At 38.8% G+C, this 72,089-nt stretch overlaps 3 protein-coding genes and 1 pseudogene across 3 annotated transcripts; 3 read left to right on the top strand and 1 right to left on the bottom strand.

The window, feature by feature from the left end:
* Positions 1-14,347: 14,347 nt before the first annotated feature.
* On the top strand, positions 14,348-15,034 carry LOC114481115 (glycine-rich protein 5-like). The gene is made up of 2 exons (XM_028475525.1): positions 14,348-14,431; positions 14,531-15,034. Exons 1-2 carry the CDS (start codon positions 14,348-14,350, stop codon positions 15,032-15,034), a joined length of 588 nt encoding a protein of 195 aa, XP_028331326.1.
* A 13,708-nt stretch (positions 15,035-28,742) lies between these two features.
* mettl9 (methyltransferase 9, His-X-His N1-histidine) lies at positions 28,743-43,173 on the top strand. The gene is given in 6 exon segments (XM_028477155.1): positions 28,743-28,934; positions 33,163-33,353; positions 35,453-35,564; positions 35,566-35,663; positions 41,398-41,582; positions 41,652-43,173. Coding segments are annotated over 6 exon segments (1,005 nt in total). The 3' UTR covers positions 41,879-43,173.
* A 3,257-nt stretch (positions 43,174-46,430) lies between these two features.
* On the top strand, positions 46,431-70,135 carry kdelr2b (KDEL endoplasmic reticulum protein retention receptor 2b). Its single transcript, XM_028476387.1, has 5 exons — positions 46,431-46,706; positions 61,048-61,148; positions 64,865-65,023; positions 65,401-65,653; positions 69,200-70,135. Exons 1-5 carry the CDS (start codon positions 46,616-46,618, stop codon positions 69,232-69,234), a joined length of 639 nt encoding a protein of 212 aa, XP_028332188.1. The 5' UTR covers positions 46,431-46,615; the 3' UTR covers positions 69,235-70,135.
* On the bottom strand, positions 49,484-50,699 carry LOC114481786 (arrestin domain-containing protein 3 pseudogene; annotated as a pseudogene).
* Positions 70,136-72,089: the final 1,954 nt, after the last annotated feature.

Genomic DNA, 72,089 nt, shown 5'->3' with positions numbered 1-72,089 from the left:
ACAGTGAGGAAAAAGAAAAAAAAAATAAATAAATCAATTTCAATGAAAAAAATAAAAACAAGTTAAATGGGAGCACAAAAATAACACATATTCCAGTCAACAAAAATAGTCAGCCCACTGATCGTAAAAACAACCCAAAACAAATTTGAGTGCCCTAAACCACAGTCTCCAATAAATCTGACCACATGAGAATCTTGAAACGAAGATCAGGGTGGCTGCACAGCATCCACGGCGATGAGCATCAAGCTGATCTGAAGATCCGAAGCGTCACGGCACCAGTGTAACGAATATGTTTGTGTGTGGTTAGGGCATCAAGGAGGACAACACAGCTTATTATTCCTGTAGAAGAGATTAATAAACACATTAATCTCCTTCTGGTCCTTCTTATATGTGCACTCTGCTCCCTCAGCAATGCAAGCAGCACTGTCCTTACAGTGAAAAACATTTTAACAATTCAATTTACAACAATTATCCTCACAACAATGGAAACAATCCAAATACATTGCCATCTGCTGGCCACATTAACATGGTGCAGTGGGATGGAGTGACTAAACAGAGATAAAGCTTAAAACTTAAAATAAAAACACATACCTGTAGAAGAGATTAATAAACACATTAATCTCCTTCTGGTCCTTCTTATATGTGCACTCTGCTCCTAAACATACAGATGAGAACGTTTACGCAAGCTGTGCTCTAAAATATACGTCAAATAAAATTGCGCCAAAACAGCGGTACAAAAAGGTCCATTAAACTTATAAAAAAGGTCAAAACTACACAAAACAGCTTCATAACATGTTATTGTACAATAGTGAACAACATACACCAGATACTGTGACATAAACAGCTACATTTATGTAGATATTAACACAAAATCACCGCCGCATCTTCTAACAACTTACCCTCAGCAATGCAAGCAGCGCTGTGAGAGGAATGCGGAAGGAGTTACGTAAGCCCAGGTAGAGCTACAGAAGTCCAGGAGGTTCAAACAAGGCAGAGTGCAGAAAGGCAAATCCACAGGCAAAGCAATAAAATAATCACAAATAAAAATGACTCATTGAGATAAAATTCACAAACAAATAACTAACCTCAATAAACATGAGTTGAACATAATAGTAATAAAATACATTTTTAACCCTGTTACACTGGCAGTCATCCCGCTGTGCCAAAAATCAGCCACAATAATCCCAGTACCCAAGAAGTCTCCCACCACCATCCTGAACGATTACCGCCCAGTGGCCCTCACTCCAGTAATCATGAAGTGCTTTGAGAGACTGGTCCTTCAGCACATTAAGGACTATCTCCCCCCGGACTTTGACACACACCAGTTTGCATATCGTGCAAACAGATCCACAGAGGACGCCATTTCTGTAGCTCTGCACTCTGCACTGAACCACCTGGCCCCCACCTCTCCTCCACCCGTACGCTGAGCATCGGCTCCCCACAGGGCTGTGTGTTGAGCCCCCTCCTGTACTGCCTCTACACCTACGACTGCAGCTCGGCCCACAATGACAATCTCATCGTCAAGTTTGCCGACGACACTACAGTGGTCGGACTCATTTCTAAGGATGATGAGACATCCTACAGAGAGGAGGTCCTGAAGATGGCAGCCTGGTGTTCAGAGAATAACCTCACTCTGAACACCAAGAAAACTAGAGATCATCATGGATTTCAGGAAGCACAGCACTGACCCAGCCCCCCTGTACATCAACGGTGAGTGCGTGGAGATATGGATATGTCCTGGTCAGAGATCATCACGGCAGTCTGCAAGAAGGCTCAGCAGCCGCTACACTTCTTGAGAGTTCTCAGGAGGTATAAACTAAATTCCAACCTGCTGCTGATCTTCTACCGCTCAGCCATCGAGAGCCTGCTGACGTACTGTATCACAATATGGTACGGCAGCTGCACCGCTGCAGACAGGGAGAGGCTCCAGAGAGTTGTACAGGCAGCACAAAAAATCATTGGCTGCCCTCTCCCCTCCCTGATGGACATTTACACCTCCCGCTGTCTCAACAGAGCTAAAACCATCACCAAAGACTGCTGCCATCCTGGCTTTGATTTGTTTGACCTGTTGCCTTCAGGGAGGCGCAACAGGTGCATTAAGGCCAGAACAAACAGACTAAAAAATGTTTTTTTTCCAAAAGCAATAACCACTCTGAATTCTCATATGCACTGATCTCATATTCATACCCACGGACTCTGCTCAGCCACTTTTTAAATACAAACTGTACATACTGTTCACTTTACCTCATTTCCTGTACTATCTATTTATTTATCTATGTCCTATGTTTTATTGTTTATTGTTTATTTGATTTCTTGCACTGCTACTGGAGTTGGCTGTTTTTAATCTCATGGTACATTGACAAATAAAGGCATTCAATTCAATTGTTTAAGTTTGCATTTGTCTGCTCTCTATTCTATAGTTTGTGACACTTCAGGCTATTTTTCCATTGGACCGTGTTTTGGTCTGCGTACCTTGGGATGACACAATAGAAGATGAAATAAAATACATTTGAAAATAAAAAATAAAATAGTTAGATGGGAAAAACAAAATGAAGAATAATGATGAGTAAAATGGTAATTGAGAAGATCAGAATCAGAATCAGAATCATCTTTATTTGCCAAGTGTATGTTGTACACACGAGGAATTTGACTCGGTCAACTGTGCTCTCTCCAATAGTGAAAACATTCAATAATAAACAATCAACTAGAAAAGATGATAATAAGTATAAACATAAGTATAAATATAAACAGTAGTTAGACTAGAATGTGCAAACTCGATAAATAACAAGATAATAATAATAATAATAATAATAATAGTATAAAAAAATAAAAAAATTAAAATAAATAAATAAATAAAAATAAAAAAAATAAGATAAAAAGAAGGAAAATAATAGAAAAGAAAGATAATAATAAAATATAATAATAATAAAAGGAAAATAGTGCAGTAGAGCATTGATAAGTAGTGCAGGAGAACATTTAAATTAAAGGTATGAACATTCTCAGTGTCAGGTTGATCCAGGGTTGTTATGTTTGGTTCCAGCGTTTTTTCACAGAACCAGGTCTGACACTCTTTGACTATTTAGTGTTGATCAGAGTGACAGCCTGGGGGAAGAAACTGTTTTTATGGCGGGTTGTTTTGGCGTACAGTGATCTGTAGCGTCTGCCTGAGGGGAGGAGTTTAAACAGATTGTGTGCAGGGTGGGAGGGGTCTGCAGTGATGTTACCTGCCCGTTTTCTGACCCTGGACAGGTATAAGTCTTGGATGGAGGGCAGATCAACACCAATGATCTTTTCTGCAGTCCTGACTATCCTTTGTAGTCTGTGTCTGTATAGTTTGGTTGTAGATCCAAACCAGACAGTGATGGATGTTGGAAATAGGGATTTTTACTCCTTAAAATTAATTGGATATGGAAGTTTTGGGAAATAGGATGAAAATATAGGAGTGGCGGTTCTGGAAATTTGAGATGTTTGTTTGTTTGTTTACACTGAACCAACTTGAGATTTGGAGAAATTAGAAAATATGGTTGGAGAACTATAAACTAAGAACATTTGCATTGCATACTTGATAAAACGGCAGTGATGTTGGGTTTTGTTCAGATTCTTTTGAGTTAAGACTTTAGCTCTGGACTGTTTTGTGTGTATGTGTGGATGATCACTTATGGATGATTGTCAACAATCAAAGGGGGGAATGGAATTAGAAAAAGGAATTGGTCTTCAGGAAGTAGAAATGTTTGTGCTCGAAACGGGTTGGATATTTTTACGTTTCAGGACCAGTATTGGAGGTGGCTGAGCTAGAAAATTCTAACTGCTTCAATAGACGGGAACATCAAAAGCCCCTAATTGCCTTCACGGATGGGAACGTTGACGTCACTAGAGGGAACACCCAAACAGGGATCGTGGACCCTCACTTGATGCTTGGAGGACGAACAGGAATCGCAGAACCAAAATGGCGTGTGATGGACCACAACGATGCCATCGCGAAGGATTTTCAAGAGCAGTGCTATCAAGCAAAGGATCTTCATTAAAATTGATGGCGCTTGAAAACAGCAGTTCACACATACACGTGTCCTATATGATTAGAATTTTCTTATTACAATGTAATCTGCACCATTGATTAATATTCTATGTCCTACACTGGATATTTTTCTAGCAAGATGTATTATTCTCGGAGTGTGGTATGCAGTTTGGATAACAACTGACTAAAATTTAGTTAAAAAAATTTGTGGACTTAAAGGAGTTAAAGACTGATTGTGCAAGATTAAATAAGATGTTAATAAGATAACACTATTTTCCCATCTTGATTGTTTGATGGGTTTACTAAAGTTGGTTATAATTTACTAAAATAATCTGGTATTTGGAGGGGTAATTTACTCCTTCACTTTGAAAATTTTACAGTATATGAATAAGTCTCAACATGGAAAGGGGTTGCCATAATTTTTAAGACAGTTTACAACATCCTTTGTTATCTTTGTTTTTTCGAGACTTGTTTGTCTCGAAAGGGGGGAATGAGGTATATTGACTGCGCCTTATGATATTCATTTAATGCAATTCACATTTTACCTAAATTTGAGTGTTAGCCATTGTGATGTTTTCACAATCAAACTCAGCCAGCTTTGCTGTTGGAATGTTTATTGCCTTGTGAATTGTGGAAGCGGCTTCTTCCCGGGGTAGCCTGCTGAGCAAGCGGGGTTTTACCACCGTAATAAACATTTGTTGCTTCCCTTCTTTGTTAAAGCTAAAGCTTTAAACACCACCTGTTAAGTGTCAGGTTTCTGATCAGATCCATATATGTGTGTCTGTGACTGTTGTCCCTCAGTGTAGGGTCTAATTCGGACACTCATCTTCACTTTGTATTAATAAAATGTTATGTTTATATCAAAAAGGTGTCCGTGGAGAATTCTTCACATCATCACATCAACATTAGAATAAAGGGGATACCACCACAACTGCACCTCAAGTAACAAATGGGAGGAAATAAAATAGGACACCTTAGATGTATCAGTGTTAATTTCTTATTGAAACCATGATGTTTAAATTAAATTAAATTAAATTATATTAATACCCCCTGAGTCTGCGAGAGTGGGGGTGGAAGATGACTCATTGGTGGACAACACGATAACAGACCCTGGAACGGAAACGAAAACGAATAAAATGTTCAGCACGGGAGTTGACGGGGTAGCAACACTGGCAGGACACAAGCTACAGAGCTGCATCTGTGGCTGGAAGGGTCTTAAGATCCACCAGGGTAGGAAAAAGTGCTTGAAAGAACCTAGTGAAGGGCCTCGCATTGACCACTACTTTCTAAGAGGTAGGGCAAATCAGTCGAGTGAAGTCCAGTGGCAGGTTATTCACCACAGTCCACAGGATTTCAGAACCCCAGACGAAGCTCAACCAAGCTCAGACCCACCAACGGATATGAGTCCAGAGCCCATCCAGCCACAGATAGCAGTAGAGAGAAAGATGAATGGACGAAAGCCCCAAATCCTGTGGCCTAAATCCTGTCAGAAAAAGGAGTGGGAAACCACAGACACAGACCTTGTCCATCTTTTAAAAGGTCTGAAAGGATGTGTGGATAGAAAGCTGGACAAGATCGGAGAGAGCATTTACAGCTATGGAGCAGAGAGATTTGGTGTGAAAAGTGAGCACTTTCGGACACAGAAGGAACCAGCAGCCCATGTCTTGTCCAGGAGACAACAAGAGATTAAGAAACTTGTGAAAGAGGGAAGGGACCTGCAAAAACAATGGAAGAAGGCCACGGAAGTGGAAAGAAAAGGACTTGAGGCACTACAGGGTGACATCAAGCAGCGTCTTGCAACACTGCGAAGAGCAGAATGTTTGAGAAAGCAACATTAGAAGAAAGAGCGGACGAGGACTGCCTTCTATAGAGATCCCTACAGGTTTGTCAAAGACATCTTTGCCAAGGAGAAAACCGGGACCCTCAAAGTACCCCTTAGGGAACTAGAGGAGCACCTGAAGAAGACCTACTCAGACAACCAGAGGCATGTACCAGCCGGCATTCTGGATGACATGCCACCAATCCAACCACCTGAGCACCAGATGGAAACAAGGCCCCCTATATGGAGCGAAGTTGAGAACGTGGTAAAGCAGGCAAGATCAGTTTCAGCCCCTGGGCCCAACGGCGTTCCATATAGGCTCTATAAGAACACACCAGGCAACTTGAGGTACCTCTGGAAACTAATGAAAGTGGCATGGGAAAAAGGAGTGATACCAAAGGCATGGCAACGGGCAGGAGGCATCCTGATTCCCAAAGAGAAGAATTCCTCAGTCATCGACCAGTTCCGCCAGATCAGCCTTCTGAATGTGGAGGGTAAGATATTCTTCAGCGTGGCCCAGCGGCTCTCAGCTTTCCTAATGAAGAACAACTTTGTCGACAGCTCAATCCAGAAGGCAGAGATAAGTGGATTCTCAGGGTGCCTGGAACACACAAATGTCATCTGGCACCAGATACAGACGGCCAAGAAGGAGAAAAGAGACCTGCATGTGGTCTTCCTAGACCTTGCCAACGCGTTTGGGTCAGTGCCGCATGAGATGTTGTGGACAGCGTTTAACTTCTTCCAAGTCCCTGAGTGCATCACACGGCTGGTCATGGCCTACTTCCAGGACCTTCAGTTCTGTGTTAGAGTACAGGCCAGTACAACTGCCTGGCAGCACCTCGAGATAGGCATAATGGCAGGCTGTACCATCTCCCCACTGGCATTTACCATGGCAATGGAGCTCATTATTCGAGCATCCCGATGGGTGGTTGGAGGGGAGCGGTTGAAGAGCGGGTTGCGTCTTCCTCCAGTCAGGGCATACATGGATGACATGATGACAATAACAACAACAAACCCATGTACCAAACGCCTGCTGTATAAACTCCAGGGAAACATCAAATGGGCACGAATGGCGATTAAACCCAGCAAATCCCGCAGTATCTCCATTGTCAAAGGCCAGCTTGTTAATGAGAGGTTTCACGTCAACAACGAGCCAATACCAACAGTCCTGGAGAAACTTATCAAGAGCCTTGGTCGCTGGTATAGTGCTGAGCTCAAAGACTCAAAGGGGCAGGTGGAACAAATTCGGCAGGACATAATTGGTGGCCTTAAAAAGATCAACAGCACTGCTCTCCCTGGGAAGCTGAAACTGTGGTGCTTCCAGTTTGGGCTGTTACCCCGTCTCATGTGGCCACTTTCCATCTATGAGGTCACCCTATCCCAGGGCAATCGCCTGGAAAGACTGGTGAATGCCCAATTGAGAAAGTGGCTTGGACTGCCAAGATGCCTCTCCAGCATAGGCCTGTATGGCAATGGAGCCCTCTCTCTGCCAATCTCAAGCCTTGTGGAGGAGTACAAATGTTCCAAAACTCGGCTGGAAATGACTCACAGAATCCCAGGATCCAGTCATCAAAGGTGCTGCCCCAGCCCTAGTAACAGGAAAGAAATGGAAGCCATCTGCAGGGGTAGCGGCGGCAAAGTCTGCCCTTAGACACCGGGAGATTGTGGGAAGTGTCCAACATGGCAGAGGGGGCCTTGGCTTAAAAGCAACAACGCCTAGATGGAAAAAGGCTACTCCAGCTGAACGGCGCATGGTGATGGGGGAGGTGCGTCGCCAGGAGGAAGCAGCCAGATGTGCCAAGGCAGTCTCCCAAGCGAAGCAAGGTCACTGGATGAAGTGGGAGTGCGTGGAAAAGAGAAAAATCACTTGGAACGATATTTGGAGCATGGAGTCTGGTAGGCTGAGTTTCCTGATCAGATCCACGTATGATGTCCTGCCCTCTCCAAACAACCTACATCCCTGGTATGGAAAGGATCCAGGCTGTCTCCAGTGTGCAGCCCCTGCAACCCTCAAACACATCTTGGTGGGTTGCAAGACCAGCCTAATTCAGGGAAGATACACCTGGCGCCACAACCAGGTGTTGAAGTGCCTGGCTCCGCCGCTGACATATTTAATCACTAATGTAATCATCTTTCAAGGGAAATGTTTATAACTTCATATTCCATGATCATTGATCAAAGTGTTTTTGTGTGTTTAATAAGTCTGTGTGTGTTTAATAAGTCCGTGTGTGTCCGTGTGAAAGTCTGCATGTTTATGCATCTGTCCATCCACGCTTTTCATTATATCCATGTCTTTTAAGGCTTTATTACATAATGTCGGCTGTAGTCCGGGCCGCCGCCATCTTGGTTTATGTCGTCACCAGTGCGTCATCGCCGCAGAGTTGTACTAGCCCAGAATGACTCAAATAACTGTAAAGAGGTCTTATATTAGTCTATTTTCTTTTTAAAGTGGTGTTTTTTGTGTGTCTTTAGACTCCAATTACATTTATGTATATAATATGTTCCCCACAATATAAACAGGTTGTGAATTTATCAGTAGCAGTAGTAGTTTTAATATTTTAGTTAATTTTTTGCAGGCACCTTTTTTGTCCATCAAAAGTATTTAAAATAAACTAAAATTAAAGAGAGATGTTATTTAACTGTTGAACCTTGCCATAATTTTATTTATTTATATATTTTTTTAAATTGAAAAAAAAATGTTTATGGTCTCGGTCTTGGTCTTGACTCGGTCTTGGCTCCTGAAAGTCTTCGTCTTGTCTTGGTCTCGGTGCATTCTGGTCTCGGGCAAGTCTTGGTCTCGGATAGTGCGGTCTTGAACACAACACTACAAAAAGGTTTCCACACTGTTGGAATGATATATTAAATAAAACAAATCTGACTAAATAGTAAATGTTAAAATGGATTAGATTTAAGTAGAGTTTTATAACAAAGTAGTTCCAAAGTGCTTTACAATATCAGCTCTCACACAGGATTAGAACTGAATATGTAACTACATTTTTAATCTTATTAAACAAACTGTCACAGTGTGGTGGTGGTGTGGACCTAAATGCAGAGACAGATGCATCAGGCAGCAGGCGTCCTGGTGCGGGGAGCTGGCACTGGCGGCGGAGGTAGTAACCAGGAGCAGGGAGACAGACCTGGAGCCAGACCTGGAGGGAGAGCTGGCGGCCTGGGCCGGGGAGCTGGTAATGACGGCGGTGTAGGCGTCCTGGTGCGGGGAGTCGGCACTGGCAGTGACGTAGGCGGCCTGGTGCGGCGAGCTGGCACCGGTGGCGGAGTTAGTAACCAGGAGCAGGGATCCAGACCTGGAGCCAGACCTGGAGGGAGAGCTGGCGGCCTGGGCCGGGGAGCTGGTAATGACGGCGGTGTAGGCGTCCTGGTGCGAGGAGCTGGCACTGGCGGCGGAGGTAGTAACCAGGAGCAAGGAGCCAGACCTGGAGCCAGACCTGGAGGGAGAGCTGGCGGCATGGGCCGGGGAGCTGGTAATGACGGCGACGTAGGCGGCCTGGTGCGTCGAGCTGGCACCGGTGGCGGAGTTAGTGACCAGGTGCAGGGAGCCAGACCTGGAGGCAGAGCTGGCGGCCTGGTGCGGCGAGCTGGTACCGGTGGCAGAATTGGTGACCAGGTGCGGGGAGCTGGTAATGACGGTGGTGTAGGCGTCCTGGTGCGGGGAGCCGGCACTGGCGGCAGAGTTGGTGGCTGGGTGCGGCGAGCTGGCACTGGCGGCGGAGTTAGTGACCAGGTGCAGGGAGCCAGACCTGGAGGCAGAGCTGGTGGCCTGGTGTGGGGAGCTGGTAATGACGGCAGAGTTGGTGGCTGGGTGCGGCGAGCTGGCACCGGCGGCGGAGTTAGTGACCAGGTGCAGGGAGCCAGACCTGGAGGCAGAGCTGGTGGCCTGGTGTGGGGAGCTGGTAATGACGGCGGTGTAGGCGTCCTGGTGCGGGGATCCGGCACTGGCGATGACATAGGCGGCCTGGTGCGGGGAGCCGGCACTGGCGGCAGAGTTGGTGGCTGGGTGCGGCGAGCTGGCACTGGCGGCGGAGTTAGTGACCAGGTGCAGGGAGCCAGACCTGGAGCAGAGCTGGTGGCCTGTGTGGGGAGCTGGTAATGACGGCGGTGTAGGCGTCCTGGTGCGGGGAGCCGGCACTGGCGGTGACGTAGGCGGCCTGGTGCGGGGAGCCAGCACTGGCGGCAGAGTTGGTGGCTGGGTGCGGGGAGCCGGAACGGGTGCCGACTTAGGCGTTCTGGCCTCACAGACGAAGCTCTGAAAGAAAGAAATCTTCTCCAACAGGTTCATCTCTGCTGGGTCCATGTTTGGCTGGGTCAGAACCTGAGAAAAAAAGTATATTATTGATTCAGGAATCTATCTGATTAAATAACTATATTTATAATATTACAAATCCAGCAGAATTTACTAACTTGATTCAGGAATATCAGTGAATTAGTCGTTAAAGTTTACAATATTACTTCTAACTTTTGTGACAAACCTTGATCACTGCTGACATCTGCTGGTCAATGTTTACAGGATGCTTTTTAAAAAAGTAATTTTGGGGTTAAAAATTCTTGTATCTGTAGAAGGCAATGGGCAGTGTTGATAAAAATTAATAAATTAATGCAAAACTTGCAATAAAATAAACTGCAAAATGACGCTGTGCAAAATGTGGCCCATTTTTGCTTATTTTTACCCTTTTTCTGCAACGACACCAAACTCACCACATTTTAACCTATTTTTATCTCTTTTTCTTGCCATATTTTTGCTCTTTTTAATGCATTTATTTCAACTAGTGCACTGTCTGGAGGAAGTATGTGTTGCTATAGAAACGTGGGAGGTTCAGTAGTTTTTTCATGGATGGTTAAATGACGTGTTTAAAGGTGGGACATCAGGGACATTTAGGTTTGTTGTGTAATGTGTACAGTGATAACTATTGTGTTTTCATTTATTTTGGCTTTTATCAAGGACACTGTAGGGAGTTGAACCCCATCTATTCTGATTATAGTTTGTTGTCCTCACGGATCTGGATTTCCTCAGACGGAACTCGGTCAGGACTCGTTTAGTGTCATTAATCCACAACAGTCAGTTTAGATCCACACAGACTTTGTAAAGCATTTATGAAATAAGTGGTTCGTTGGTTGTCGGTTTCAGCCTTGACTGGGGTGCAGCGTCGATGGCCCAGCGGGAAACTCGTGCTTCAGCTGATCTGCTGAGATATTTGACTATTTCTCTCAAATATTGTTCACAAATGTGTGTAAATGTGTGTTATTGAGCAGAGATAATCCATCCTACCTCACAGGTGTGACATATCAACATGCTGATTAGACAGCATGATTAGTGCACAGGTGTTTCTTTTCTGATCTTCAGTTAATGTTTTGTTCAGTATCTTCATTTGTTTTTTGATATAAATTTTTGTCAACTTTGTTTATATATTAGTAAGCCCTTAATAAGAAAAAAAAATAAATATTTATATATTTTTTGTAGTATTTTTCACACAATACATTTTAAACATTGAATATGTGTAGATTTGTCTACGTTGACCGGAAAAAGTGCAATAAAAAACAAAAATAATAATATTAAATGGTTGTTTTACAAATATCTCTGCAAATACAAAAACATCATAGTTTAACCCTTAAAATTATAAATGTGAAAATGTTTTTGCAAAACCTTTAAATACTAGAATAAATTCATTTTCAGTGTTCATAACTTAGTTTTTGAGCAAAACTTTTCATTCTTATGATCTGACAAAAATATAATATCAAAGCAAACAATGTTTAGTGCATGTGTTGTAGCTGTATTATTAAGACTTCCTGTTCCCCCACAGGGGTTTGGCCCAGGGGCTCGCCCTTGGGGGTCCCTTGTCGTCGTCATCCCCCCCCCCCCCCCCCCCCCCCCCCCCCCCCCCTCACGCCCACCTAGGTGTAACACTCCCTATAATAATAAAATATTTTTTACTCTTCCTTAGGGAGGGCTGATGATGGTCACAATTAAGCAATAAAATAAATCAATTTATTTTATTGCAATAACAAAACATGCATTGCTGTCTCATAATGATTGCACTTCCTGTGGTGTTGACCTTTGACAGCATGTGCAGACAAGTAAAAAAAAAAAAAGACTTCCTGTTCATAACGAGGTAAAACCACAATTACTTCCATGAGCAGTGGTGCACATAAATATTTGGGTCTTGTGCCCAGGTGATTTATGATTTTTTTCATTTTTTTATATACAGATTTTTTTTTAATACATATTTTCCATAACCAACAGAACAGAGGGATGTGTGGATAATTTGATATTTCACTTCATTTTTATTTTGAAAATAAAAACATCAACAGGTCTTTGATAATATAATGCACACGTGTCAAACTCAAGGCCCGGGGGCCCAATCTGGCCCTTTAGAGCATTAAATTTGTCCTACTCGAGAAAAAAACAAAACAATAGAAAATACATTAAACATTTTGTAAATGACCAACTAATTCAGTTGTAGATATCTCAGCCCCTCCAAACACAAAGATTCAATTAAAATGCACAATATTTGCAAAGCTCAGTTTTCCAGTTCTCATATCACATCACAGCAGTCATTTTTAACCTCAAATTTTTTGAGAGAACTCTCAATTTTTCCAAAATCTGGCAAATTTTCTTCAGAATTTCCCCAAATTCCCAAGGGAAATTTACTGAAGATCCTGCTGGGACTGATATACTCACATACTTTATCATTAATATTTATGTAATTTATCCGTGGAAGTGCAAACTAAACTAAACTGATTAAATGTTAAATATTAAATCTAAATCCAAATGTTAAATCTAAATGTTACATTTAGATATATATGTTAAATCTAAATGCTAAATATTAAATATAAATGTTACAATTAAATATAAATGTTACAGTTAAATATAAATGTTACAATTAAATATAAATTTTATATTTAAATATAAATGTTAAATTTAAATATAAAATCTAAATCTAAATGTCAGTGGTGAAACTAAACATTTAGCTTGTATTCAAATTCATCCAAAGTACCAAAATAAAAGCTTGTTGACGCGAACGAGCGCTTTCCGTGGATTGGTTTGTTGCTGAATATTGCGAAAACTTGCTGTTTATTTCATCATGTTCAATTTTAGAATTGTCGCCTCATTGGTTTTCGTGTCTTTGGTTACATGAAGACCAAGATATTTGTCCTGCAGTGTTGATGGTGAACGATAGGGGGCAGTGTTCCAGCTCCAGTGACCACAGAAGAAGAAACGTAGACCAATGCACAGACAGAGCTCTGTGAACAGCCTCTTTAGTCATGACCTTTGTGTCTGGTCCTCCTTGTTCAAGGTGTCAATGGTCGTCTTTTGGAAAACTGTCAGGTCAGCAGTTTTCTCCGTGATTGTGTAGACCTACAGAACTAGACTGGAGAACATTTAAAGGCCTTTGCAGTGAACCAGGTGTCTTTAATATTCAACCTCTCCATAATTTTCTGAGATATTCAATTTAGGGTTTTCATTAGTTGTCAGTTATAATCATCATTAGAATAAATAAACACTTCAAATATATCAGTCTGTGTGTAATGAATGTATACATTATACAAGTTTCACTTTTTGAATGGAATTATTGAAATAAATCAACTTTTTCATGATATTCTAATTTTATGACCAGCACCTGCAGTTTCTTTGTGCAATACCTCTGTGAACTGCAATTGTTTAAATTGATGTGTTCATTTCTACAATTTCAGTAATATTATGTTAAATCTGGAAGTTTGGAATCTTTTCACAAAATGTCAGTGTCAATGGTAAAATATTTTAGTCATAAGTATTTAAATTAAAAAGAATACTTGATGAGCCACCCCACCACTATCTATCTATCTTTAATCTGTATCTTGTTTTTGTACAATGCCTTAATCTAATAATATTAATTATTTGTATTTTGAACCTGTTACTAAGATATTTAAATTGGCTTTTATTTAATTGTTTGTGTTCTGTTATATGTGTATGTGAAACTCTTTTATCAAAATTAAATAAAATGTCACTTCATGGCCGGCACTGCAATGAAACCTTGACCTGCATGGTCAAAGGTCAACAGAATAGAATAAATAAATAAATATTGATACAATTTACACATCATCCTTTGCCTTCATGTTATTTAAATGTTTAAGTATTTATATATTATTTTATTCACATTGATATTGAATTGATGGTAAACATGAGTCAATACCGTTCGTTTTCAATCAATTAAATTAGTAAAAGTTTCACAAAAAGGTTTCCACACTGTTGGAATGATATATTAAATAAAACAAATCTGACTAAATAGTAAATGTTAAAATGGATTAGATTTAAGTAGAGTTTTATAACAAAGTAGTTCCAAAGTGCTTTACAATATCAGCTCTCACACAGGATTAGAACTGAATATGTAACTACATTTTTAATCTTATTAAACAAACTGTCACAGTGTGGTGGTGGTGTGGACCTAAATGCAGAGACAGATCCATCAGGCAGCCGGCAGGCATATTGTTTATAAAACCAGTCCATGTTTATTGTAGAAATGAAACAAAAACCAAAATCCAAAAAGGGCAGAACCAAGAAACCAGGCAGCAGGAAACAAGACACACAGCAGCACACGGGGAGCGTAACATCAGTCACACTGTGTCCAAACACTCAGCTGATGAGAGTGTTCCCTAAAAAACCAGACTGGGGAGGGATGATCTAGGGGTCTGCCGGGTGGCAGGCAGAGGGCTCCGGCGGGCCAGACAGAGGCGGCCTGGTGCAGGGAGCCGAAACTGGCGTCAACGTAAGCGGCCTTGTGCGGGGAGCCGGAATTGGCGGCCTGATTCGTGGAGCCGGAACTGGTGGCAGAGATGGTGGCTGGGTGCGGGGAGCCGGCACTGGCAGCAATGTTGGGGGCCTGGTGCGGGGAGCCGGCACTGGCAGCAACATAGGCGACCAGGTGCGGGGAGCCGGCACTGGTGGCGACGTAGGCGGCCTAGTGCGGGGAGCTGGAATTGGCGGCAGAGTTGACGGCCTGGTTCTTGGAGCCGGAACTGGCGGCAGAGATGCGGGCCGGGTGCGGGGAGCCGGCACTGGCGTCAGCGTAAGCGGCCTTGTGCGGGGAGCCAGCACTGGCGGCAACGTTGGGGCCTTGTGCGGGGAGCCGGAATTGGCGGCCTGTTTCGTGGAGCCGGAACTGGTGGCAGAGATGGTAACTTGCTGCACCAAGATTTTCAGGAAATGAAAACCAGCCTGGAATTTGCATACCAACAAATTCAGGACTTACAGAAAGTCAATCAAAATATCCATTTGGCTTTATCTGCGGTGACCACGGAGGTAAAAGAGCTGAAAATGAAAACAAGCTTCTTAAAGAGACAGTCCTGGATATCCAATCTCGCAGTATGCGAGACAACGTAATATTCTCAGGTATTCCAGAAACCCCCAACGATGACCCAGAGGCTCTGCTGAAAAACTTCATGTCGTCTGCGCTTAAAATCCCAGCAGAAACCGTGAAAAACATCACCTTTCACCGTGTCCATCGTCTCGGTCCACACAGAGATAACCACCCATGCCCTATCATTGCTAAATTTGAACACTTTCAACAAAAAATCCAGGTTAAAAGTAAAGGTAGGGAACTTAAAGGTACGCAATTCGGCATGAATGATCAATTCCCTCGAGAAATAAATGAACGCCGAAAAACCTTATATCCTATCTTCAAAGAAAACCGACAGAGAGGCCGTAATTCCAAACTGGTCGTAGACAAGCTTTACATTGATGGCCAACTATTTAGGGATTCTAACATCACCCCCTGCGCGGTCGCCGCCTGCTTTGGCGGGTCGGGCCGCTTTGGGCCGGCTGGCGGTGGGGGTCGCCTCCTGGACTGCTGGGGGATGTGGCTGGTGCCTGGCTCCGCCTGGGGGGGGGGTTCCCGCCGTACTTTGTATGGCCGCTGCGGTTCAGGGGGGTGCCGCGGGGGGTCTCCGGTTGTGCTGCTCGGCGCGTCTCTGGGGCCCGCGGTGCCGTGTGCCCGTCTGCGCCGTCTGCCCTCTCCGGTGGCCTGCCGTGCGGGCGGGCCGGGCTCCTACCAGACAGGCCTCCTACATGGACACTTCACATCACTCACTCCCAGCTGGTCTGGCTCACCCACTTGTTGCACCACACTGACATACCCAACCCTTGGGGGGCTGGATGGTGGGGCTGGGGGTGGAGGGGGCCGCCGCCTGCGCTACTAAGTAGTGGCGCGGAGGCGGCACTCCCACCTCTGACTGCCCTACTAATCCCTCCAATTTTAATTACACCTCAACACACCACCCCCCGAAGGGTGGGACCACCACTTCCACCCTCCGGAGCTATTGCACCACATACACATATATACACATAGGCTGGATGGGGAACACCGCTCCCCTCCATCCATCCTTTTTTAATAGCACTTCATACATTCACTAAACACATACATTCACTCAGGGGATAGGGAAGTGCCTCTCCATTGGGGAATGGAGAGGCACCATAACGGCGATCTGGTGTGCTCTGGGGTGCCAGGTCGGTGCGCCTGGGGGCCGGCGGGGCGGCTTGCAGCATCCCCTTGGTGCCCTCGGCGGCTATGGGCGTGGTTGTCGTCCCTGGGGGCGCTGCTCTCGGTGCTGCTTTCGTTCCGGGTCCTTCTGGCCTGGGGTCCGGACCCTGCTGGCTCTGGGCCCACCGGCTGCCCGTTCGACGCGGCTCTGGCCGTCTGCTGGGCGGGGGCCTTGGTTCCTCTGCTGGGGTCTCGGGCGGGGGGCTCTCTGGGCCCTTCCCTCGGGGGGTTGGGTGCTTGGGTGTGGGTGGGTGGGGGGGCTGGATGCTGGCGGGGGGCCTTGGGGTTGGGGGTTGCTGTCGGTGGGGGGATGCGCTGGGTGCTCGGCTGCTTGGGGCTTCCTCGGATGTGTGTATGGGGGCGGTGGCTGCCTCTCGGCCTGGGATCTTGGGGGCATCTGGGGGGTTGCCTGGGGCTCCCTGGCCTCTGCTCTTTCTGCTGGCCTGGCTGCATCTGCGGTTCCAGGGCAGTTCCTGGGCTTGCAGTAGCGTTTTTTTTTTTTTTTTGCACATACACTGGTCTACAATGCACTGGCACGCCTTGGGATGTGGAATAAAACTCATACTGGGCTTAACCTTAGACACGTTAATCCCAAATACCTGCTTTAGGTACTACCATTCACTCATTCCCCCTGTTCACAGCCACCACCATTATAGCTAAGCCTCACACTTGTCACCATACTGGCTGGATTACACAACATAATAAGCACAATATATTCTACAACCTCACATCTCACCCTCACTGCAAAACAGTCTATTCTTCCCCACCTTTTCTATTTCCTGCCTTGAGTCTCTTCTCCCTGCTCCCTTTCTCCTCCCCTTAGGTGTAACACTGCTCTCCCTTTTTATATCCTCCCTCTAATAAAAGTTTTCTTACCCTTCCTTAGGGAGGGCTGGTGATGGTCACAATTAAGCAATAAAATAAATCAATGTATTTTATTGCAATAACAAAATATGCATTGCTGTCTCATAATGATTGCACTTCCTGTGGTGTTGACCTTTGACAGCATGTGCAGACCAGTAGAAAAAAAAATAAATAAATAAAGAAAAAAAATAAAAAAAAATAAAAATAAAAAAATGGTGGCTGGGTGCGGGGAGCCGGCACTGGCAGCGACGTAGCCGGCCTGGTGCGGGCAGCCGGCACTGGCGGCCTTGGGCGGGGACCTGGCACTGGCGGCAGAGTTGGTGGCCTGGTGCGGGGAGCCACGACTGGCGCCGACGTAGGTGGATTGGTGCGAGGAGCCGGTACTGGCGGCAACATAGCCGGCGTGGTGCGGGGAGCCGTAACTGGCTGATTTCTGCCCGCCCTGGCCCCAAGGGAAAAGCTCTCAAAAAAAGGAAATCTTCTCCACCAGGTTCATCTCCGCTGGGTCCATGTTTGGCTGGTTCAGAACCTGAGACGAAAAGTAATTTATTTGATTTAGTTTTTTACTTGATTCAGGAATTTATCTGAATAAATAACTATATTTACAATGTTACAAATCCAGCAGTTTTTCAGAATCAGAAATCAGGGAAATTGCTTTTGTTACAGCCACAGAAAAAAATCACAAATAAAAGAATAAAAACGTTAACAAAGACAAAAGAAAGAATGAACAATAAATAAGTGTATAATTAATTAAAAGACTGTTAAAAAATAGGGATCAGAAACACACACATTACAGTTGTAAAAAATAAAGTAGGATAGATAATAATAATAATTATTATTATTATTATGATAATATTATACAAATATATACCAATATGATTCAGATATTTACAAAAAATAATACAAATATACAAATATGATTTAGATATGTACAACAATCAAGCTGTGATGTTATAGTGATGCATTGTACAGTTTGATCTCCACAGGCAGGAATGATTTCCTGTGGCGTTCTGTGGAGAACCGTGGTTGGATCAGCCTGGTGTGAAGGTGCTTCAGTACTAACTTAATTCAGGAATATCACTGAATTAGTCATTAAAGTTTACAATATTAATTCTAAAACAACTCGTCTTAAGAACAGTTTGTTCCCCAGGCTGTCACTCTGATTAACGCTAAACAGTCAAAGAGTGTCAGACCTGCTGCTGTGGAATAACTAAACATAACAACCCTGGAACAAACTGTCACTGTGAATGTACATGTACATAAACGTATACTATTTCATTTAAATGTTCACCTGCACTACTCATCACTGCACTACTGCATTATTATTATTATTATTATTATTATTATTATTATTATTATTATCATTATTATTATTATTATTATTATTATTATTATCATTATCATTATTATTATTATTATTATTATTATAATCATCATCATCATTATCATTATTATTATTATTATTATTATTATTATTATTATCTTCTAATCTTGTTATATTATTTTATTGAGTTTTGCACATATTAGTCTAACTACTGTTTATATTTATGTTTAAAATGTTTCTGGTTGATTGTTGTTTAATGTTTCATTGTTTCACCAAGTCAAATTCCTCGTGTGTATAACATACATTACATGGTCAATAAAGTTGATTCTGATTCTAACGTTGGTGACAAACCTTGATCACTGCTGACATCTGCTGGTCAATGTTTACGGGCTGCTTTTAAAGATATTAGACCTCCTTTAGTCAGTCACTGTTGTAGATCCTGCTGCAAAACTCACACTGCGGTAGATTCTGATCAGCTTTCATCTTTTAGCCTGCGTTACCATGACTACCTGTAAACATTCGCTCAACTGGCGACCGTGGGTCAGGTGGTAGTGGGTCGTCTTCTGATCGAGAGGTTGGGGGTTCGATTCCTGTACCTGACTATGTGTCGAAATGTCCTTGGGCAAGACACTGAACCCTAAGTTGCTCCCAGTGGTCAACTAGCGCCTTGCATGTCAGTCCTGTCCCACTGGTGTGTGAATGTGAGAGTGATTGGGTGAATGAGCTGATATGTAAAGAGCTTTGAGACTGTTTCAGTGGTGATAAAGCTCTATATAAAATCAAGTCCATTTAACTGCCACTAGTGGGAAATTTAAAAAATGCATGATTATGAGCAGGGCTCCTGTAGCACTACTTAATACCCTAATACTTTTGTTTTTAGCTTTAAAAAAGTGATTTTGGGGTTAAAAAATCTTGTATCTGTAGAAGTCAATGGACAGTGTTGATAAAAATTAATAAATTAATGCAAGACTTGCAAAATGACGTTATTTTGCTCCTTTTAATGCATTTTTTCTCCATTATTCCCATTTTTGACACTTTTCATCACATTTTAATGTCTTTTCTGCACATTTATTTCAACTAGTGCAGTGTCTGGAGGAAGTAAGTGTTGCTATAGAAACGTGGGAGGTTCAGTAGTTTTTTCATGGATGGTTAAATGACGTGTTTAAAGGTGGGACATCAGGGACATTTAGGTTTGTTGTGTAATGTGTACAGTGATAACTATTGTGTTTTCATTTATTTTGGCTTTTATCAAGGACACTGTAGGGAGTTGAACCCCATCTATTCTGATTATAGTTTGTTGTCCTCACGGATCTGGATTTCCTCAGACGGAACTCGGTCAGGACTCGTTTAGTGTCATTAATCCACAACAGTCAGTTTAGATCCACACAGACTTTGTAAAGCATTTATGAAATAAGTGGTTCGTTGGTTGTCGGTTTCAGCCTTGACTGGGGTGCAGCGTCGATGGCCCAGCGGGAAACTCGTGCTTCAGCTGATCTGCTGAGATATTTGACTATTTCTCTCAAATATTGTTCACAAATGTGTGTAAATGTGTGTTATTGAGCAGAGATAATCCATCCTACCTCACAGGTGTGACATATCAACATGCTGATTAGACAGCATGATTAGTGCACAGGTGTTTCTTTTCTGATCTTCAGTTAATGTTTTGTTCAGTATCTTCATTTGTTTTTTGATAAAATTTTTTGTCAACTTTGTTTATATATTAGTAAGCCCTTAATAAGAAAAAAAATAAATATTTATATATTTTTTGTAGTATTTTTCACACAATACATTTTAAACATTGAATATGTGTAGATTGTCTACGTTGACCGGAAAAAGTGCAATAAAAAACAAAATAATAATATTAAATGGTTGTTTTACAAATATCTCTGCAAATACAAAAACATCATAGTTTAACCCTTAAAATTATAAATGTGAAAATGTTTTTGCAAAACCTTTAAATACTAGAATAAATTAATTTTCAGTGTTCATAACTTAGTTTTTGAGAAAAACTTTTCATTCTTATGATCTGACAAAAATATAATATCAAAGCAAACAATGTTTAGTGCATGTGTTGTAGCTGTATTATTAAGACTTCCTGTTCCCCCACAGGGGTTTGGCCCAGGGGCTCGCCCTTGGGGGTCCCTTGTCGTCGTCATCCCCCCCCCACGCCCACCTAGGTGTAACACTCCCTATAATAATAAAATATTTTTTACTCTTCCTTAGGGAGGGCTGATGATGGTCACAATTAAGCAATAAAATAATTCAATTTATTTTATTGCAATAACAAAACATGCATTGCTGTCTCATAATGATTGCACTTCCTGTGGTGTTGACCTTTGACAGCATGTGCAGACAAGTAAAAAAAAAATAAAAGACTTCCTGTTCATAACGAGGTAAAACCACAATTACTTCCATGAGCAGTGGTGCACATAAATATTTGGGTCTTGTGCCCAGGTGATTTATGATTTTTTTCATTTTTTTATATACAGATTTTTTTTTAATACATATTTTCCATAACCAACAGAACAGAGGGATGTGTGGATAATTTGATATTTCACTTCATTTTTATTTTGAAAATAAAAACATCAACTCTTTGATAATATAATGCACACGTGTCAAACTCAAGGCCCGGGGGCCCAATCTGGCCCTTTAGAGCATTAAATTTGTCCTACTCGAGAAAAAAAAAAAAAAAACAATAGAAAATACATTAAACATTTTGTAAATGACCAACTAATTCAGTTGTAGATATCTCAGCCCCTCCAAACACAAAGATTCAATTAAAATGCACAATATTTGCAAAGCTCAGTTTTCCAGTTCTCATATCACATCACAGCAGTCATTTTTAACCTCAAATTTTTTGAGAGAACTCTCAATTTTTCCAAAATCTGGCAAATTTTCTTCAAAATTTCCCCAAATTCCCAAGGGAAATTTACTGAAGATCCTGCTGGGACTGATATATTCACATACTTTATCGTTAATATTTATGTAATTTATACGTGGAAGTGCAAATTAAACTAAACTGATTAAATGTTAAATATTAAATCTAAATCCAAATGTTAAATCTAAATGTTACATTTAGATATATATGTTAAATCTAAATGCTAAATATTAAATATAAATGTTACAATTAAATATAAATGTTACAGTTAAGTATAAATGTTACAATTAAATATAAATGTTATATTTAAATATAAATGTTATATTTAAATCTAAATGTTAAATTTAAATATAAAATCTAAATCTAAATGTCAGTGGTGAAACTAAACATTTAGCTTGTATTCAAATTCATCCAAAGTACCAAAATAAAAGCTTGTTGACGCGAACGAGCGCTTTCCGTGGATTTGTTTGTTGCTGAATATTGCGAAAACTTGCTGTTTATTTCATCATGTTCAATTTTAGAATTGTCGCCTCATTGGTTTTCGTGTCTTTGGTTACATGAAGACCAAGATATTTGTCCTGCAGTGTTGATGGTGAACGATAGGGGGCAGTGTTCCAGCTCCAGTGACCACAGAAGAAGAAACGTAGACCAATGCACAGAGCTCTGTGAACAGCCTCTTTAGTCATGACCTTTGTGTCTGGTCCTCCTTGTTCAAGGTGTCAATGGTCGTCTTTTGGAAAACTGTCAGGTCAGCAGTTTTCTCCATGATTGTGTAGACCTACAGAACTAGACTGGAGAACATTTAAAGGCCTTTGCAGTGAACCAGGTGTCTTTAATATTCAACCTCTCCATAATATTCAAATTTTCTGAGATATTCAATTTAGGGTTTTCATTAGTTGTCAGTTATAATCATCATTAAAATAAATAAACACTTCAAATATATCAGTCTGTGTGTAATGAATGTATACATTATACAAGTTTCACTTTTTTGAATGGAATTATTGAAATAAATCAACTTTTTCATGATATTCTAATTTTATGACCAGCACCTGCAGTTTCTTTGTGCAATACCTCTGTGAACTGCAATTGTTTAAATTGATGTGTTCATTTCTACAATTTCAGTAATATTATGTTAAATCTGGAAGTTTGGAATCTTTTCACAAAATGTCAGTGTCAATGGTAAAATATTTTAGTCATAAGTATTTAAATTAAAAAGAATACTTGATGAGCCACCCCACCACTATCTATCTATCTTTAATCTGTATCTTGTTTTTGTACAATGCCTTAATCTAATAATATTAATTATTTGTATTTTGAACCTGTTACTAAGATATTTAAATTGGCTTTTATTTAATTGTTTGTGTTCTGTTATATGTGTATGTGAAACCCTTTTATCAAAATTAAATAAAATGTCACTTCATGGCCGGCACTGCAATGAAACCTTGACCTGCATGGTCAAAGGTCAACAGAATAGAATAAATAAATAAATATTGATACAATTTACACATCATCCTTTGCCTTCATGTTATTTAAATGTTTAAGTATTTATATATTATTTTATTCACATTGATATTGAATTGATGGTAAACATGAGTCAATACCGTTCGTTTTCAATCAATTAAATTAGTAAAAGTTTCACAAAAAGGTTTCCACACTGTTGGAATGATATATTAAATAAAACAAATCTGACTAAATAGTAAATGTTAAAATGGATTAGATTTAAGTAAAAGTGACCACAGAAGAAGAAACGTATAACAATGCAGAAGATGAGCTTTTTATTTGATAAAAGAATAACAATTAGAGTTGGTGTGGACTATTCTAAAATATATCAAATAGAGAATGGGACACCTCAGGGGAGTGTGTGTAGCCCTTTATTGTTTAGTATTATGATAAATGATACGTTTAAATATATTGGTTCGAGTGTAGGGAAGTCTTTATTTGTGATGATGGAGCTTTATGGTAAGAGGAAACAATATTAAATATTTACAGGCAAAATTACAGATGGAAATTGAGAAAGTGGAGCAGTGGGCAGAGAGCTGGCGGTATGGGTGAGACACAAGCAATATGTTTTTATGGGAGGCATAAAGAGGAGTTCTAGTACTTTAGGGTCTTGTTCAAGAGTGAGGGAAGGACGTGCGGCATCTGCAGTGATGCAGAGTCTGCACCAATCCGTCGTGGTGAAGAGGGAGCTGAGCCGAAAGGCAAAGCTCTGGATTTACCGGTCGATCTACATTCCTACCCTCACCATGTTCATGACCTTTAGGTTATGAAAGAACCAGATCGCGTTTACAAGCAGCTGAAATGAGTTTCCTCCGTAGGGTTGCTGGGCTCTCCCTTAGAGATAGGGTCCATCCAGAAGGAGACCTCGAGGAAGACCCAGGACACTCTGGAGGGACTATGTCTCTCAGCAGGCCTGGGAACGCCTCGGGACTAGGAATGTGCGATGTTTTATCGTTATGATTTATCGTCAAAAATATTCTCACCGGTAAGAATATGTCATCCCACGATATAAACGATAAATTCTCATGTCGGAAATTAGCGAGGGCCACTGGCTATTTGTCCCTCAATTTAGCCAAGAATTCCCCCAAAAAACGTGTTCCACAGGACAAAACTGCCCCTGTTTGTTGTCAACTTATTATTCTCTGGAGCAGAACGTTGTTTACGGAAGCTCTGATGTGCACCGCCACCGCCCCCTTCACACACCACCGTCTGTGTGTGTGAGGTGCTCGTCTCAGCTACCTGAAGCTACCGTGCTGTGATACATCATGAACCACTACTTGGTTAAAACCAGATAACCATCTAACAAAGTGAACCAATCCTAGTTCCTCCATCAGATCCACCCAAAGGTCCACAAACACGGGGACAAAGATGAACCTGTAGCAACGATTATGAACTGGAAACTCAACTAAAGCTAACTATGCTAAGCTAACACACCGACACACAGACTGGGCTAAGAGCTAATGCTAAAAAGCTCATGCTAACCACTCCATACAAGGAATAACAGACCAAATAAAAAGAACGTTTTACTGTCATAAAACCACTGATTTGTTTATGGTCAGATTTAACACTTGTATGGAAGGATAAAAACTAAACATGTCACACGTTGTGTGAAATAAATTTTAAGCATAAATACTAATGTCACTATTAATCCGTCCCAATGCCTGGGGCTCCCTGGCCCCCACTCTTTCTGCTGGCCTGGCTGCATCTGCGGGCCCAGGGCAGATCCTGGGTTTGCTGTAGCGGTTTTTGCACATACACTGGTATACGATGCACTGGCACGCCTTGGGATGTGGGATAAAACTCATACTGGGCTTAACCTTAGACACGTTAATCCCAAATACCTGCTTTAGGTACTACCACTCACTCATTCCCCCTGTTCACAGCCACCACCATTATAGCTAAGCCTCACACTTGTCACTATACTGGTTTGATTACACAACATAATAAGCACAATATATTCTACAACCTCACATCTCACCCTCACTGTAAAACAATCTATTCTTCCCACCTTTTCTATTTCCTACCTTGAGTCTCTCCTCCCTGCTCCCTTTCCCCTCCCCTTCCCCCTCCCCCTCCACCTAGGTGTAACACTGCTCTCCCTTTTTATATCCTCCCTATAATAAAAGATTTCTTACCCTTCCTTAGGGAGGGCTGGTGATGGTCACAATTAAGCAATAAAATAAATCAATGTATTTTATTGCAATAACAAAATATGCATTGCTGTCTCATAATGATTGCACTTCCTGTGGTGTTGACCTTTGACAGCATGTGCAGACAAGTAGAAAAAAAAAAATCCGTCCCAATTTGTGAAACGCAATATTTTTTAATTATATTTCACGTGTTCACAGACAAAGCTGGTCCTATTAGACTAATGTAACTATTGAGATTATTACACATGAATGTACTGAATAATTAAATCATCAGCTTGATCTGGTTTAATTATAGGAAATCAGAGTTATTTATTAACCATAACTTTATGTAACTCATTATTAGATAAATAAACAAGATTCATCAGCAGTAAAAACACTGATGGAGTTATTTGTGCTTTTTTTTGTGAAAATAATTTTATTATTGCTGCCCCCGCAACGGATAGGCAGAAGAGGATGGATGAATGGATGGATGGATGGATGGATGGATGGATGGATGAATGGATGGATGGATGGATGGATGAATGATGGATGGATGATGGATGGATGGATGGATGGATTGATGGATGGATGGATGATGGATGGATGGATGGATGGATGGATGAATGGATGGATGGATGATGGATGGATGGATGGATGGATGGATGGATGGATGACATAATTTTAAAATAAAATAAAATAAATTGACATTAAGAAATAAAACAGTATCTTCATCTTCAAATTCTTACACATCTCAGTTTACATGAACACAATGTTTATAAAGATGATTTTTATAGTTAATGTATATGAAAGTCTACAAAAAGTAACATGAATATAATAACACATGATCATGTGATCAACACATGCTAATTACTCATTTCTTACCACATATAAAACATACATATTTAACCTGTACATTGGTGGTTAAATGAATCTGTTCCCACACAATTAAAATCTGTATTTTCTTCCAGAAATAGTGTTTTTGTTGGTTTAGTTTCTTACCAGGGATTTAAAACTTAAGGTTAGTCACAGGTGGAGGAAAGTTGATGGTCTGTAGATGTTGTAGGAGGTGAAGTAGGAAAGTGCTGAGTCATTGTACAATGTGATTTATTTTAGGTTAACAAATTGTTATATCATGATTTTATTTGTCATTAATCATTAATAGCCTCTGTAAAAAATAACTATTTATTTCAATAGTTTTTTTAAGTTATAAGGAGCCAATGTATAAGAGTCAAAGAGCCACACGAGGCTCCAGAACCACAGGTTGCAGACCACTGGACTAAGAATATGTAGTGGAGCGTTTAAAACTTCTCAGTACAAGTGGAGATGGGTGAACAACCTTTAAGACTAAGAAGGTTGAACATTTTATTTGGCCTATTGGATTAATATCTTGGGACATGGAATATTGCATCCAATCAAGAATATATTCAAAGATTGTTGGGAACATGAACACATATGTAAATAGTTTTTGGGTCTATTGGTAATGTGATCACGCAATAGGCCAAATTGACACAGATTAGTTTTAGTAACACAGTCCCACTGTCAGGTAACCCTCCCTGGTTATTTTCAATGCCAGTGGTAGATTTTGAGATTAAAATACAAATAAAATAACCACACATTGTTTTTTTACTGATGGTTCAAAAGACCCTGAAGTAGGTCGCTGTGGAGCAGCAGTGTTTATTCCTGCTACACATTGTAAGTTCACATTAAGAACAGAAGTACAGACCATCTGTCAGTGTATGCAGTGGAGTTAATAGCAATAATAATGGTATTGCATTATATAACAATATATAAAGTGAGGAAGGCAGTGATAGCATCAGATACTGTAGTTGGGCAGCCCTCATAAGTATATTAACAATGAAATATTGCAAGTAGGAGTTGATTTTTAAAATATACAGTTTAATGTATAAAATCCATAAAACAGGAGGGAATGTGTGTTTTGTCTGGGTTCCACTTCATGTTGGAATTAAAGGAAATGAGAAGATGGACATTTTAGCTAAGCAGTCTTCAAATAGCAAATAGTAGAATTTACAGTTAAGTTGAGCAAAGCTGAGGGGAGAACACTAGTTAAGAAACATATCATAAAATGTGGCAAGAATATTGGGATTTTCCAGATACAGGTAGAGCTCTGTTCACAATACAGAAACAGGTGGGGGAGGGTAAAAGAGTAGAAGAAACTGTAATGACACACTGGGTTAAACGGGACACTTAATAAGATAGGAAAACATAAAGATGGGAAATGTGAAGAGCGTGGGATGTTTGAGACAGTACAACATGTTATAATGGAATGTAAACAATATGAGGTGGAGAGAAGAACATTGAAGGAGACAGTTGAGAGAACAATGGGTGTCTTTAATTTAACAAATATACTTAGAGCAGAAGATAAGGAGATAGTGAGGAATTTATTTAGGTTTTTGCGTAGAACAAAGTTAACTGGAAGAATTTAGGCTCGTCCAGTGTTGGGTGGTAACGCTTTACCGCCCCAACATCACTTTTGACAGTAACTAGTACTGTAACGCAATATTTTTCTAAAGAAATAACACCGTTACGTTACAATACGGTGCATTTGTCCGTTACTTTGCTAGCTGCAGTGTACTTCCTGTTTACAGTGGCGCTACATATTTTTGCGGGATGCCGTGCCAAACATGGTAAAACAGTAGAAGAAAAAGAATTTTCAGCGTGTTTCTGTTTACATCACGTGCGCCAATCATGGCGAGTCAATGCGAGAGCAGGACGTGCTTCTCAGAGTGGAAATACATGCATTATTTTTGTTTCCAAAAGATGCATCAGTGAAGCTAAGCTAACGCTGCGACTGGATTTTAACAGACTGTGACTGTGATCCAGGAACAGGTCAGCCAAACTATTGCACGGTATGTTGTTGTAAATATGCAGCCTGTCACTACTGCTGAGTCACTGCTAACAGCAGCTCATTAGCCTGATATGTTTAGCATTGTGTAGCTGAGAAAAATGCTGTGAATTAGTTTTTCCACATTTATTTTCATAAGCATTTTCAACAGCAGAATGTGCACCTGGAATATGCACAGCTTACTTTACATTACTGTGCTAAGGCTGAAAAATTACTGTTTTAATTTTGGAGCAGCTGTTTTATGCTTTATATAAACATCATTTATGGTAGTTTTATAGCAGTTGATCAACAGTGGATTATTATATTATTACAACACTGATATGAAGCTGTATGGACACAAATGACCCAAAATAAATAATACATTCTTTAATTCTAAGTAACTCAAAAGTTACTTTTTCCAGTAACGCATTACTTTTTGGTTTTTGAGTTACTTTGTGAATAAAGTAACTAGTAACGGTAACTAGTTACTTTTTTTCAGTAACTAGCACAACACCGGGCTCGACTCTAGACTGTAACTGGCTAATCTTGTTCCAATTCCAGCCCAGTAGGTGGCGGTAATGCTCCTTGGAATAAGTAGCAAACTGCCATAAAACACAAAAGAAGAAGAAGAACAATGCGGAAGTGAGTGTGTTGTCTTTGTGGGCCGAGACCCAACAGAGGATCATTGGATCTGGGAACAAACACGCTGATAATACTGTGAGGGCCGGGGAGTGAGCTCCAGCTGCCGGTTTATCGGCTCAGGTTTGTGCTGAGTCATGCTCTGAAGGTGTTGCTTTACAGGTGGATCCAGGCTGTCCGTCCACCTCAGCCTCTCCGTTATTATGTGTCGCCTACAGCTGAACACTCTGCTCTTCCTGGCCTGGGTGCTGGGCTACGTGGTCTTCCTGCTGTCCGTACGGGGGATGTGGACCGGAAAATACACCCGCAGTCCGCTGGTCCGGTCGCTCATGGTCAGCATGGCGGCGGAGGGAGAGCCCGGTGCCGGCGGCGGTGGGGTGGAGGAGGCCCTGGAGGTAGGAGATCTCTGAAAGAACACCCTCACACCCAGGGAATGTGCACCCGTTTGCAAGAGAAACACGTTTCTAATGTAGGCTGAGTCCGTTCATTAAGAATTATTTTAGTGTTGATTAGATATTTGCTATAAATCCTTGAATTGTTGAAATTGTTAACGGAGTCTGGGTTTGAATGTCACTCCATGGCAGATGTTCTCAAGATTTTTTTCCTGTGAAAGGTTAATAATCTTCTGTTATTGAATATATATCTAGCCCTGATATTCATCTTTCCTTCATTGATTTCCATTCCGTGAAAAAGTGCTACTTTTCTTTATTATTCTGCTTCATTAAAAACTATATTCCGCCACTGTGGGTGTCAAACTCATTTTAGTTCAGGGGCCAAATAGGAGACCAGTTTGACCTAAAGTGGGCCACAGATGATTGGTGGGGGAAAACATCATCTTTGTCCTAGTTTGTAATATCAGTTCCATTCACTTCAAAAAATTCTTGATTTTTTATTTTATTTTATTTTTTTACCAATTTTGTGTAATTTAGAGGAATTGTTTGTGAGAAATTGCAATATTTGTGGAAAAATTGAGAGTTCTTTCCTCAATTTACAATTAGAAATGACTGCATTCGTGTGATATAAACAAAGGAAAAATACAACAAAAAAAATCTCATTTTGTAAATAAGTGGAAAGAAACAGTATTCAGTCAGTGCCTCCTGAATAGATTTATTTCTATAGTTCTTATCATTGTAGTGCCATCGCGTACCCCTAGGGGTACATGTACCCCCATTTTGTGAAACACTGCTCTAAAGGGCCGGATTTTGACACGTGTCCAATCTCATCCATTTAAAAAAAAATACAGACACTGGTTTCCTGCACTTATTATAATTTAGATTTATTTATTTGTTTATAAGAAAAACAATACATATAAAATAAAATCACAAAACATCATAAAACTTACTTCCTTAATAGAATATTAACAGTAATATTGTTCACAGCTGCAGTAAACCATTCTTCTAGTAATAAATGTATCTATTTTGTAAACAAGCTTTTGATCAACAATAGAAAAAGTTTTGCACTCTTTATGCAACACAAAAATGATTTTTGAGCTCTTTTTATTGCACAAAAAATTACATACAATAATCTAACAAAACATGACCTTTTAACTATTTATTACTTTATTAAAGGCCTAATAAACAACATTGATAAATAAACACAATCAGTCTTAAATGAGGGTAAAACTAAAGTGTTTCCCCAAAGTTCAATAATAATAAAGTTCATCTGATATTTTCTGGGTGAGATCATGTGACATGCTTGTAGCTGTTTTATCTGTTAGGGGGCGTGTCCAACCACAAAGTAATTAAACAACATATACAGCTTCATTTAAACATAATGCACAAATAACAGGACTATTTTTAAGTAATCATTATTGCTTTTGAAGTGTTTTTTTAAATCAATATTCATGCAATAAAGTTTCTATTTTTCTGCTAAAATCCTATTGTTTGTCATATATCAACTGTTTAAAATTACAGAGGCTACATGTGATTCTGAATCAACAAAACAAAAGCAATATATTGTGGATCATTTCAAACCCAATGTTCTCACATTCAAATATAACAGCTCTATTTTCAATTAATGCAATGAGTTTTTAGGGTGAAGAATAAACTACTTAAGGAGGAATATGTACAAGTTAAGAAGTTAATCTGATTTAGAAACGCCTGCTGTTTAAACAACAGGAAAAGCTTTGTGTGTTTTAGGGAGTAGAATTATGGACTGGTTAGAGACGTAGAAGAAAAGTAAAAGATGGAGTGAATATGTGTTCATGGCTATCACTGATGTGATTTTTTATTATGATGTCACTAAAACTGTTTTTCTACATCTGACATCAGCAACATGTGGCTCTCTGTCCAAACACATAAAATGACTTGGTTTGCTAGGGGTGGACGATATGGAGAAAAAAAATCATGTCACAATTTTTTCATTCAGATCATTTAGATTATTTTAAAGTTATTTACCAATAAAACAAACCAATTCACCGACTTAAAATCATCACCCTAAATGGAAAAAGGGGATAACAGATCATTTAAGTCAGGGTACTTCTCAAACATTTAAGTAAGACATTTATTAAACTGGTTCCCAGTACAAATAACATCAAACAAAAAGGCTGAGTTTTTTTGGTCACAGTTTTTATACTTTGTTTAAGTAAAATTGTGTAGCATTCGCATTAGCAACACTTGCTACATAACAAGGCAGAACATCAGTCTTGTGATTTAAATTCGTTTTTGAGGTAACACATTCATGTTAATAAAACCCTACTTTAATCAGTATTTGAATGCCTCATTTCCCACAGTTAGGACAATCATATCCTTTACAAGATAAAATGTTACTGCTTTGGTTACAGTAAGTACATTTTATTTATAAAGCGCTTTTCACAGATGTGAATCACAAAGTGCTGTACAAACATTTCAGTATCATCCCGTCCAAAGAAACATGAAAAGACAATCACATGTAACATGGGAGGACAAGAACTGGAGAACTGTGGGTTGCCATGTACATGGGAGGTGCCCCGTAATGGGATGAAAAGTAGGAGAACAACAGGAGGAAAGGTGAGGGAAAAAAGCAGGCTTTAAACTGACTACCCTAATAGGGATCAACGTATAATGCTGCGATCACACCAGATTCGTCACGAAATGTCCGTATGTCCAGATTACATACAAAGTCAATGGATAGATGCATCCCAGATGCAAAATCTTTCCTGTGCGGCGGTGCAGTCCAATTCGCACGTCAAGTGTGTTGGTCGTGCGAGCGCGCTCCCGATTTTCCGCACATTTGCAAGAGTTGAAAATATTGAACTCCTGCGACTGTTTCGCATGATAAAAGCCAGTCAGAGTCTTTCTTGACGATGACGTCAGGCCGTCAACAGGACACCGGTCTGTTCACCCATTCAACCATGGAGTAGAAGCTGTGTGTGACCACCTGGAGCTGTAGGACACGGCCTTTATTACCAGGACCAGACTAGGAAGGATTTGGCGTGGAGGAGAATTAGCGAGGAGGTGGTAGTAGCAGGTAAAAATTCTCTTGGCTCGGGTGGTAGAGGGTCGTCTTCTGATCGAGAGGTTGGGGGTTCGATCCCAGTACCTGACTATGTGTCGAAGTGTCCTTGGGCAAGACACTGAACCCTAAGTTGCTCCCAGTGGTCGACTAGCGCCTTGCATGGCAGTCCTGTCCCACTGGTGTGTGAATGTGAGAGTGATTGGGTGAATGAGCTGATATGTAAAGCGCTTTGAGACTGTTTCAGTGGTGATAAAGCTCTATATAAATCAAGTCCATTTACCATTAGGCCTTGGTGATATGGACCAGGATTCATATCTCAATATTTTTTTCTCAAAATGGTGATATGAACTCAACAGTTTTACTAGAAAAACAATAATGGGTCAAAGCCAGTGGATAAAAATGCCACAAAGACCCTTTTATTAATCACGAGCAGCCCGATATCAACATTTTGAGGCACTTTTGACTTTTCATTCATTAAGGCTGAAATGTGTGATTAAATTCTGTAGCGTTGCTAAACCACATTCAGGACGTGGTCCCTTTAAGAAGTGTGTAAGCAGCCCCGGCTGCTGCTGCGCAGCGACACTTAATTACAGAAGAGAAACGCATGCGGTGTTTCCTCAAACGTCTCTCAGTGCTTCAAATTCAGAACTGATGGAGTTTAACAGACAGACGAACATCTGCACTGAGGGAGGGGGAGGGGAATGCTATTGAAGCGTACTTCTGCTCAGTTTGAGCCTTTAATACTTCTTTGGTGTGTCTGTAGCGCTAATATGAGCCTGACTAGTAAACGGTGTGATTTGGCAGAGTAAAACCGCTGTGTATGGGCCACAGACATGGCACTGCAAAGGGATAAAATGTGCACTACAGACGGTTCTACAATCTCCGTAGATCATTGTCATGTTTTAATCTTTCACGATCTAATATCGTCAGATTGCACACCCTTACCAACAGTGACGATTAGTAGCGTTACTGATCCAATCTCAGCCAATAGAAACATTCTATTGTAATAGCAGATTGAGAAAAATATACAAAACAACTAAAGAAATCCTTTTTCCTGTCTTGTGTCAATGCTCTGATTGGTCAAACAACTGCTACTTGTATTATCAGAGGCGTCGTCGTTTTGCTAAATGAGCGTGTGCAGTGAGTTAAAGCTCTGAGATGTTGAGCTGGTGTTTTTTCTGGTTCCAGTGGTACCGGTGCTGTCCAGAGCTGCTGGGAGAGTGTTTACGACCTGTGTTTGTTCAGAGCCGTCTGGATTCATCCACCAAGGCGTTCCTGGAGCACAGTGAGGAGAAGTCCAGCTGGACCTTCACCCAGCTCTACCACTCACTGGTGTCCAGTGTCCTCGGACCCCTGGTGTCACGCACCTCCATCAATGGGTGAGTGACAGCATGTGGTATCTGGCAGGGTAAGGCTCAATTACAATTACAATTGTAATTTTAAAATACTGTTGCTGTTGTAATTGTAATTGATGTGAAAATTCTATAAAAATGGTCAATATTTAACCCAAAACTGGGGAACCATGTTACAGTTCTATGTACAGTTCTACACATACAGTGTGTAGTTAATAATTATTAAAATGTTTCATATCAAGCTTTCCCACATTTTACCATTTAACCCTCAGAGAATCTTTGTGACCAAAAGAGACATTTTTGTGTGCTTTTATTTGTTTGTCTCTCAATCGTCCTATAATTTTTAAGGTATTGTTTGAAATTTTGCTGCTTTTTATTTATTTATTTTTTCATTTTCATTTGCTTAATTCCATAGTGCTGTGTATTAGAAGTGTATAGAAAAGGAGATATATTATGCATCACACTGACACAGTAATTTCATGACCAAATTGGCCCCATTGACTCCTATTGTAACCACATATTTCTCATTTACTGTAATCATGAGGTATTATAATGCTTTTTCAATTAATACCTAATAGATCTAAGCTTCTATCTTCAGAATAAAGGGAGAGACCATTGCATAAAGTTTTCGGGAAATTTCAGTGAAGTTCAAAATATACATTTTTAGACTGAGATATCGCCCTCACTTTGTTCTTCTTCTTGTTGTTTACACTAGTTAAAATCACTCCTCTGTTATTCGTGAACCGGTCAGGCTGATATTTGGTAGCTATAATCTGTGGATGTGGACGCATCAGTGTTCACAGCCCGGTTTTTGATTTGGAGCCCAGGGGGTCCCCAAATCAAAAAAACAAGTTTTTTTTTTTCTTATTTATTTGTGAGTCAAATATTATGATGGTTGGTGGTACCAAATCATTGGCACATACCAATACGTAAATGGGGCCTATTACCCTGTATGTGTCACGGGGGCGCCAGGGGGCTGCATTTTTCTAATGACTACTCCTCTGTTAGTTCTTGTTAGATCAGAATGCAGTTTGCTATAAATACTTTATTAATGAATATGATGAGACGCTCAGAGCCCTTTTTTTGATATAAGGCCCACCCCCGATTTTCGTTAATTTCCAAATTTATGGGAACAGTCGTGTGATATATCGTTTCAACGGTAATTCAACGTAGATTACCATTATGCCTCGCACAATTCGATTACGTGCCTGGGGTCCACCCCCCTTTTATTAAAGTTGTTTTGTCATTTATTTGTGAGTCAAATTTTGCAACAGTTGGTGGTACTGAATCAGACACATATTAACATATGAATGGGGCCCATTACTCCGTATGTGCCACGGAATGACTACTGTGTTAATTACTCGTAGAATCTGGCTATAATTTGACCTTTTTTACTCGGTGAAACCGAGTCATTTGACTGAATTCTTGGTAACATGGTACGTGCTATTCGGTGCGGAGACGATCCACGGGCCCGGCCGTAGTTTTTTTTAAACTGTCCTTGTGCCAAAAATAATAATGCCTTAAATTAAATGCTGCTATCATTTATTGACACAATCGAGGCTGTAATATTTTTATTGTAAATATTTCACTTTAGCCTTCATTTTTGGGAATACTGCATATTTAGTGTACATAGAGGTTCTCATGATAGGAAGTCCATGGAAACATTAAAAGGGTTTGAAAATTATGATAAATTTGGAATATATTTTTATGAGATGGACCTTTTGTGTACATGTGTATGTACAATTAAAGGAGTGCACAAGGGTTAAAAAAGATTTAAATCAAGGTGTAGGCACAAAAAAAGCTCATACACCAAAAATACTAAAACCTATATTTCATAATAAGGAAGAGATGGAAAATAAATTAGATAATATAGTAGATATTTGTTTTTAGTGTATTTTACAGCTGATTTAGGACCCGTTAGCATTAGAGATGCTAACAGTAAGCTAACACAAAGGGAGGGTTAACTTTTAAAATGTGTTTGATTATAATTGAACTTTAGTAATTGAGAACATAATTGTAATTGACTTTCTGAGGATAAAAAATAAATGTAATTGAATTGTAATTGGTAAATGCTGGTGACTGTATTGGTAATTGAACATGGGCGTGTGTGACCCACTTCCTCACAGGTTTCTAGGTCGAGGATCCATGTTCGTGTTCTCTGAGGATCAGTTCCAGCAGCTGCTGAGGATCAGCCCAGACTGGAGGGCTCACAGGCTCCTGGACCTGGGGGCCGGGGACGGGGGGGGTCACTGCCATGATGGAGTCCCACTTTAAGGAGATCTATGCAACAGAAGTATCGGCCCCCATGAAGTGGCATCTCCAGAGAAGGAACTACAAGTGAGTGTTCGTCGATGGATAGAAGATAGACACATTCATCTACTCACCATCACCCAGGTCAATTAGAACTGTAGTCACGTAATTGACTACAATTATGGTGTAACTGTAATTAAATTGTAATTGAGTTTAGATAATTGACTTTGTATTTGTAATTCCCATGAAAATTTTAATTGTAAGTTACATTTAATTGTAATTGGAAAAAAATTCTGGTCATTGTAATTGAATTGTAATTGAGCATGTGTAATTGAAAGCGTAATTGTAACTGAAAAATGTAATTGAGCCCAACCTTGGCTACTACTAATAATAATCCATAGGATTAGCAGTTTGATTTACTTAATCAATAATGAAGACAGTAACTCAAAAAAACACTTTATTTCTCCTAATTTATGCAAAACAACCAACATTTCATATGAAATCATATTCCTATTTTACTATCTACTAACTAAGAACTTTTCACTAATTATTCATTAAAGAATGATCAAACATGTTGATCCCAAACCAATCTTTAACTCAATCCTGTCAGTGATACTTCAACACATTTATCACAGTTTTTCATAAAAAAACTAACATTTAAAGGTGGTTAATTTAACAATTTGAGCCCATTTTTTCATATTTTACCCTTTTTCTGCAACTACCCCAAACTTTCCATATTTTAACCTATTTTCATCACTTTTTCTTGCCCTTTTTTTGCTCCTTTTAATGCATTTTTGCTGCATTTCTCTCTTTTCTGCACATTTACTTTCCAAACATGTTCAGCACTTATAAACCCTTTCCTCCACTTTTTCCACCAATTTCACTGATGTTGACCCATTATTGTCACTTTTAACCCACCTTTTTTGGAGCCAAAATGTCAAAGTCAAGGTCACTTCAAGTGTAAAAAAACTACATTTTCCATATCTGATACAAGTTTGATGCTCACATTTATGAAAAGCTCATCTCAAGTGGAGTATTTTATTTAAATTAGACCAAAGCTGTACGACCTACCAATAAAAAGATCAATGAGGGTCAAAGTTAATGACATCACAAAAAAACTTTTCCCTATAATTTGGCCACTGGTACCATTGAACAACATTTTCTTTCAATGCTCATTCCGCAGTCGTCCTAATCTGTAATGAAAAATATCTGTTGCTGTTGTAATTGAGTTCAGATAATTGACTTTGTCTATGTAATTAGTCATCATTTACAATTTAAATAAACTAAAGACTGCTGAGCGTTCTGTCTCAGACATACGTAGTTAACAATTATTAAAATATGTTCATATGAAGTTTACCTGAGGATCATTTTACCATTTTAAAATATAAATATTTAAATCTAGGGGTAAACTGACAAAAAGGCTCAGATGCCCACACCATAAATATTTATACCAATAATATATTAATTAATTTATTTCTTCTGATCTGAGGTCAGTTGTACGTTTGTGCTCCATCTTAAAGTATTTTTGTATTTAAATTAACCTCAGGATTGAATCATATACCCTGTTGTTATAATGCTGCCAAGAAGTGACTGAAGAGCAACTTTTTTCCTCCATATTCCATGTGAAGCCAAAGGTTGGTTTGTATAAGGAGCCACGTACACAACGTTCTATGTTGACCTAACCAATGGGAATCAATGCAGCTGATTAGTTCACCTCTATTCTCCCAGCATAGAGGCTAGAATGATAATGAGCTACAGCTATAGCTACAGTGTGGACATTGGACTGAAAAGTCCCTCAAAGATTCTCAGGTCTTGCCTCTGACCCACGTTATTGATTTATAAATATCTAGTGGAGCTTTTCCATCTGTTGTGTCATTAATGTCCAAAACAAATGAGCCGTGAGTGTTTATTGTATTGATGGAAAATTAATGACAGAATTAATCAGTGGCTCAGATCTGTATAACCACATTTATTTATTAATCTGAATAATATTCACTGTTTTCCATTAAGTTTACTATTATTATGGTCATCTTAAAGATGGTTTTAATCACAAATAAAATTGGTTCAAAGTGACCAAACATGGTGCAAAACATGGAGAAATGGGATTTTAAAAACTTAGGGTTGGTTAAAAGTCACAAATTGTGGGTATTGAAATTTAAAAATGTAGAGAAAATTAGTTTAAACTGGCAAATAATGAGCATGACAAATTGTGCAAATGTGGTTAATTTGGTAAAAAAAAAAAAAAAGAATGAAATCTGGTGAAAAGAGGTTTAAAGTGACAATAATGGATCAACATACAGTATGCGACATTAGTTGTAAAAGTGGTAGAAAGGGTTTATAAGTGATGAACATGTCTGGAAAGTGGAAAAAATTTGCAGAAAAGTCATTGAAATGTGATGTAGAAGTGTCAGAAATGTGAGTAATGTAGCAAAAATACATTAAAAGGAGCAAAAATATGGCAAGACAAAAGGTTAGAATATGGTGAGTTTGGTGAATTGGCAGAAAAAGGGGTAAAAATGGGCTCAAATTTTTAAAAATATGTTCTTAGTTTTTTGAAGGCATCTAGAGCTCCATTTTCACGTGTGTGTGAGTCCAAAAAGCTGCACAGCAGTGGTGCTGTTTCTGGCTGTGTGCTATTCTCCCTCTGTATTTAAGTCAGTCGCTGCGCGCCTTCATCCCAGTTACGCACTGTGGGTGGAGCGTCCCTGAGATGTGGGCGTTCCCTTTCAAATCTGGCTTTACGCGCATTCTCCGGTGTGTGTAAGTCCTTTTCCTCTAATGTTCTTCTAACCCTGGAATAAGTGCAGCGCCCCCAAAAGGTGAAACATTATATTACACTAGAAATATTAACAGTTACATTTGAAGCCACACGGACTCGTGCGTCACGCAGCAGCAGCTGTGATCACTCAGCTGCTGCTGTGTGATTAATTAAAACTCTGACAGACACAGACTTCTGTCCACGTTGGTCACAGTGATTCAACTATTTTCATACTGTGGCCGTGGCTCAGGTGGTAGAGGGTCGTCTTCTGATCGAGAGGTTGGGGGTTCGATCCCAATCCCTGACTATGTGTCGAAGTGTCCTTGGGCAAGACACTGAACCCTAAGTTGCTCCCAGTGGTCGACTAGCGCCTTGCATGGCAGTCCTGTCCCACTGGTGTGTGAATGTGAGGGTGAATGAGCTGATATGTAAAGCGCTTTGAGACTGTTTCAGTGGTGATAAAGCTCTATATAAATCAAGTCCATTTACCATACTATGTCCAACGTAAAGTCACAGTTTGATCCACGACAGAGTGAAACAAAAGATGAGGATGGAACACAAACTGTTCCCACACATATTTTAATGAGGCTCAGCTCAGGTCACTTTAAACTATTGATATCTAAAACTGTGTATTATAGAAGTTATTAGTTCTGTTTTACTGTAAACATCACTCTGTATTAAAGCAGGACGCTCTGTGGATGCATTATATATATTTATATCATATCTACATCATCTAACTCTGTCACGCTTTACAGTGATGATGGTGATGATGGTGATGATGATGATGATGATCATCAAGGAGAGAGATTTTAACTGTGACTCAGTCACACTACAATAATCTGATCAATGATCTGATCAAATCAACCTGTTACATTGTTGATCAATGAAGGCGTTTCAAATTAAAAGTGAACTTTATCATTTTCATGGATTTCAATGACATTTACAAGTGTTGAGAAAACTCCATCTTCTGTGATTTTTTAGACAGCACAAAAAAATACATCACCGCCTCCTTTCCTTCAGCCCGCCTTCATTCACACATACGTGCTTTTGGTCTACCCTGTGCGCGGTGGGCGTGTCAGCAGCCTGTACCGAAGAATACACATAGGAGAGAAGTGCGTAACTGCAGGTGTGCAAAAAAGCGCTTAAGTCCAGACGGGAGAATAGAACCCTAAGTGACCCCAAGGTTGAGAACCCCTTGTGTATAGTACGTTAGATCAGTGGTTCTCAAACTTTTTTGGCTCGAGTTCCCCTTTATCTTATTTCTGAATCCTTGTCTCCCCTTTGTCCATCTACAACATTTTACTTTGAAAACAATTTAAAAACATCTATAGATCATAATGATGGAATGAATGAGTGATTACACACATTTTAAATCATCTCATTACGTCAATAAGTGAATGAAACAGTATTTAGTATATAAATATATACATATATATCATAGTTCACAACCTTTTTTGGATGGTGACCCCATTTTGATATTAAGAATTTCTGGCGACCCCAAAGATATTTATTTTCTTGAATTATTTTTCATCATATACTGTATAAGCTCAGATATTTATTTATTTATTCTGTATTTTAGTTGACCTAGATTTATATTTCACAAAATGAAAGTATAAAAATAGTTGTTTAAGATTGTGTTTAGTTTTTTTTTTTTTTAAATAATAATTAAAACATTTCAAAAATCTATTTAAAATTTTCTGAATTTTAAAAATGGGCTCAAATTGTTAAAAAAAAAAAAAAAATGCATTTTGTTGTATATTTAGAGTGTTTAGAAGCACAGAAAAAATCAAATTAGTCTCTTCAGGTGCTCCGTTGATATCTTTATATTCTGTTTTGGTCATATTTTTCAATCTGTTTTGATTTTTCTATTCTCTTTTACGTTTTGTGAACAATAACATCACAGTATTTGCAGCAGAACTGCCAAATTAGGACATCGACTCCAGGTCCAACACTTCGAGCAATCCACCATTTTTATTTCTGGCTTTTATTTTGTAGTCCAAGCTCCAGGATGCAGAAGTTACGAGAGGATAAGTCAAAATGTTGGGTTGTTGGATGTAGTAACCCACACGCTTCATTACAACGTCTCCCAGCATCAGAACCTTTTCAAAGTGTCTGGTTGAGTTTTATTTTTTATAGAAATGTACCACATCTGTGGATAAGGTCATTTTTGTGTGTGTGAAGCACTTCAATGATGACTGCTTCATCAACCTCCACCAGTATAAAGAAGGATTTACAGAAAGACTTTGTCTGATTGAGGGTTCAATTCCTATCTTTGGAGACGATGAACAGAGCACTTCGGTAAGCTGTAAATAACGCTAAAAAGTGATGATAAGACGTCCCTGTCATTGTTTTGTTAGCATTAGCAGTTTTCATATGTTAGCGCTGTGTGCTCGTTTTAGATCCTTGATGATATGGCCTACGTGATTTAATTTAAGTCTAAAGTTTTCATTAGTCATTTCATTTTGACGTTTTTGTCTCTGAAAAGACTGTTAAAATGCATTTTGTGACGTTAGCTTGGAGCTAGCGTTAGCTCGGTGCTTGTGTTAGCTCACTTGTTAGGGTTCTGCAGGTTCATCATCTTCATTTTCATCGCACTCCACTGGGTCAGACTCTGGCTGGAACATGTAAAGCTGGATGGACAAGTCTAACGTTGTTGACATTTTGTAAATAACGTGTGAATAAACTTTTTCTGCACCGCTACATAATCATATCTCTTCTATCAAACTCCAAAAATGGCCGAACAGGGTGGAATTGAACCGAGTGTCACCTCTGCAACCTGGAGAGGGGGTGGGGTATGGAGTGTCTCATTTGCATTTAAAGAGACAGCACCAAAATGAGTTGCTCTCAGAAGCACATCAGAAAAGGGGTAGAAAAGGGGTGGAGCTATAATAATGAGGAATTCAGACCCAAGCATTGCAGTTCTGCTTTATATAGACCACAACTGTATGATTTATATGTAAAAAGGAAGGATTTAAAAGCATGATATGTTCCCTTTAAGGCATTTGGTGACCCCAAGGTTGAGAACCCCTGTTGTATAGTGCGTTAGACTGATTCTCTCCTCAGAGTGCTGGGACTAGACGAGTGGCAGAGGACTGGTTTCCAGTACGATGTGATCACGTGTCTGAACCTGTTGGATCGATGCGACAATCCTTTACATCTCCTGCAGGAGATCAAAGAGTCCCTGGTTCCTAAAACGGGACGTTTGGTCCTGGCCACCGTTCTTCCCTTTGAGCCTTATGTAGAAGTCGGTCAGTATTCCTGATATTTCTCATCATTTAGCTTTTGCACAATCCAACGTGATGCACTGGTTTTTACAGGCGGGCGATGGGAGCGCCCCAAAGAGCACCTGATAGTGAACGGGAAGACGTGGGAGGAGCAGGTGACCAACCTGTCCAATGGGCTGCTCCGACTGGGCTTTGAGGTGGAGGCCGTGACCCGTCTGCCGTACCTGTGTGAAGGAGACATGTACAACGACTACTACGTCCTGGACGATGCTGTGTTTGTCCTCAAGGTCTCAGACGCCACTTTACACATGGACCGGTAGCATTTAGTCCTCAGAGCAAGCGTGCCAAACTCATGGCCCGGGGACCAAATGCGGTCCTTTGGATCACCCAATTCGGTTCGCAGGAGAAAGTAAAAAGTACAGAGGAAACATGAATCATTGTGTAAATGAAACTTAACACTCCTGGTGCTTATATCACATGATTGCATTCATTTTTTGTGTTAATCTGTTTAAAAAAAAAAAAAAAAAAACGGTCCGTCTCATAAAAGTGCAATAAAAATGTACTCAATTTTGAATTTTTTTTTACTGCCACAGCATCAGATCATTTTAACTACTTCAGACCTATCCACAGATATAACGTGTTATAATTTTTAAAACCTTTTTATGACTATATGGACTTTTTATCATGAGAACCTCTGATTTTTTTCAGCAGGAAAAACAGTAAATATGCAGCATTTCCAAAAATTGATGAGGGCCAAAGTTAAATATTTGTAATGGAAATATTACAGCATTGACCATGTCATTCATTGATAGCAGAATTTAATTTAATGCATCATTATGTTTGACACAAGGACAGTTTAGATAGTTTATATTTTGCACACGTGAAATATATTTTTATTCTGAAGGTAGAGGCTTTGATCTATTAGGAATAATTGAAAAAGCATTATGACGTCTTAATTACAGTAAATGAAAAATATGTGGTTACAATTGGAGTCAATGGGGAAATTTTGGTTATGAAGTTACTAAGTTTCAGTATGATGCATATTATATCTACTTTTCTATACACTTCTAATACACAGGACTGGAATTAAGCAAATAAACATGGAAAAAAAACAATATTGGCAAAAGTTCTTACAACTAACCTTAAAAATGACCTGAATATTGAGAGACAAACAAATAAAAACACCCAAAATGTCACTTTTGGTCACAAAGATGCTCCGAGGGTTGGTCAGAAAATGTAGAATGAGATCCTGTTTGGAGTGCGACTGATATCTGTCACTTATTGATTTTATGTTGTCAGTTTTTATTTTTTTTTATTTTAACATATTTTGTATTTTATGTATAGGTAAATGTAAAGTGTATGTAAACTAGGAAACAACATAAAACGTGTGGCCCACTTCAGATCACTCTGCTCTGTATTTGGCCCCTGTTTTAGAGGTTCATCTTGGTGCGTTTCTCATGAAGTGAACTCAGATCTCGTCATTCCAGTCTTCATCGCCCACGTCTTAAAGTGGGATCATTAGGTGTTCCTGTCATAATTAGGTCTATTTGTGATGAAAGTTTACTGTTTGCATGGTGTGTGGAATAAATATCATACGTTTGGCTTCATATTCATATTTCAGGAGTTTTTAATTTTTATATATCTTTTTTCTTTTGTATCTGTACAAAGATTTCCACAAAATGTTGCAGATGTTTCCTCTTTGCATTATCCAATGGTTTAGATATCTTATTGTTCTTTTTTTTAAAGCCAGAACCACACCAGCTCATCTCTGTTACAAAGTAATTTCTGAGAAACTTGGATATTTACGATAGTTAAAACAGTAAAGCAACACAAACCTGTGTTTGAATTACTGTGAGAATGTGAATTATATAGAATTAAATGTACCGGGGTCAAATGATTTTCTTTCTGTTCTGTGTTTATCTGTGAAGGTGCACAACCAATGAATATCAAATATGCCAAAATGATTAAAACATTTGTAAAAAAAATATTTTAGTTTCAAATAAAAAAAAGCACACTTTTTGTGCAGATTGTGATTCTTGTGTTTTTATGTGGCGTTACAGAGATATTTGTGTCTATTATTCAATCAAAAAACACATTCTTATTAATTATAAAAATCAAAAATACGTATTTTCAGTCAATTAACAAAATGCAAAATAATATTTGAAACCCAAATAATTGCATTTGAACACTTTTTTTCTGAGAATTTTTTATTTTTTTATTGAAGTCATCTTTTTTGTATTTGGGCCATATTATGGGTAGTACATTTGTGTCTTTATTCAAACAAAAAGATAAAACATTTCAGTAAAAAGTGGAAATATTTTAATCAAAGACAAAGTGTTCAAATGCAATTATTTGGGTCTCAATTATTTTTTTTGTATTTGAAAATTGTTTTTCTTTGAAAATATTTCTTTTTGATTTGACAAACTTTTCTGATAATAAAAAAATTGTTTTTATTAAAGTGTTTTTTTTAATTGAATAATAAATGCACAATCTACCTCATATGACTTTAGATGAAATTAATGTCTTTATATTTAGACAAAGAAAGTTTTACTTGCTTGCTGGTCAATAATTACGGGTGTTTTTTAAGGATATTAGACCCACTTTAGTCATTTTTGAAAGCCCTTTGTGCAGTCACTCCTGAGTTACCATGATTACCTGTCAACATTGAGCTGTTCTGCAAAGTTGCATTTGAGACAATTTTATGAAATAATTGATCAACAGTATCATTGCAGTCCAAACAAATCCAACGTTGCACACCTTTGAACCAAGCAGCAGCCATGTTGAAAGTCTCAGGTCAATCTGAGCCTGATTCACAGAGATATTTAAGAACCAGACAAACACACGCTCACACAGACGGAGGTTCCTTGCTTTAGAGATAGATAGATGTCAGAAGATTTTCAAAACAAAAGCACTTCCCTATATGGGAGTTTATGTCTCATTAATTTTTTTTTTTTTATTTATTGAAGGTGGGACGATATATTGTGCGACAAGATATCATATAAAGACATCAGAAGATGTATCGTCGATGGTTTTATTTATTTGTTTATGTATGTAGTGCCTTTATTTCATGGTTAGTCACTGAGAACCAGTTCTCGTTTACAGTGACGACCTGGGAAGGTACTAGTGGTGTTGCAAGAGCAACAAAAAAATCCACATGATTTGCTACACACTATTGTTATGTTTTCTTTCTATTTTGTTATATAATCCTATTGTATGGGGCGCCGATTGTGAAGTTGCACATGATAAAATAAACAGCAACTTTTCACAACATTTAGCAACAAACCACTCTGCAGATAGCGCTCGTTCACGTCAATGAGCTTTTATTTTGGTACTTCCAGTGTATTTGCATTTTAGCTAACTATTTAGTTCCACTAGTGACATTTAGATTTAGATTTGCATTTAACATTTAAATGTAGATTTACATTTAGATTCATATTTTTACATTTAGATTTAATGTTTAACATGCTGAGTTTGATTTAATATTTAACATGCTGAGTTTGATTTAATATTTAACATTTATATTTATATTTAATATTTAACATTAAAACATCTAGATTTAACATTTCGATTTCATATTTAACGTTATGATTTGGATTTAACATTTAGATTTAGATTTAATATTTACATTTAACATTTACATTTATTTATTTAACATTAAAACATTTAGATTTAACATTTAGATTTAGCATTTAAATTTAGCATTCAGATTTAACATTTAGATTCAACATTCAGATTTAACATTTTAATTTAACAATTAGATTTAACATTTTAAATTATTATTTAACATTTTGATTTAATATTTAACATGTTGATTTCGATTCAACTTTTAGATTTAACCTTTTAATTTAACAATTAGATTCAACATTTTAAATTATTATTTAACATTTTGATTTAATATTTAACATTTACATTTAGATTTACATTTACATTTGCATTTAACATTTAGATTTATTATTTAAGATTTAGATTTTTCATTTAGATTTATTATTTAAGATTTAGATTTATCATTTAGATTTACATTTAAACATTTTGATTTAACATTTTGATGTAATATTTAACATTTATAATATATTTAGATTTAATATCTAACATTTACATTTAAATTTAACATTTAGATTTAATATTTAACATTTAGATTTAATATTTAGATTTATTTATTCAGATTTAGATTTAACATTTAGATTTAGAATGAATATTTAGATTGAATATTTAACATTTAGATTTAGATTTAGAGTTGACTTTTAGACTTAACATAAACGTTATGTTTTTTTGAGAAAAGTAACCCAAATATTTACATTTCAACTCTTTTTTTTTCTTTGATTAAAATGTTTTTTATTAATAATAAAGACACAAATTTACTGTACTAACCATAATATGGCCCAAATACAAAAAATATCAATGAAATAAAAAATGTACTCAATCAAAAATAAATATTTTCAAAGAAAAAGTATTCCAATTTAAATATTTGGGTCTCAAATATATATATATTTTTTGGCATTTACACAATATATATATTTTTTTTTATTGAAGTGATTTTGTGTATTTATTTATTTATTTATTTATAATTGTATTTTTATTTCAAATAGAAGAATAAAGAAAAGAAAAGAAAGTCTACTCATGATAAAGTGAATCCAGCCACAGAATAACTCCCAGCCTTGAAAGTGTAATACTAATAATACGTGTCCTAAGACAAGGCAACAAGGATTTCCTGCTCCGAGCGTCTTCGTGAACTTTCCTACTATTTTCTGAGACGGTGAAGGCACCACAAGTGAAGCATTAATTATTCAAATATGAGCTTTACTCTCCTCTGATTGGCGGAACGCTCCAGCGTCGCTGGCCTCTGATTGGCTGCTGGTGTTTTCGGACACGTCCCCGGCCACGTCGCGCTTTCCACGCCATTTTCCCCGTCCAGTGAAGCCTGAAGTCCGCCTGAGTGCTGTCACTGTCAGCCCGTACCTGTCAGCTCACTACAGCCGGTGGTCCTTAGCGCTGCTCACGGACAGAGCCGTCGGTAGTCGTCCTCAGCTCGGCCCAGTGCTTCTGGAGCTCCCGCAGACATGAACGTCTTCAGGCTAACCGGGGACCTGTCCCACCTAGCAGCTATCATCATTCTGCTGCTCAAAATATGGAAAACCAGGTCCTGTGCCGGTGAGTACATTCACCATTAAGATTAGAAGTCTTCTTTAAATGACGGCCAGTGTGTGTTTGTGTGGAAATGTAAGTGTGTAGTGTGTAACTTGTGCTGTAGTTTGTGTTTGTGAGCCGGCTAACGTTAGCTGTGCTGGGCTAGCACCGGAGCACCGGTGGCTGTCAGCAAACGATGCCTGGTCCGGGTCATGTGTTTCACAGAGTTCATAATCTATGGTGTTATAGAAATGCAAGTGTCCTATTATCATCATTTTTATTATTAGTCTGACTGACTGCTCTGACGTGGCAGCCCCGAATGTTGACTATCAATGTTCACTATCTGATATCTCCAGGGGTCAAAGGTCAGCCTCTACAGTCAACATTTATAATCATTACTAGGGCTGGGATGATGTGCTTTTGTCCCGATTGTTGGGTGTTTATTATTCAATAATAACGATAATTAAATATATATTTATATATGAGATTTAAATCCTCTTTAAACTGACCTTGTTAACACTTAATTCCTAATTCAAATTTAATTCTGAATTACACATTATGAGTTACCATGACTACCTGTCAACATTGAGATGTTCTGCAAAGCTGCATTTAAGACAATTTTATTAAGCAATTCATTAACGGTATCATTACAGTCCAAACAAATCTGACGTTGCACACCTTTGAACCAAGCAGCGGCCATGTTTAAAGTCTCAGGTCAATCTGAGCCTGATTCATAGAGATATTTGAGGAACACACACACAGAGATTTCTTGCTTTATGATATATTGGGCCGATATATGGACTTGTATTTATTTTTTATATTTTTTTTAGCACTTTAGAGTAGCCATTAAAGGGAAAAAAAACAAACATCCATTTTGATGTATGAATATTTAACAAAAAAGTAATAATAATAATAGCATGTGCATGGAAAAGGTAGAAGCCAATATGCTTACAAATAAAAAGCTGATATAATAGGGTAAGGAATAAGGATATAATATAATAGTGCCTGATCAAACATCCTTATCTTGTTATATCCTTAAAAGAATAAGGATATTTTATCAGGCACCTGTGTGGGCAGCTGACGGTAGGACCACGCATTTATATCATGAGTGTTACAATAATCAATGTGCTTTGAAAAAAAAGTATATCAGCTTTAGATATCGGCCATTGAATAATATCGGCTGAATTTTTTTTCTTTTTTTTTATAAAAATCTGTATCTGCATCGGCCATTGAAAATCCCATATTGGTCGACCTCTAGATATTATGGGTAGTTCATTTGTGTTTATTATTCAATCATTTTTATTTGTTTATTTATTTTAATCATAAAAATCCTATCAGAGAAAAAGTGTTTGAATGCAAATAAAAATTGAGACCCAAAAAGTTGCGTTTGAAAAGTTTTTCAAAGTCCACCTATCAATTCTCACTATCTGGCATCTACAGGGTCAAAGGTCAGCGACTACAGTCAACCTTTATAATCATGGTTACTAGGGCTGAGTTTATACGCTTTGGTCCCGATTCTTAGGTGTTTATTATGAGGTAGATTTGTGTCTTTGTTATTCAGTAATAATAATGAAAAAAAATAATATTTGAATCCCAAAAAAATACATTTAAAGCCTTTTTTTCTTTGATGGATTTTTTTTTTGGATTGAAAATATTTTTTTTGATTGAAGACATCTTTTTTGTATTTGGACCATATTATGGGTAGTACATTTGTGTTTTTATTATTCAGTTAAAAAATCCTACCAAAGAAAAAAGTGTTTGGAAGGAAGAAAAAAATTCAGACCCAAACATTTTTTTAAATTTTATTACAAATATTTTCTTTTGAGTGAAGTAAACTTTTATTTACTGAAAAGTTTTTTTTAATTATTGAACAATAAAGACACATCTACCTCCATAGCTTATTCAATATTTATTGTGAATGTAAAAGTATTGTGATGATGTGATCCAATACTGACGATTATTGCGACCTAAGTTTCTAAATGTTCTTAATCCAAAATTAAAAAGAATGATGCACTTATAGAAACAATATATGACTCATCATTGCTCTAAAAAACAATGAACATCAAGTCAGTCAGTCACTCTGATATTTATTTATTTACACTGCACATGACCACACATTCACACACATTCTGGGGAGAAATACGGATTTTTAATATTGGCACAAAAAAGTGACTAATCATGAATTAACCTAAGTTTTTCATTTATATTAGCCCTTCAAATAAAATAAAACATTCCAAAAAAAAACTAAAGTGCATTAAAGTGGAGGTATATGAAAAAAATAACTTTCTAATGGTTTATCTACAGTGATAAACATCCTTTAGCTTCATTCAGAGGGACAAAGTGTAAAAAGTTACATTTCCTCCCTTGTTATTACACATTTTGTTTTTTTTTTAATAAAATAAAACCTTTATTTTTATCAAAGTTTGATCGCAACAGCGAAAAAGATGGTGATGATATTCATTCAATGCACAGGAATGCAATAAACAGCAACAAAGTAAAAGAAATGTGAGAAACTAGTGCAAAAAACACGAAAACAAAAAAAACACACAAATAGAAAAATATATTGCTTTAGTTGGAAGAGAGACTGAGAAACATTTTCACGTGCGACACAACTCTACTGTAAACATTTGCTTTTCTTTTTTCACTCGACCGCAAAACCTGCCGCAAAAGATAAACCCCAGCCGTAGAAGCTTAAGCTCTGGCAGCTTTATTTTGAAAATCTTGGTCGATATGCGTTTGGTGGTGCTATGTGCTTTTCAAACCTCGTTGAGAGGTTTGTACAAAATCTGGTCACGCACACACACATTCTGAGCTTTTATTTTGGTGGTCGCTATTGTTGTTTTTGCTGAAGGTTTTCCTCGTTGGTGGCCGCCGACGTGACGTTAGCGTGCGACAGAAGCTTCCCAAGCATCCACAGAGAAAGAAAAACTGTTTTTCAGGTATGTGCAAAACTCTGGCGAGGCCTCGGAAGTGGGTTTGTCACACGGTGGGGGGTCAAAGCGTTCGTCCTGAGCGAGATCTGCAAGGGATCTGCGTTGTTGTGGAGCCCTTTGGCCTGTAGAGGGCAGCAGACAGGCTCAGCGCTGAAAGGTTAGCCTGGATTTATTGATCTGCTCCTCTCAGCGAGATGGACACGTGTCAGGTCGCAGCATGTCAGTCGGACCACACACCTCTGCAGGGTCGGGGTAAGGGTCCACCTCAGAGTAGAGTGGTGGAGGCAGATATCTGAACTCTGAGATTAATGATGTCAGTAGAGGGGGCGGTTCCTCCCGCTCTGACCAATCACAGCCCTGCAGACATTCCTGCCTGTGGGCCTCTGATATCGCCAGATCGCTGTAACTCGGCGGGGCCTCGGGTCCCACCGACATGCCCGGCCAACCCTGGCTGCTGCAGGCGCTGCTGATGCTGGAGGTTCTAGTGGAGCAGGCGTGCAGAGGGATGGTCCCGATGACCAGAGGCATGGTCAGGGACAGGTTCAGTCCTCCGGGGACGTCCACGTAGACCTCGAGGGCGTACTCCACCCTAATGATGGGACAGTCCAGGATGGCGGGCGACACGGGGGATTTTCAGCAGTTTGCCCTCCCCGCTTTGACTGCGGCCCTGAGGAAGGGCGTCGCCCCGCAGGTTGGACACCAGCTGCTGGATCTGCTTCCCTTTGCCCTTCACAAAGAACGTCTGGATTTGATACAGAGCCGCCTTTGGCACCACCACGAGCGACGAGCAGTTCAGTTCAGCAGCCACGGCCGCTGAAGCTCCACCTTCACCCAGTAACGCACACTGCCATGTTTCCCCTCAAACGACGTGGCCAGAGCCATCTGAGGGAGGTTGAAGCTGAAGGCGAACTCGTGAAAGCCAACGTGCAGCACGGTCTGATCTTCCTCAGGTCCACCACACCTTGGCGGCCCCCCTGGCCGTGATGTCCGGACTGCGCACCCGCACGACCCCGTTCACCTCCACCACCACCCGACCCGACACCAGGTCTCCGCCAGAGAACACCGGCAGGTGAATCTGCTCTATTACACATTTTGTAAAAAGTCAGCTCCAAACAGGCAAGTTAGATTTTACCCACGTTGGTAGGTGACATCACCGAGCACGCCTCCTACAATGTGAGCTCCTCCCTCTCCAACTATCTACCAGCTAAACCAACACTGCGGTTTAATATAGAATATATATTATACTTTATTACCATATATGTAAATACAAACTGCACTACTTTTTCTGCTGCCGATCATGTTGGGAGTCACTGCTTGGATCCGCGTACCCATTGTTTACACACATCAGCTGTTAGCACTCCGTACTAATGCTACACCAGCTTGTGCAGCGAGACCCGACATAGCTTGTGAACTGAGGAGGAAACAATGCGGATATTTACGGATTTGTGGCTCACAGCGCGAACAACGGACTCTGTTGTGGAACCAGACCAGCAGCAGCGTCCAGGCTTCCAACTTTTATGTGGTGACGGACGACGAAGAGCGGTAAGTGGAAATCAGAGAGTCTGGCTGTGTTTGTGTGTGGAAACGAGGAGCTACTGCTGCTCTGGTACTGCAGCAACACAAGACAGGCAAGACAGATTTATTTGTATAGCGCATTTCATACACAAGGCAACTCAGTGTCATTTACATGATCAAAAAGTACAACAGAAAACAGCTTAAAATCAATAACATTAAAGTAGGCAACAAAACATTTAAAATCATCAACAACAACATGACCAAAAATCTCTCTCTCAATCAAACGCAGTAGAGAAAAAAAGTTCCTTTAACTTTGATTTAAAAATGTTCACATGTGATGCTGACTTCAGCTCTGCTACAGTTTGTTCCACTTCTTTGCAGCATAACAACTAAACGCAGTGTCACCATGTTTACTGTGAGCTCTGGGCTCCACTATCTGACCTGTGTCCATAGATCTCAGAGACCTGCTGGGTTCATATCTGACTAACATCTCACTGATGTATTCTGGACCAAACCCATTCACACATTTATACACCAACAGCAGAACTTTAGTCTCCTCTGAGGCTGACTGGGAGCCAGTGTAAAGACTTTAAAACTGGACTAATGTGTTCTGACCTCTTTGTTCTGGGTCAGACCTGAGCTGCAGCATTCTGAACCAGCTGTAGATGTTCGATGAAGACCATTACAATAGTCCAGTCTGCTGGAGATAAAAGCATGGACCAGTTTCTCCTGATCTTTCTGAGTCATTAAACCTTTCACTCTGGAGATGTTCTTTAGGTGGTAGAAGATGTTTTTGTGATAGATTTGATCTGATGCTGAATGTCAGATCTGATCAATCAGAACACCAAGGTTTTTGACTTGGTCTTTAGCTTTTAAAGATCCAGACTCAAATACTTGCTGATAGTCCTCTTTTCCTTGTTACCAAAGACAATCACCTCCATCTTGTCATGGTTTAGTTGAAGCAGCAGTTTACTTTTTCTAAGCAGTCACACACCTCAATGGGACCATAGTCATCTGGTTCAGTGATAGCTATAGTTGTGTGTCATCTGCGTAGCTCTGATAATCAACCTTACAGTTCTGTAAAATGTGTCCTAAAGGAAACATATAAAGGCTAAACAGAAGAGGTCCAAGAACAGAGCCCTGAGGAACCCCACAGGACATTGGTAATCTGTCAGATTCAAAGTTTCCTATGCTTACAAAATAACTTTGCTCCTCCAAGTATGACTTATGTCATTGATCACTTTGATCAGATCAGTTTCTGTACTGTGATGAGAACAAAAGCCTGACTGAAATTTATCAAATATTTTGTTGAATTTTAAGAATTGACTTAGTTGGTTGAAGATATATTGTGCTGTATATCACACACACTTACTCAAAATCACTGCACGTTGTTTGATTACGTCATTGCGTCACACGCTACTATTCGGCCTTGCTTTTAACTCACTAAACCGAAGGCTGAATGTTGCTTGCGTTGCAATATTTAGCCAAATATATTTGGTGGCAAAATTTTTGGTGCATCCCTAGTCATTAGGGATGTGCATTGACATGAATCTGATGATGCGATTCACAATTTTCATGTCACCATACGATATATACCGATACTAAACAATACAATATACAGCACGATATATCACATTATCAATAATTGCAAATGTCACCTTTTCAAGTTTGTCAGACTGTCAAATTGCATTTTTCAAAAAAGTTTAACTTTTACTTATACAACAGATTCTGATTCTGTTAAGTTCTTAAATTCTTTAATTAAAATTAACCAAATTCCTTTATAAAAGTGTCCAGTATGTTTTATGTAAATTAAGTGTAATCAACTTCAGCTAAAGGTCATTGAGTAGTGAGGTAGTTTAACAAAGTCTGATGGTGCGTTCACTGACACCTAGTGACTGGGATTTTACGTGCTGTGCAGATGTTGGCAACATTAAATGGTGTTTGCTTTTAAAAACATCTGTCTATAAAGCAAGGAATCTGTGTGTTCCTCAAATATTTCTGCGACTCAGGATCAGTCTGACCTGAGACTTTCAACATGGCTGCTGCTTGGTTCAAAGGTGTGCAATGTCAGATTTGTTTCTTTTTCTGTCTAATGGGTCTAAATATGGATGCTGGGCAAATGCTTTTATTTTGGGACAAAGACCATTATTTTATCATCATTTAAAAACAAACAATTATTTTGATTCACATTAAATGTAACTTGTGCTCTGAAATAGAACAAGCATCTAAGAAATGTGGTACATTTGATTTGATCTGAACTTTTAAAATTTTAATGTTGTGATGATTGGTGACGTGAGCGAACGCCGTGGTCAGGGCGTGCTTGTCTGGAAATGGGTCAATGTGTCAGTGGAGCGGCTTTATTTCAGTATCTGAGCACTGAAGTGTCTTATATACAGAGGATGAGACTAGGGCTGTTGACAAGGGCCGTTTGTACATTCCGAAAAAGGAGACGAGAGAAGCAGTTTGCTTATCTAGGTCCCGTCCCCTGTTTTGTACATCGAAAATTTACATGGGTTTACATGTTACATGTCTCTCTGGTCAAACATTCTTAGGTTGTTCTGAACAGTACTTTTTTGTGTAGGATTTATTCTCATCTGTAGTCACTGTTTTTTTTTTTTTTTTTTTTTAATATTCCTCCTCTTCTCTATTGTTGTTCGTGTTGGCCTTGTTCCCTGCCACACGTTGTTTGCATTACTCCAGTTCAAGAAAAGTTCATCTTCTTTCGAAGTTGTTCGAAAGGTTTTTCCCTTTTCATCCATGACGTCACCACCCGGGAATCTCTTTTGGGCACACGTTTGCAGCTTGTTTTGTCTCTACATCAAGGTTATTCCAGCTGTTGTTAGTTCTATTGGCAGTGTTGTATTTTCCACTGTTATATTTAACCCTTTCTTGTATAAGCACATTACTATGTCTTAGTTCATCAGCAAGGTAGTAATGTAATCCTTAATCACCCCACCACCTAGCAATTGAAATGAATAAATGACAGACCTTTTTTACTCTTGGTTTCCACATTGAATTCAGTGTCAGTGAAATAATCACAGTCTGAGTTTTTGTTTCCAGTGTTTATATAGATTTGGGTCCATGTCCGTGATTACCATCAGTAATGTTGTTGTTTAGGTGGATCCTTCGTATTTTCCCAATTCTTCCATAGTTTTGATGAATATTGGTTTTCCGTTCTCTTCTCCCAGTGGTGTGATATAAATCCTGCAGTTTCTCGTCCACGTCTTTAGAATCTTTCCTCCTTTTTATATTTGGCATGCCTTCCATGCAATGCTTGCGTTTTGTTTTGTCAAGTTTTCATTAATAAAAACCTTCGTTTCCTTCAGTTTTTTGCCTTGCTTCAGTAGTTCTCCTTTAAATTTCACATTCGTGAAGGTGATTTTTCCAGCTCTGTTATCATTTCTCTTTGGCAGGAGATGGCAGGAGTTGATGTTGTCAGGGTTCAGGACAATGTCCTTCGACTCCAAGTAGTCAGTGACCTGTTGTTCAATCGATTTTTTTTTTTCTTCGTCACTCGTGTAACTCCTGGGTATTATCTTTAGGCCTGTGATGATGACATCTTTCACTCTTTCCTTTTGTTCCAGCTCTTCAACGCTCGCGTTCAACAGTTTTAGCTCTTCAGCATTCCTGTCATTCTGCTGTTTCAGTACCTTTGCTTCACTTTGAAGGTTTTCCAGTGATTTTTCCAGCGTCTTTTCCAACGACTTTATCTCGGCAGATAGACCGTCTTTGAGGTTTCGTAGACCCTCGCGTATCATCTCCTTGACCTCTTCCAAACCCGGATCAGGTTCTGGAGGGCCTCCATGCGGTTTTTTAACCATTTTTCTTTTTGTCTTGGGCCCAATTTTTCAGGCTGTTCAGCTGTAAGCCAGCTGTAGCCAAGGTCGTGTTATCGGAGCGAGTGAAAACACGTCTGCTCTCTCCAAAAGACCAGAGAAGACAATATTGCAATTGCGGTTCGATTTACGATTTTTAAAAGTAGTTTATACATTTACAGTGAAGAAAATAAGTATTTGAACACCCTGCTATTTTGCAAGTTCTCCCACTTAGAAATCATGGAGGGGTCTGGAATTTTCATGGAAGGTGCATGTCCACTGTATGAGAGATAACCTAAAAAGAAAAATCCAGAAATCACAATCTATGATTTTTTAACCTGTCTATCAGCTAGAATTCTGACCCTCAAAGACCTGTTAGTCCGCCTTTAAAAGTCCTCCTCCACTCCACCGTATTATCCTGAATCAGATGCACCTGTGTGAGGTCGTTAGCTGCATAAAGACACCTGTCCACCCCATACAATCAGTAAGACCCAAACAGTCAGCATGGCTAAGAGCAAAGAGCTGTCCAAAGACACCAGAGACAAAATTGTACAACTCCACAAGGCTGGAAAGGGCTACGGAGAAATTGCAAAGCAGCTTGGTGAAAAAAGGTCCACTGTTGGAGCAATCATTAGAAAATGGAAAAAGCTAAACAGGACGGACAATCTCAATCGGAGTGGAGCCCCATGCAAGATATCACCTCGTGGGGTCTCAATGATGCTAAGAAAGGTGAGGAATCAGCCCAGGACTACACGGCAGGACATGGTCAATGACCTGAAAAAAGGTGGGGCCACTGTTTCCATGGTCACTGTTGGTAATACACCATGATGTCATGGTTTGAAATCATGCATGGCACGGAAGGTTCCCCTGCTTAAACCAGCACATGTTAAGGCCCGTCTTAAGTTTGCCAATGACCATTTGGATGATCCAGAGGAGTCATGGGAGAAAGTTTTGTGGTCAGATGAGACCAAGATTGACCTTTTTGGTCATAATTCCACAATGCGTGTTTGGAGGAAGAAGAATGATGCGTACCATCCCAAGAACACCATCCCTACTGTGAAGCATGGGGGTGGTAGCATCATGCTTTGGGGGTGTTTTTCTGCTCATGGGACAGGACGACTGTACTGTATTAAGGAGAGGATGACTGCAGCCATGTATTGTGAGATATTGGCCAAAAACCTCCTTCCCTCAGTCAGATCATTGAAGATGAGTCGTGGCTGGATCTTCCAACATGACAATGACCCAAAGCACACAGCCAGGAAAACCAAGGAGTGGCTTCGTAAGAAGCATATCAAGGTTCTGGAGTTGCCTAGCCAGTCTCCAGACCTAAATCCAATTGAAAATCTTTGGAGGGAGCTGAAAGTCTGTGTTACTCAGCGACAGCCCAGAAAGCTGACTGATCTAGAGAAGATCTGTGTGGAGGAGTGGGCCAAAATCCCTCCTGCAGTCTGTGCAAACCTGGTGAAGAACTACAGGAAACGTTTGACCTCTGTAATTGCAAACAAAGGCTACTCTACCAAGGTTTATTGTCTAAATTTTGTTGAACTTAATTTAAATTAACCTAATTTAAATGATCCTGATGACATCATTCTGGACCGTAATAATTAAGCAAAAATAAATGGACTAAGTATCAGAAGTTATCATTAATCTACAATGTTTCAGACTCTACAATCCCTGGTATTGATGGTTTCGTCCACAAAAACAGAACAACTTTATCCACAGATCTTCTGTAGCTCTGATGAGTTTAAACGCTCTGAGCAGCAGAAAAAGAAGTGCAGTTTTTATTTACATATATGGTAACAAAGTATAATATATATTCTATATTAAACCGCAGTGTTGGTTTAGCTGTTAGATAGTTGGAGAGGGAGGAGCTCACATTGTAGGAGGCGTGTTAGGTGACGTCACCTACCAACGTGGGTAAAATCCAACTGTCCCGTTTAAAGCTGATTTTTTATAAGATGTGTAATAACAAGAGAGGAAACGTAACTTTTTACACTTTGTCCCTCTGAATGAGGCTAAAGGATGTTTATCACTGTAGATAAACCATTAGAAAGTTATTTTTTTTTCATATACCTCCCCTTTAATGCACTTTTGTTTTTTTTGGAATGTTTGTTTTATTTGAAGGGCTAATATAAATGAAAAACTTTGTTGTGCTTTTTTGAAAAGCAAAGGCCACTGGAATATTTTCAAAATGTCAGAATATTCAATAAACATTGAGTTTCTTTAAAAAAAAAAAAAAATGTCTAAAAATGTATTCTAGGCTATTTATGCACTATTAAAAAAAATAGTGAAAAACTTAAAAACCGCATTCGATTCTCGGTACTAGGCCAAGCGTTTATATTTTATTCGCCTTCGGCCTTAAATATTCTTTTGGGTGCATCCCTACTAATGACTAAGCAGCTAAAACGTTAGTTTAGAGAGGTTTCAGTTGACCATGTTAAATATTAAGAGTGGTTAAAAAAGGTTAATTCATGATAGTCACTTTTTTGTGCCAATATTAAAAATCCGTATTTCTCCCCAGAATGTGTGGTCATGTGCAGTGTAAATAAATAAATATCAGAGTGACTGACTGACTTGATGTTCATTGTTTTTTAGAGCGATGATGAGTCATATATTGTTTCTATAAGTGTATCATTATTTTTCATTTTGGAATAAGGACATTTAGAAACTTAGGTCGTAATAATCGTCAGTATTGGATCACATCATCACAATACTTTTACATTCACAATAAATATTGAATAAGCTTTGGAGGTAGATGTCTTTATTGTTCAATAATTTAAAAAACTTTTCAGTAAATAAAAGTTTACTTCACTCAAAAGAAAATATTTGTCATAAAATAAAAACATTTATTGGGTCTAAATTTTTTTTCTTCCTTCCAAACACTTTTTTCTTTGGTAGGATTTTTTAATTGAATAATAAAAACTACCTATAATATGGTCCAAATACAAAAAAGATATCTTCAATCCAAAAAAAAATATTTTCAATCCAAAAAAAAAATTCATCAAAGAAAAAAATTTTTGGGATTCAAATATTTATTTATTTTCATTATTATTATTGAATAATAAAGACACAAATCTATTTGTATTTGTTTAAGCCGTTAGATAGTTGGAGAAGGCGGAGCTCACATTTGAGGAGGCATGTTAGATGACGTTACCTGCCAACGTGGACAAAATCCAACTGTCCCGTTTGGAGCTGACTTTTTACAAAATGTGGAATAACAAGGGAGGCTAAAGGGATGTATATCACTGTAGCAAAACCATTAGATTGCACTTTAGCTTTTTTTGGGAATGCATGTTTTGTTTTATTTGAAGGGCTAATATAAATGAAAAACTTTGTGCTTTTTTTGAAAAGCAAAGGCTACTGGAATATTTCAAAAATGTTGTAATATTCAATAAACATTTACTTTCTTTAAAAAAACATGTCTAAAAATGTATTCTAGGCTATTTATGCACTATTAAAAAAGTAGTGAAAAACTTAACCGCATTCGGTATTCAGCCAAGCGTTTATATTTTTGGCTTCAAATGGTTTTTTCGGTGCATCCCTAGTAAATATGTAATTTGTATGAGGAAAAAATAGGTTTTAATTGTCGGTTTTGGGTCGGGCTCTGATATAAATACCTAATGTCATAACCATAACTCATAATCTCATAACACACATGTATTTCTGCTTTACTCAGACTTTAAAGACTGATTCAAATATGCAATTTTGAAAGTTAATTGTGGTAGTAATATTGAAACACACACTCATTCATTTTTTATTTAGTTGATTGTTTTTGTTTAGATTATGAAGCACACTGTTTATATTGGAGGGTGAAAATGGGGGTGTCCATTAGGGATGTCCAAATCCGATATTGATATTGGTCTGATATCAGCCAGAAAACGAATATCGGATTTTATCAGACTGCATTTAAAATCTCCGATATAAGCGCTTTGTTGTTCCTCAGTTGTTCCCACCATCTACTGACAGTAAAAAATAACCGTAGTGAACTTGAATTGTTGACTATTATTCTCTGTTTGAGTAACATCACTTGATCAAGCCTTTTCTAACATTCCACACTACAAAATAAGTCATAAAAGTATGTATGATTTGTGCTGGTATTGAATCGATATCGGCCAATACTCAGCAATATCGATATTGTATTGAAAGTGAAAAAGTTGTATCGAGACATTCCTAGTGTCCATACTTTGTGACCTATTGAATGTTATTAATGGGGTTATACATTTCTTTCATCCATTTAAAGTGTGAATGATCATGTTACCAGGATCAGGGTCATTGATCCAGATAACTGATAATGTATGGAAAAAAGGAGATTTGTCTCTTAGCGGTGATTTATGCTTGTTGTTTTTTTTCTCTTTATTTAAAATCAGGCTTCCATAAGCCTTTACACACTCTGGAACTGCGCATACGTGACCTGGGGGGTCATAGGTCAGACTCTGTTGATGCTTCCAGAGATCTTTAGTGTTTTAATAGTGTTCATATTATTAATATTACACATATTCAGACTCGAGGAGGGACCAGGGTTTTCCGCTGATGCCACTTTCAGCCATCTGAGCACTTTTAAAAACCGATGGCAGCAGCTCAGCAGCAGTATGGAAGCAGGGCAGTCCTCTTGTTTCCACACAGGTGACCCCTGGTGCACGAAAACACAGAGTACCTGGGTCTTCAGCGGGTGGGATTTGGACTCTACCTGGGAATGATGATTTTTTTTGTCAATATCGCCCATCCCTAGTGAAGTGCCTTGCCTAAGGACGCAATGACAGATACCACTGAGGTGACTGCCACCCCACTGTGGCACCTGAAATTCTCAGTGGTCTCCATCCAACTACTAACCAGGACCAGGCCTGCTTAGCTTCACATATCTAACGGGATCAGGCAATGACAGGCTGGTATGGCCACGAAATTTTTATTAAGATATTATTTTACAAATTTGAAGGAAGTGCACAAGATGGACAGGTTGATGAGTGAAACAGCACTGATCAGCTGATTGATCACTAATGAAAAGCAGGAAAAAAACAGGAATTTTAGCTCGTGTGCAGCAATAGCTTTAGCAGCATTAGCTTTAGCAGCTAACTCACCCGACCTTGGAAACCGATACCACGTTTCCGCATTTTTTTCTCCAAAGACTTAATGCTCCACAGGGAGGAAAATTATCTAAATCTCTGTCAGACTTGCTGTTTACACCATCCGCTATGGTGAGTTTATACCTCTTGACCTTTGACCTCTGACCTCATGCACAAGAACTGACCTGTGTGAAAAGGCTTATATGACACAGAAATACATCAAACATGCATGTTTTGGGACAATCTCATGCTTTCTAACTATTTATCCCTGAATCTGTAGAAAGTGTCGCAAACAGTCCATTTCTGATCTTCATTGAATTCAAAATCTCATGCTATGTAATAGGGGTGTCCCGATACGATATTGATATCGGATATTGGTCCAATATCAGCCAGAAGATGAATATCGGATTTTATCGGACTGCATCTAAAATCTCCGATATATACCATATTATATTTATTCAATTGTAGAATATTGTAGATATTATGTTGAAGGTATAAATGTATGTAACCAATTAGTTAATAATAAATGGGTCAGTTTTTTTCATCCCTACTGTTACTGACTATTATTCTCTGTTTGAGTGACATCACATGATCAAGCCTTTTCTAACATTCCACTCTACAAAATAAGTAATTAAAGTATGTATGATTATTGCTGATATCGGATCAATCTCAATATCGTTCAGTACTCAAGGCTGCAATATCAGTATCAGAAGGGAAAAAGTTATCAGGACAACCCTACTATGTAATCACGTGGCTGCACAGGATCTATATGTGAATCATGTGTGATTCATGTGTTGGTTTCATTGTTGTGTTTCACTGAAAATAAAAAGTAGCTTTGTGATGTCATCATTTATCTGAATACTTTTGTCCATATAGTGTTAACTATTTATTATTATTGAATAGTGGGGACTTTATTTATTGCGTTATCTTGTAATAAAAGCAGAAGAAGTGTTTAAATATTGTCCCAGTGCTGTCCAGGTGGAAGTGATGAATGTGTTTTAAACATCGTAAACTAAAGCATCTTCTTCCTGTTTCTCTGCAGGTATTTCTGGGAAGAGTCAGGTTCTGTTTGCCCTGGTGTTCACCACGCGGTACCTGGACCTGCTGACATCCTTCATCTCTCTGTACAACACCTCCATGAAGGTGAGCCCTGTAGCCACACCCACTGCGTGTGTGCGCTCATTTACTCATGTATCTTTCTAACATCAACGGTTAGTAGCAGGGTTGCGATTACATTTTTCAATGTAATAAACCCCTAATTTAACTCATTCAGTACCAGCCGTTTTTGAGCATTTTGACTGATTTTAAACTACTACTATGACTATCTGAAATCTGACACCAGATTCTGAAAGATTGAAACCTATACTTTCATCAAAAAAAAAAATGTGTTTCTGGCTCGTTTCATTCTTTTGTAATCAGCCGTTGAATAGAGCAAGTTTTACACAAATCTAGAGTTTCAGAGCAAAAAGCTGAGAAAAAAAGCCTTTTTCTTAAAAAACCCTGTCAGTGACTTTAAAGCCATTTTTTTTGCTTTAGTGACAACTCTAACATCTGAACATTGTTTCCTTATATAAAACAAAAAAAAAAACACTGAGACCAGGGTTTTGATGGCACAATTATTATTATTTATCTATCTGGGTCAGAGTTGAATGGATTTCTTACTGTATTTTGGCATTCCTCCAACTTTCTCTCCCGTCAGTCTGCACACACATAACTTCCTCTTCGTCCCGGACATGCAGAGTGTCACTGTGTTCCCGTTTTTTTATCGTTTCATCTCACCATCGCTACACTATCCATGAGTTCCACACTTGCTCTGGTCGAGTGTGCACTGCTGTGAACGTCAACTCTCGTACATAGCGCCATTTTCTGTCTCGTAAATGCCTTACCTCCTCTCCCTCTGAGCTCTGCTGAGCATTGATGATATCTCATCCAAAGGTGCGCTGCTACCTCCTACGTGTCACGTATTATTTTGCTATCTGACTCACAGGCTAGGGGTATTTTGTACCCCCCCTAACCCCCTCCTCCCGACACGCAGCGATGACCTGTTTAGCCCTGTTATTTTGATGGTTTTATCTCACCATCTCAACATTATCAATAATCAACTCAGGTCCACACATGTGTGGAGCTGTGAGCTGCTGGATACGTCACAATATCACTCTGTAGTGCCATAATCTGACTCGTTCCGGCTTCTTCCTCCTTTGCTGGGTAGCATCAGTGGCTAATCTCTCTTCTAATGGTGCACTGCTGCCATCTTCAGGACACAGTTGGTCACTACAACACCCCACAGCTTAGATATTGATGAGGAACCTCCGCCAGGGTGTTTTCTAGTAATCCCCGTGAAAAAACGTAAATGACGAGTTATCTCGTCAATGGCACTGAGCGTTTGGATTTGAAATGATGAGTTATCTCGTCAATGGCACTGAGTGAGTTAAAGGTAACCTTTTTAAGTGGGAGAACTTGCACAATTGGTGGCTGACTAAATATTTTTTGCCCCACTGTACAGTCCGGTGGACTCGGTTGCATTTTAATTTAGTCCGGTCCGCTTTCACACATTCTATTTGCCAAGCGCACCAAACTTTCTGAACAACGTCACGCAGGCAAAACGGTCGGTCGTCTATTCGACAGAATAGTTCAACCTTCATAGACGAAAACCACACTTCTGTCAGAATAATGCATTTTCCAAAGTAAATCCCCAGAAACATCATAAATAATGATTAAAAATTACCCATAAACACAGTGAGTGTGGAAATGTTTGTGGTGTGTATGTATATGTGCAGAAGAAAAAAATAACAATTGAATATATATATATTTTTAAATTATACATGTTTTATTTCCTAATTGAAACAAACTTCCACGATTTAGGATACCTACAAAGAATAAAGCTTGGAAAACACAAGAAAAAATGATTATTAATACTAACTTTGAGTTGATTAATGCATGCGCACGCAAGCTCCTAAGCCCCGCCCCTCTCAAAGCTAAAGCTAGCCTAGCCTGCAGGCTAACATGTGGTCTAAACATGGCAGAAGAAACGCAGCAAAAACACTTGGTAAACAAAACAAGTAAAATTCTCTTATATGGGAAGAAGTGTTTTGTTCAAAAGTGAAAATACTTAATTTTAGTGTTTGGCAGATTTTATTTATGTTTAAAGAATAGATTTGACATTGTTTTTTTTTTTACAAAAAATAAACAACTTTTTGGTAGACAAATAATCGTGATTTCAATTATGACTAAAATAACTGACTTATTTTTTTCTATAATCGAGCAGCCCCAATAATAAAGGACAAAAATACTTTAAAAGGAGAGAAAAATAAACCACACAGAGCCTTTGTTATTTCCTGTGATAATGCTTGCATTCCAAAATGCCAGATTTTGTGGCAGCTTTTTTTAAAAACTGCGGCAGAAGTTGCAACATTTTAAGGCGTTATTATTTTCTATAATTTTGTCTAAACTGGTCAGTGTGCTAAAAAACCTGATTCCCTGTGAATTCTTTATTAACAATACAGAAAACTGCTCAGATTCACAATAATTTACCAAGATATGGATTATTTCCATCACAATTTAAAGGTTTCCAGTGCAGAGAATATAATCAGTTTGTTTAAATTTTTGAAACAAAAACATAAAAATCCTAAAATGAATAAAAAAATAAAATAAAATGGTTATTTTCCTGTGAGAATCTCATCAATGCACTCGTGACTTTTACTACAAACACTTTTTCTGCAGAAGAGTCTCATGTGTTCAGTCATGTGTAAATGTGTGTGGAGATACCACCAGGGGGCGCAAACACCAATGATATTAGTCACTGCTACCGTTTTATGGAGCATTCACACCAAACACGTCAGGTTTACATTCACAATACATGGTGGACGCACTTCTAGGGAGCGTCAGAGATCCCGCTGTGCATCCCGTGCCTCCTGTGTGCCGCGTTTTGAAGCTTTTCGTGCAGTGGATGCTTTTGGTGTGCGTCCGGTGCTTCCGACACTGGAGATGGGATTGTTGAACTTTTGGGGCATATCGCAGCACGTCGACCAATCAGGAGCGTTCCCCAACCATGACGTATCAGAATAATGAGAAGAAGAAAAAATATATATACAGTAAATAACCGGAGGCGGAGACAGATTCGCCTGGAATAGAGCGCCTGTAGTTGTTGTCCTGGTAGGAGACGCTAGCGCAGATACGGGTCAGCAGGTCGTCAAACTGGGCACGGGAGAGACGGAAGTAGCGCTGAAAGCGACTCTCGTCCTAGCGCAGCTCTAGTGAATCCAGAAACGTTGCCGAGGAGTAAATAAAGCCAAGTCACTCTGGATAATGTAGAGCTGATGAACGGGAGTCGGAGGGGGCGTGTTCATCAAGGAACTCCAAACTTTATTCTCCATTCACCCACACTTCTCTATAACCCTTTGACATCACAGTGCACACGCTGAGTCACACCTAAATACATCCAACCAGAAACACCACCTTCTCATCACAATGTTCCACCACTTCACAGTCACTGGGTGAATAATGAACGTAACTGATCATAATATCATCAATTGTATGGACACCACCAGCAACAGAGAAGCCCCTCCCCTCAACGCACATCCTGAGCATTTTTGACGCTGGTGACAAGCGTCTGTATTCAATGAGCATAAGCGTTCAACTACGCGCATAAGGCACGATTTTGACGTTTGAAACGCGTTTGGTCTGATTAGTCATTGTTCTAATGCTGACATGAATGTTGATATTTGATCCAATCATGTTTGTGGCCTCGCTGTGATTAAAGATCTACTGACTGTGAACTTGTGAATGCTGCGTCTTCACACATTAGAACAAACTACTGCTGGTTTTTGTGTGTAACGTGTCCCGTGTGTTGTTGATGTCAGATGATCTACATCGGCTGTTCCTACGCCACCGTTTACCTGATCTACATGAAGTTTAAGGCCACGTACGATGGGAACCACGATACCTTCAGGGTGGAGTTCCTGGTGGTGCCAGTGGGGGGGCTCGCCTTCCTGGTTAACCACGACTTCTCCCCTCTGGAGGTGACACTCACACACACAAACACATACGTTCAAAGACACACACGTAGACACGCGCACACATATGTATGTATGCATGCACAAAGACACACACACACGACCAAAGACACGCAGACGTATACGCACGCACAGACACAGAGACACACACGTATGCACACACATGCACGTATGCATAAAGACACATACACACACACACACACTGTGTGAATCTGTACCGCTATGGTCTCGGATCCTGTGGACGCGCAAACACACACACACAGACACACACTTACACACTAACCTGACACTCTACCTCTGTGGTCTCAGATCCTGTAGACGTACACACACACACACACTCTCTCTCTCTAATGTGTGACACTCTACCTCTATTATGGTCTCAGATCCTGTGGACGTTCTCCATCTACCTGGAGTCTGTGGCCATCCTGCCTCAGCTCTTCATGATCAGTAAAACGGGCGAGGCTGAGACCATCACCACCCACTACCTGTTCTTCCTGGGCCTCTACCGGGCCCTCTACCTCATCAACTGGATATGGAGGTTCTACTTCGAGGGCTTCTTTGACATGATCGCCATCGTGGCTGGAGTGGTGCAGACCATCCTCTACTGTGACTTCTTCTATTTGTATGTAACCAAAGGTCAGTGTGTTTTAAACTCCTACAACAGGAATATTATAATATTTTTATATATTATGATAGTTTTACAAATGTAGCAAAAAAGCTTTGAAATGTTCTTATTAAAAGATCTATGTCTAAACATCTCATTGTTTTATATTGGAGTGAAACATTGATCCAGCTTTTTAGATCATTTAACAGCTTTTTAGATCATTTAACAGCTTTTTCAGTCAAAATGACAACTTGTGCTGCTTTTGGTTGCTATAAATCAGGGGTGTTTAACTTCTAATTGGCCAGACCAAAACATTTTTTTCATCTTTTTTTGTGAAGGAAAAAGTACAAATTCAAGCAAAGTCTTGAATGTTAAGAAATTGGTCAAAATTCCTTGACTTTGCAACTAATTTAGGATAATTTTCAAGAATTTTCCTGTAATATTATCGAGAATATTACTGTAAATAATGTAGAATTGTAACCTCCATCATATTTTATCTACAACTTAATTAAAATTTACACACAGTCCTGTATTTGCTGAATCTTTTACTTTAAACAAAATCTTCCTGTGGGCCAGACTAGATGCTCTGGCGGGCCGAACTTGGCCCGCGTGCCTTGGGTTTGACATATGTGCTTTAAATAATCAGGAAAAGCTAAAGATGTCGATAGAACAGTTTTTTGTTTTGTTTACTGAAAGAGAATCCTAAAAATAATCTATGACCACAGGGGGCGACGAGGGACCTTTACTCTCCCTTAAAGGTGCAGTCCGCAACTCTCAGATTCCTCTATCCTCCTCCCTCCCCGCTGCTCTCTTGCCCTGCCTCCAAACTTTCTAAAGTCCCTCCCTCAGAGGAGCTAACAAGCTAACGTTAGTCCGACAGCAACATCACAGTAATATAACATGCTCCGTTAAAAGCATATTACTACTTCCCTCTCTCAATGTGCACACACCTCAGCAGCAGCAGCAACAACACAGTGTCACTTACAGCAGCCCACACGGAGGCTGCTGCGCACACATGCACTACAGAGTTCTAGTGTAACAATTGTAAATCCAACATCAAGCAGCAGTAATTACCTTTCAAGCAGAAAAGTCACTAATTCCATCTTCTACTCCTCCAGACCATACACTGTTAAAAAGACAGCGCTCTGGCTCCAGGAATGGGGCGGGGCCTGTGAGCAACAGCTGTCAGACAGTCCATCAAACACAACCCTGGCTCTGATTGGTTCTTTTTGCTCGGTCGCGGTGCATTCTGGCAATCTGCCAAAGGCTGCAGGAGCAGCAGGGGGCGGGGCTCAAAGAACCTGTTTTTTTCACACAAACTACTAGTTTCATGAAAAGCTATCTAGGAATGTGCGATATTTTATCGTTTATGATTTATCATCAAAAACATTCTCACCGGTAAGAATATGTCATCCCACGACATAAACGATAAATTTCCATGTCGGAAATTAGCGAGGGCCATTTGTCCCTCAATTTAGCCAAGAATGCCCCAAAAAATGTCACACGTGTGAAATAAATTTTAAGCATAAATAATAATGTCACTATTCATTCGTCTCAATTTGTGAAACACAATATTTTTTATATATATTTCACGTGTTCACAGACAAAGCTGGTCCCATTAGACTAATGTAACTATTGAGATTATTACACATGAATATACTAATGATTAAATCATCAGCTTGATCTGGTTTAATTATAGGAAATCAGAGTTATTTATTAACCATAACTTTATTTAACTCATTATTAGATAAATAAACAAGATTCATCAGCTGTAAAAACTATTGGAGTTATTTGTGCTTTTCATGTGCTTTTTGTGAGGAAATAATACAATAACACTAATAGTGACCCACATGCACAAATATATTCCATAAAATATCAGCTCATGAACTCTGAGTCAGCAGTTATTGTAGCCTTTTTTAATGTGTCTAATGTTGATGTATTCACATTTATTTGTTTGTAAGGAATAGGGATGTAATGATTCACTCAACTCCCGATACGATTCGATTCACGATACTGGGTTCACGATACGATTCTCTCACGATTTATTTTACAAAATGGGACTGTAGTCAAATGATGACTGAAAAATATTCCTTTATTTTTTTGGGAAAAAACTAGAAAATACTGTATTATTTTCCTTTTATTTTTTATTGTCAAAAGAATCCCTTGATAAACTATTCAAAACAATGCAATTTAACTAAAAATAAATCTTGAAATAAATAAAGGAATAATACAAATGAAAATGAAGCTTATTAATTTAAATTCTGATTCTATAGTAAACAATACAAAACTGCATAATAGCTATTTTTCTTTTTAAAAGTGCAACTGAAAATGTATTTTGTGCCTTAACAATTAGACTTTTTAAAAAAAAAAAAAAAAAAAGCGCCATTGCACTGATTAACGTTAGATATTTGTTTGGACCAGCAGAGGGCGCTGGTAACCCAGTGGTCGGTTAGCATGCAGCTAATCTAGCAGTGAAGAAGAGATGCTATGCTAGCAGACAGAGCTAATAGAAAAACGTGACTTTTACAGATATTCACGTAATATTACAGATATTCTTTCGGTGCTAAAGGGGCAATGAATCATTTATTAACATGTAAGAGTAGAAGGCGGCCAGAAAGAAAGTAGTAGCAGATTCTGCCTGCCGGTACACTGCTGGACAAGAGAAGGGATAAATATATAGCGCCCTCTGCTGTTTAAAAAAAGTACTGCGATTCAATTTTCAAAGTATCGATGTCAATCGTGATACCTATGAATCGATTAACTGCCTTACGATTAATCGTTACATCCCTAGTAAGGAACCTGTTTACACTAAGTTGTGATTTTTTTTTTTTAAATAATTTTTATTTATCGTGATTTTAATTGTTATTGTGATAAATACCAGAAATTATCAGGATAATTTTTTTTTGTCAATATCGCCCATCCCTAAAGCTGTCCTTGCATAGTGACAGCTTTAGTAAATATGATTAAAAAAAAAGTCACTTAAACAGCGTGCTGACACGCTCTGGTGGCTGAAGTTAGACTGTTGAAGGACTCCAACTCAAAAGTCCTATCTTCAACAGTCCATGATTTACTCTCGCAATTCAGCCACCAGAGCATGTCAGCGCACTGCTTAGCGTACTGTTTTTTTTAGAGCAACCAAAAGCTGATAAATGATCTAAAAAGCTGATAAATGATCTAAAAAGCTGATAAATGATCTAAAAAGCTGATAAATGATGTAAAAATCAGGCTGAATGTTTCACTCCAATAGAAAAAAATGGGATGTTTACAGGCAGTGGGGCCATGTGACATCATCAATCACATGATTTCAAGATGGAGGAACACAGGCTCTATAATTGTAAAGTAGTCCTATTTTTAAAAGTTCATAAAACAATTATGGTGCATAATAATGTGTTTTGTTGGACATAGATTTACTAATAAGGACATTTAGAAGATTTTAGGACATATTTGTAAAAGGATGACCTTTAAGGAATGGAGAATAATAAATAAGTCATAAGAAACACAACAGCAGAATTAAAGATATTATTAATATTAGTGATAGCAGTGATGACCTTAGTAATAATAAAATGTTTGTCATTCAGTTCTAAAAGGAAAGAAGTTGAGTCTTCCAGCCTAAAGCCGAAGCAGAGCGTTTGGGTCAGACTGAGAGGCGGGGCTGAGAGGGACGGAGGAGAAGAGAAGAAGTGGAGGACACCTCTGATAAGCCCCTCCCCCACCTACCCCATCTACCACCACTCCCCCCCTCCACAGACCCACAGTAAGATGCCTGAGACAGGAAGCACGCGGGACTGGCTGATCCTGACAATCAGGAGAGGAGGATGATGATGATGATGATGAAGGTCTGATCAGCAGCCTGTGGGTTTCTGTTTGATGCATCTTGCCTTAACTTTTGTAATACTCTGTAAAAAGGAAGAAAAACCCAAGTTTTCTACATGAAAAAGTGTTGTGGAGATGGATGTAAATGATTGGGCGTTGTATGACACAGACTTCCTGTGGTGGGCGGGGCTTGTGTGAGTGTTTGAATCTAAATAAATGTCTCTGTTTTCTTTGATTCTACACAGAGCAGTTTAAGAAGTCCTCCTGAAGCTGGTGGGCAGGTGTTTTTTTTTTTTAATGTTAATCTGTTTTTCTTTGTTTTTTATTTTTTTAGCTTTAAATTTGGCAACGATCCAACATGATTCCAGAACGATGAAGCTTCTTTTTTCAGGAGTGTTTTTGATGGCCTTGTTTCAGGACTCGTCTCAATATTTGAACACATTATCCAATCATATGTACACATCCACACACACTCAGCCCATTCATTTCAGACACACTTGTGATGTGTGGCCTAATGCTAACACGCTAACATGCTAAACTCTCAACACGTCTCTTTTAGGTGCAAATGTATTTATTTTTAATCGTTTTGCTGGTTTCCAATAAACAGAGTCCGTACAGTCGACCAATGGTTGTGCAGTGTTTTTACGTCTCACAAAGCACAGATCAATGATAAACACTGATTAAATTAAAAGTTTTATGGAGGTCGTTTTGTGTCTATTATTCAATCAAAGAAAAAAGTGTTCAAACACCATTTTTGGTTTCAATTTTTTTGTCTGTGTTTTTACCCTTTTTTTATAAGTTTTAATAACACTATTTGAAATGTAATATTAATACATAAGGCTGACGTTACACCGTCATTATTATGACACAACACCCGTTATTAGCATGAAGACAGTGTCATGAAGGCTGTTAAGGGTTGTTCGCTAAATTATGACACCTTTGAAGCTATGTTGGCTTTTCTTGGGAAAGCATTGCCATGACAACTTGACATTGATCAGGACAAAATGTTTACATTATGACCAGGTGACATTAACATGTCATAACAGACCTGATGATCAAACATCCATTGATTCATCGTCTGACCCACATATTCCTGTTTTAGGGTCTCGGGGGTCTGGGGTACACCCTGGACAGGGAACCAGTTCATCTTAGGATGACACACACACTGACGATCACTCACTCCTGTGGAGTGTCAAAATTCCAATCTAGTGAATGGTCATGTTTTTAGATTGTGGGAAGGAACCCAGGCAAGCACGAGGGCAGGGCTCTGGAGCCTCATGTGGCTCTTTAACTCTTACATAATGGCTCCCTACAGCTTTAAAAATATCGAAAAAAGTTATTTTTTTTTTTACAGATGTTATTAATGATTAATGACAAATAAAATCAACATATAATAATTTGTTAACCTAAAATAAATCATGTTGTACAATGACTCAGCACATTCCTACAACATCTACAGACCATCAACTTTCCTCCACCTGTGACTAACCTTAAGTTTTAAATCCCTGGTAAGAAACTAAACCAACAAAAACACTATTTCTGGAAGAAAATACAGATTTTAATTGTGTGGGAACAGATTCATTTAACCACCAATGTACAGGTTAAATATGTATGTTTTATGTGTGGCAAGAAATGAGTAATTAGCACGTGTTGATCACATGATCATGTGTTATCATATTCATGTTACTTTTTGTAGACTTTCAAACACATTAACTATAAAAATCTTCTTTATAAACATTGTGTTCATGTAAACTGAGATGTGTAAGAATTTGAAGATGAAGATACTGTTTAATTTATTAATGTGAATTTATTTCATTTTAAACTGTTTTTAAGTTTTAATTTACATGATCAATATAAATCACATTAAATCTTACATTATTCTATATAATTATAACTGTATATAATGTAATTCACTGTATTGTCTTCATTGAGAAGGTATTTATGGCTCCAGGAGGACTTTAATCCAGGTGAGATGAGGTTAAATGGTTCCTTGTAGAGTAAAGGTTACAGACCTATGAGAACATGCACACTCCGCACAGAAACCACCCCAGGGTTTCAACCAAGGACTTTGTAGCTGTGAGGCTAACGTGCTAACCACTAAGTCACTGAGCACCTCATTTTTAAACTTTAAGAATTTATTTGTAATTCTATTAACTTTATTTATTTTATTATTATACGTGGTTAGAGTTGTCATTAGACCATTATAACAGTGCATAGTAACTAAAATGTCATTATGTGTTAAAACATAGCAGATTTAAGATGAACACCAGTACACATGAAGAACAGCAGGTTTAATCAACACATCAACATTAATATAAAATATATCACACAACATATATATTATATTTCAATTAACATGTTCTGTCTGGTTTATAAGATGTAAAGTGTTTTTGAAGTTCCTGCCTAATAATTAAACACTGGGAGCAAAACTTCTACAGACCTGAAATATTTGGACCTAAAATAACCTTTTTATTTACCATTGGAATGTGCATTTAATAAAATATCTAAGAATTATTTTTTTTTATGAACAGCCACTAAAGCTTTATTAACAGTGTTTAAATGAATTGTGTTGGTTTATGGGTGTGATTAGGTCTAATTCTGTGAGTGCTTCCCAAAGTAAACACACAAAATGACTGGAAGAAACATTCAGAACAA

The sequence above is a fragment of the Gouania willdenowi genome, chromosome 19, assembly GCF_900634775.1.
Source record: "Gouania willdenowi chromosome 19, fGouWil2.1, whole genome shotgun sequence".
NCBI lineage: Eukaryota > Metazoa > Chordata > Actinopteri > Blenniiformes > Gobiesocidae > Gouania > Gouania willdenowi.
This window is presented reverse-complemented; position numbering and strand designations above follow the sequence as displayed.

What these genes read in the sequence shown, in the direction of transcription:
- LOC114481115 (XM_028475525.1), top strand. Translation starts at nt 14,348, where the DNA reads ATGAAACAAAAACCAAAATCCAAAAAGGGCAGAACCAAGAAACCAGGC. An exon ending in CACAGCAGCACACGGGGAGC is followed by an intron (nt 14,432 to 14,530) that starts GTAACATCAGTC and finishes GCCGGGTGGCAG; the next exon opens with GCAGAGGGCTCCGGCGGGCC.
- kdelr2b (XM_028476387.1), top strand. Translation starts at nt 46,616, where the DNA reads ATGAACGTCTTCAGGCTAACCGGGGACCTGTCCCACCTAGCAGCTATC. An exon ending in GAAAACCAGGTCCTGTGCCG is followed by an intron (nt 46,707 to 61,047) that starts GTGAGTACATTC and finishes GTTTCTCTGCAG; the next exon opens with GTATTTCTGGGAAGAGTCAG. An exon ending in CTATTTGTATGTAACCAAAG is followed by an intron (nt 65,654 to 69,199) that starts GTCAGTGTGTTT and finishes TTTGTCATTCAG; the next exon opens with TTCTAAAAGGAAAGAAGTTG.